Here is a 72,089-nt window from a genome sequence, read left to right as displayed (position 1 = left end):
TTTCGAACTTTCAGCATTTGTTTCTGTATTCATCAGGAAGAAATCCCTAAATTACCCCTTTACAATTCAAAGATTGTGGAAACAATAATCATCTGATGCAAAACGTGCGTGTGTATTTGTTTGTGTTGCAGTCCAGACGTACGTTTTATAGTGCGCGCACGATGCCATGTCTTTGTTTTACATGAATACCCAACTCCGATACAGTATACCCATCCCGACAGTCCTTCTTAGATCCCCTTAATGCTGCACACCGGGCAAGATGTCAACAAGAACCATCTTACAAAGCATTTTGGTATTACACGGTCAGTGTATATAAAAAGGGTGATGGTGAATTTGCACACCAATCTAACGGAACTGAGTGACGACTCTAGTATCTGGTCTGACCGCTGTCCATGTTTCATAACATGTTATTTTCAATATTATCATTATTGTTATTAATTAACTCAGGAGGTGGCCATGCCACCAAACATAATTCCATCTAAAGGATTTTGATGTACATGCATGTACATGTACCAAATTCGTGTAACTGATAATTACACTATGAGGATAATTAATTCATTTACCTTAAATGATTACTCCCACCATCACACACACAGTGGATGCAGTTCTTCGTACTTGATTATAGCTCATATTTCGTCCTGGGATATCACTCAGACACTAACCTCATTAATAATCATTAATGACTTTCGTGGAAAAGCAAGGTCATAAAGATGTTAATTAATGATTTGTGAACGTATCTGCAAATAGTGGAATATTTCCTGAATACAGAGGTCGAGTAACAAAATTTGGACATGTGCTGTCACCATTCATTTCTCGATCTATGTACACTTCCCTGAGTCATAAACTGATCAGGATCAGTCATACAATTAAATGAATCAGTGTTCATATCCGTATCTCGATGTCAAGAATGTTGGCAAATATCCTTCAAAATACCAAAGAAATAAGGATGAAGATTTTTATGGATATCAACTTCTTTATTATGAGAACACAACGTTTCGAAGTTAATGCTTACTCCGTCATCAGGTGAGTGAGAATGGGGTACAGAGCTATATTTATATGTACAGGTAAACAATAACAAAGTAACAAGTGGAATGAATTAACAAAGGAGTAAGCATTAACTCCGAAACGTTGTGTTCTCACAATAAAGAAGTTGATATCCATAAAAATCTTCATCCCTCTGTATTTCACTTCTAAATGCCCTTCAAAGACTTAAAAAAGAAATATCTATTATCATCACAAAATACACCATTATTTTCGAACCCATCTCCAAACAATCCTGATATCAAATTCCGAAAGTATTCCCGATCTCATTAAATGAATAATGTTTGTGGAAAAGGGAGATCCACCAATTAGAATTTCTGAGGTTTTGGTCCTGTCCTACGCTGAAGCATATTATAACACATAAACATAAACAGGTTACTACCAAGTATGACTCTTAGTAAGTGTTGAATGGATGCGTGAGTGAGTAAATATGGTCTCTGAATCACTGGATGGAATGGCCACAGGAAGAGCGAGAATATACTAAATCAACACTACAAGTTCCAGTTATGAATTTTCTGTCTGCGCCCAGAGAAAATCATAACTGTAAATTGTTTTACCCTATATCAGTTTATCTGGAAACATACCTCAGTTAGAAAAAAGCAAAAGCAAACAATGAAAAGAAAGGAAAAACACAAAAATAGAAATAATATTTCAACAATGTTTCATCAACCCCTAAGACCTTATGATGTTAAACTTGTTGTTGCCAAGACAACGCATACTGCCACCAACTTGTCATCTGAAGACTTGAGTGAGAAACACGTGAGAATGATGACTAGTTATTTTCCAAATGGGACTACAAGTGTTACAAATAATGGATAGGAAAGAAACCTGGTAACGTCCTTGGAGCCACTGTGTGCAAATATCAGGTTTTTAAACGATCCGTGTATAGACACTGGAAGCAATGTCCATTTGAATTATGACAGATGGTTATGGTATACGAGGCAAACACACACGCAGACACGCAGTTATTGCATGACAACAGACATTCTTCTATTTCACAAAAACAGGTGTACCGTTTGAATTGGAATTAAAACTATTTCTCTGTCTGTATCCAACAGTTCAGGGATAGAAAAACAGCATTTTACGGAAGGTATTCTTCTGCGGATTTTCTTAGCCTTTTCCAGCTGTTATTTGTTGGAGGCGCTTGGGACCTTATTACCGATACTAGTAATATGTTTTGCTGTTATAAGAAGGATACGAAATTTTTCTCAAAATTCAAGATTTCCCCTATGGAGAAGCCGTTCGTATAATGCAGTTTTTTATAACAGTGTTGCACGTACCGTCAATTGATTTTCATCCTGGAAAGAAAAAGATTAGTTTGGGAGGTGGTGTTGAAGTGTGGCATGATATATTTCTAATTATCACTGTCACTAACAAATGGTACTAATGTTTCACTCCAAATCCCAGGCATGCTTCATCGTGTCAACAGTAAGTAGTGGATTGCATGACGGATACAGTATTGCCAGCTGCTTCCCAACGACGCCCAAGTCAGGATACAGGGCAGTGTCGTGAAAATGGCAGTCAGTCACGTACCTTCATAGGCTAGGTTTGTGGTTGGTGTTAAACGTCTGACTCGGCATGACCAAGCTATCTAACGACATTAAGCCTACCGCCCAGTGATTAATATTATGAGCAAAGTACCACGTCAATACAATGTCATGGAATCTCTGTCAACCAGACCCAGTACGACGCTCGTTAAAAATCTAGGTTGCGTGGAACCAATGTTAATTCTGAACTAACCCAGGTTAGAATTGATCTGCAGCAACCTATATTGTTGTCAGAGATATGGTCAGACTGGCTGACTTGATGATGTGTTTCATCGTATCCCAATTACGTAGATCGACGCTCATACTGTTGATCACTGGATTATCTTGTCCAGACACGATCATTTGCATACAGATGCCATGCAGCTAGAATAATGCCAAATGCGGCGTAAAACTTAACTCACTCACTCACTAACTAATCCTTAGTTCTCAAGATTTGGTTAGAATATATATATATATATATATATATATATATATATATATATATATATATATATATATATATACTGTGCATTAATATTTCGCTCTGTGTAACCTTCAGTTTGCACTTTTCAGGCACAATTAAGCGTGTTCTACATGCGAAGTTTTCGAGGGCTTCATATTCAAAGGCTTCAACATCCAGGGTCTCATTCATACGCTCTCATTCAGTTTGGGTAGGAATGGCCTAACCCTGTAGTACGCCGCCAATCGTTGTGACTCTCATGCATGTGAGAAATTAAAGATTGTTGGATCAGATCCCCTATTCGATTTGATTAGGTTTTTAGATTTGCTGGGGTCGAACCCGTTCTCGTGTGATTAAAATGTTTAAAGATTCCCATCCCTTTGATCTTTCCTCCCATATCAATATGACGCGCCATGTTGCAACCGAACTATTGCTCAGACCGTCGCAATCATCAATCAGCCCACAGGAAACGTGAACAGTGTAATGATATAATTCGCCGGACTCAAATCAGATTTGGCTTCCTTTGATGTCCAATGTCCTATGTTATGTTTTACTTTGACCTGTATCATATTTCCCCCCGTGTTTTTCAGGTGACTTAGCATGAATGAATTTATGCCATATGAAACTAGTGAGCACGACACACAAGAGGTTTCACGAACATCATAAACTGGTGCTCCTGACATCTTCAGAAAAGCACAATGAACGTCGCGTTAGCAGAGGTTTCATGTGGTTATGGAAATGGTCTTGTTGATTCAATTTATTAATAGGGGCGGTTGGTTAGCGTAGTGGTTAAAGTGTTCGCCTCTCACACTGAAGGCCTGGGTTACAATGAGTGATATTTCTGCTGTGATATTGCTGCCGTGATATTGCTGCTGTGATATTGCTGCTGTGATATTGCTGGAATATTACAATAAGTAGCGTGAAACGGAACTCTCAATCGCGGATTATTATGACTGCATCTATTACGTATATGGTGACGGTGATGGTGATGTTGAGGACGTAAAGAATGGTAACTAGTCCCGCGCATGAGCTTCACTGCAGCTGAAAGACGTGTACCAGAGGGACGTGCACTGATTGGAGTCCTAATGATTTATATTCCATATTTCGAAGAAAGTGCGTAGAGTTATCACTCTGGGCAGCTAGACTCGAGCTAATCAAAGCCGATAAGTGTGGTCATATTTGTTTGATTCCTTGGCGTTGTTTACAGGCAAGCACATTTCTTTCTATTCTATTTCTCTTCTACCTATTCTGAACGCATGAAGAAGCAGGTGTCGCAAAATTAGACATCTGACTGAGTGAACTCTACTCGTTGCACATTAGAATTTATAATTAATTGAACCAGATTCTGATAAGCTAGAGATCGTGATTTATCATGTTATTTAGTGGAAAGTGGAAACTGAAACCTTAAGCACTTTCTTCTGTCGACAGCCATGTGGAAATGCATATATGAAGCCTCCATCATTTTGTTCGTCATGCCAGATGTAGTTGAAAACAGTATCTTGATTTTGCCGTCACTCTCAAGGAAAACTGCCATGTATTCATACCTTGATCATGTCGTCTTCCATGTTTGCTTTTCTGACCAGGGGCCTACCTTATGTCATTGTTTGACATACCTTTCACGGTGAACGTTGGAGTTTGGTCTTTTCACACTTTAGACTCTCCTTTCCGATGTCTTAGATTATTTTGGAATGGCGAGGTGAAATGTAAAAGCAGATGCTATTACTTGCATAAATATCAAGTCTGTACTTTACAGATTTGTTCTTATTGACACAGATTATAAATAACACACATATTGGTTTAATAAATGTTATCACTTTGGTTTTAGTAGAATTGCTTTCCCAGTGTAAATGCCAAACTTTATGGTTTTTATTATCAAATTACACATGTAGTTTTCCCAGAAAGGAATACTTTCTACTTAGTTATGATGATCAAATGTCACCAAAATGGTGTGAAATTAATTGCTCTGAAAAAGCGAGTCAAGAAGATCTACACCTTTGCTCTAATAGCAAACGTAATGGTTGGTTATACAAGCGTTAATGGCAGACTTTTTGTCACATTCTACCTATATTTTAACAAACGTATAGACATGGGTTCAACATCAGTTCATCTATTGAAAGGTGAGGATCCTCCGTTTTGTATCCCTTGTGATAAAAGAATCACGGTCAAGCACGTTTTTCTTGACTCTGTCGAATATTCCATCACGAGGGATACCTGTTTCAAATCACGTACTATGAAGGAGGTTTTTTCACTAATACCAGTTCCCATTTAATTATTACATTTTTAAAAGAATAGGATTTATTACATGAATTGCAAATATTTTGTTTTTAGTATTGGTAGTCTAGATTAGTAACTGAGATTGTTAGTGGCTGTACCTTCAAAGGGGGTTGAAGTATTGTACAATTATTGTCCTCCTCAAAGGGTACGTAAGTCCCAAAACATTCAACGTAAACATTTAAGTCTACCAGGTTTTCAATCGTCGTATTCATGTTATTTTATTTTATGCTAACACTTCGTACACTCTCCAGCGGCTGAAGGAATGGTGTAAATCCAACTAGGGTCCGTGCAGGTAAAAAAGGTGAAAAAAGCCTACCGCCAAGTGATTAATATTATGAGCAAAGTACCATGTCAGTACAATGTCATGGAATCTGAGTGTACGTAAAAAAAAGTCCCCACGGTCCCTAGTATGGTGATCTATCTTCAGTTGTTGGCGATCTATAGCCCTTGTTTTATGTTGTATTCTCTGCTTCAATTATTAAAATATTTTACTTTTCCATGATAGTTTTATACCCATATCTGTGATACCCTAGTATTTTTACAGTCCATCGTGACAAGTTTCATTCTTCAAAATGTTTTCATTTTTCTCATAAATTGTTTTGTCACGATATGACTGAGGTATTGCCGATGTGACGTTAAATATGAACTCGCTCACTCTGCATCAGTTGATAAAGGCCATGCATTTTCCCCAACACTCCATGCCGCCTCACTTTTTCTTTGGCGAGTGCATATAGCATTGACAGACTGATGTGCGCATGACGGTGACAACACCGCACTATTCATTGTGAACCATCTAGGCTTTCAATTACCAATGTCTTCTTCCTCACACTGAAGAAATACTGAGACCCAAAGAACTGGATGAGAACGGGAGACATGTCAATCATGTTGCTTGTGCCATTTAAAGGAAATTACATAATTGACTGACATGTCAGGTGCAGTGGTCTTTAGCAACTTGTTGGCTGTCACCACGACGGGTGATCAGCGTAATTAAGCCACACAGATAAAGAACACATGGCGGAGGATTCTTTTACTCAACAGGACTTTTGATGATGCAAATTAAAACCGCAAATATGGCAATTAATTCGATCAAAATTGTTTCTGAAAGGTTATCTTAAGTCTTCATATCTGCGTTTATAACTTTTGCTAAGTGAGCCATTTGTAATTAGACGATTATTTGTTAATCTGATATTCAGTTTGTAGGCTTGTCTCGTCTTATACAACACATCACACAAATTGACAAGCTGGGTATTTTTTAGTGAACTGAATAGGTCTCAAGTCCGTTCTAAGTGCAGAGCCGAAGTGGAAGTTACTGGGAGGAACCCGTCCTTTTTAATAACCTACAGCTGCATCTTGGGTGAGAAGATGACGAATGTTGACGATGTTGTGTAAATGGTAATGAAACTTAGTACATTCGTCAGTTACATGGTCTGATGGATGTAACTGTTCTGGGACGTTATGAAATCAGTGAGTGAGTGAGTTACAATTGAACGTCACATTGGGATTTTTCCAGCCATACCCTGACGAAAACAAACATGATGATAAAGAATATGTATATTTTATTGAAGCCATCGTCAAAGTGCGGTAAAGTATCACAGTAGAGTATCACAATTCGAATTTGAAGCTAGGATATGAAGTTAAAGCTAACGTCACAATTTGGACAATAGATAATATAAAAATAGGCTATAGATCACCAACCACTGAAGATAGATCACCGCACTAGGGACCATGGGGTCTTATGTTACTTTCGTTTCCTGCATGGACCCATGCTTGATTTACACCATCCACAACAGAAGACATGTTATCGAATATGTGTATGTTTTCAAAACGAAAACTTGACGCAGAACCTGTAACATAATTTGCTCTATCATTTACACAAAAATATAGCTGAAAATGTAATCTGGTAACGATTTACTTGCAGCCTGGAAAAAACTGATATCATCCCAAATGCTATCCAACATCACATTGGATACAATGAAGACCGTGGACATGTTTTCTGAGTTCCTTTATTGATTTTCCAGCTTTGTTTGACTGCAATATACATAAACATAGGTTTTGTTGAAATTACATCAACTACAATGTTCTGGGTGAAGCTTAAGGGGATCTAATTTGATTCAACAAGGTAGTCAGATTATCCCATTAGTTTCAATGGAGAATTACTGCATTTCAAAGACTCGGCTCAAGTGGGATGTTTGTGGAAATGCGAGCGATAATGAATGAATGGATGGATACTGTCATAGATGATGGATATTCCAACAAATAGTAGTTCATGTTGACATCATGGCCATCAATCTTTCCACATCATGCATATGATCCCATTGCTAACTTAATAATTAATTTTTTTAAAGATATATTCACAAAGGAAGTTTCTACATAAGAACCATATTATTTTTATGTGTTCATATATAATCAAGACTAATGGTGGTTCTCTGGTGGTTTTATGTTAACAGGTTTAAAGTTTAAAGCACATCAAAACCAATGTGAAAGCATCACAAGGTCCCAGATATTCCTTTTTAGGCTTGACCTGATTAATCATTTGTTTAGAGGCAAATCCTAACGATGACGTGATTGCCGAAACTGTTTTTCCTATCAATAGAGCCTCTCTCATATTTCAGAATTTCTACTGCTATATATTTTAATTCAGCGCACATCTTCCGCTATCGTATTAAACATATTGAAATGCTCTCCCAGGCAAATAGGTTCATCACTGACTTGCAATGGTTCTTTTATCAATTTTACATTGCTTTTATGAATTCTGTTTCATTAGTTAGTAGCAGTTCCTGTTGCTAGAACAGTACACAGTACATGCTCTGTGTAGATCCTACACTAAAGGTTATATCACCATATTTTAGATAGTCATACTCGTGATAACGCAGCTAGGATCTAGTTGTAATCACACAGCACGTTGAACTGGTCGAAGCAAGGCTATTTCCAAGTGTAATGTGATCTCTCGTCTTGTTTAAATCCTATTGGAACTGTTTTCCATTTGAATGTCACATGATGCAGACTCCCAGAATCTCATATAACTTTTCCAATTCCTGCTTTTTGCTTTTTGTCTGATTGGTTTTGTCTCCAAATCAAAGTGTAAACCTCAGTTCTGTCTGGTACAAACTCACCTGTCGTCACATTCTGCCACCGTGTTATATGATGTATTTACGTTAGTCTAATCTGACTAACAGGTTTTCCCGTAAATTCACACAAATTATTCTGTGGCTTTCCGAGGTATTCTGTTGCTAGAGGAATGACCCCAGTGGTACCATGGAACCAGTATCCATGACGCCCTAGACACATCAGGGCGTCATCAGTGATATGTAATCATCTTTTTATTAATCTTGTTGGGATTCGATAAGCACAACCAAACAAATGCGTGTCAAATGTCATTGATAATACTTTGCAGTATTTGTTTCTAGATAATCGAGTCTCGACAATGTCCTCCGTGGTTTCACATGAGAGCTTCCGTCTGGGCAGCTTAGACACGATATCGATTGTTAAAGTCAGCGAATTTGACATCTGAGTCTCGTTGGAATACATCTGTGTAAAATGTCCATGATCTGTGTGATATCAATAGTACGGTGACTCCTTGGTGCCGATGTTGACAAGTGTTTGGTGCACCAGTGACGAAAATGATGGCCGATTTAATTCCTTATTTTGGACTTGTACTTTAAGTTCCTAAATAATTTCAGGTGAACATGTGACAAAACCTTTCAAAGGTACATGACGAGTGCAACTGGTGGGGCAGAATTCGCTCACCATTTTGCTAACACTTAATATCATTAAACATTCCTATAAACAAGCATAACCAAACATAACCCCGGACAAGGGACAATGAATGTATTTAACATGAGGGTAAGATAATATGTTGTGACATTTTAACGTTACAATATGAAGGAATACTATCATTGTGACGACGTGTCACGACGTTACCAATCTACAACCTGGGAAGGTGGCCTGATTCTTTCAATGCTGAGATGAAACCTGTTTCTGTTTTGACGGTTTCTTTGTATCTCCAACCAACAAGGTCAGTGTAAATGGATCTGGTGTTCACGACTTTTCCACATTGCTGGATTTCTAAGGTAATAACATTTTTCAATGTTTGGTATTGAAGTTTTATTTCGTTTTTCTTTTCATGGATGATCCACAAATGTTTAATATTATTGCAAAGTTGTAATTTCTCTGCGCAATAAAAACAATGGAAACTTCCACCCATAATTCAAAGCAAGCGAACAGATAATCTCGGTACATCTTTTGTGATAGACAGACAGGTTCATTCAGTAAGATGTCACCGGTTCATCATACAATCATTTGCACAGGGTGTTGATAGCTGGTGCACTTGCTCTCTTATAGAGGAACATTTCTAATGTGCTGAAGTAAATAATACAAAACACTAATAACATCTTTTATGTTAGTCATTAGTTGTGTCATCATGTTAATACAACTGGCATTTGAATCAAAGTCAATGAAACATTTCCGAATAATATTTACATTAACCTTAAATCAGAAAAACGTTCACACTTAAGAAGTATATGAAAATCATCTTCAGTCATTATGACCTTTCTGTCATTCAATTTACAAAATAGACATGACGTCCCAGTGTTATTAGTTTCATTGCATCTTCAGGTTCAGCTACTGAATTACGATCTGCGCATCTAAGCTTCGACAACACAGATCTGAGATATAAAACATGTAAGGATAATTCGGATGTAAATATCTTTCCATATTTAAACGCGTCTTAAAATGGCACTGATGAAAACAATTATTGGGATTTTGAACTGGAGTGAACACACACTGTTTAAGAGCATTTGGAAGTCTCTGCTTTAGAACGATATGAAATAATCAACATTTCCAATATCATGACTAATCCATGCATAGCCCAATTCATGCTTAAATTAAACATTTCTGACACATGTTGCCCAAGTAGTGCGGCCAACATCATTTAAGGACATAAGCATGATATAACAATGTTTTGGCAGTTTGTTTATAAAGCCTATACAGTATGCGACACCAATATTTAATAACTTCATTCATATGGGTAATTTGTAAAATCTACATTTTCTTTCACAAGAATAGTGTTAAGCTAAAACCTAATGAGAGAAAATGTGATCAATTAATTTCATTTTAAAGACTTATTCAAGGTACAAGATTTTAGTTTTACAAATAGAATAAATAAGAGATATAACCCTATAATTATTTGGGTTACTGTTGCAGTCACATTTGACCTGAGGGCATATAATACTCTTGTCCCAACCACATGGAACTTACCACTATGGATCTGATTAAACAGTAGTGTAAGCAAAGGTACACTGGAAGCACTTGATGCTTTAAGAAACTCATTTGCTGTAATGGTAACAGGTCCAGGGGATCTATCATTAGAAGAATGTAAAATGTGAAACAGAACTTCCTACTTAGTAATAGCAACATTCAGTATTGACACATCAGTGGCATTTGCAACATGCGGTTGGATATCCATGCTATTTAAAAGATAGGTAAAACATGAGGCTGGTCAACACGAAGCAATGATAGAAAGTGCCCAAACCACTCATTACATGAAATAGATGAGGGAAGACTTTCACACATTTTATGTTGTTTCAGTAATTTCCCAATTGAGTTGAGTCACTGTTGAATTCATTTGTTTCTGTCTCTCCTTAAAGAGTAATGGCTGATAATTCTCCTTTTGGGATATGATTGTCTTTTCTAGTTTGTTTGTGAAATTGTCGAAATATACCCAAGTCCTGGTTACAGTCCCTGTGTGCTCGTAATGGAGAATGTTTATCGTGCTATACTTGTTCCAGCTCTGCTTCCATCCAGGGGCGCTGGGATGTGTCTCTGTGCTTATCATAGGTACGGTACACAGTTTCTTTTATCACTCTAACCATCAGATTGACAACTTGCTCAATATTGATATACACAGACACACTTAAATATTTGATGTGAAACTGTTTTACAAACTGACCATTTCTGGCCTCAGAGCACACATGTTCAACCCATGAACCTCCTCAGTAGAGTCCTGCAGATTACCATCTATATTAGAAGTAAAGGTACACTAACAGACAGAGCACACGGAATACCAAGATTGCTATAGAGGTGGGAAATGACAAGAAAGGTCCACAGTACATATCCCAAAATGTCTAACCTTCTGGAATAATGATGAGCTTCAAATTAGCCCAATAACCTTGAGGCAATAGTTGACTGTGCTTGTGCCCCGTTATTGTGGTCAGAACAGTGATCCAATGTTTCAGTGAGAAGAGATTACAAGTTTTCATCTGTGATGGTCTCTGAGCACTGACAGTCAATTCGACGATGGTCAAGAGCGACGCTATACCCTGTACAGTATAGCACCCTTATAGCCTGTCACATAATGGCAAAGGGTTCGAATCCCTAGGCGCCCTGGATATGTCTAGGTTTGTCATCTGGGGACTTATTTTGCTTGCTGGTGATCTTCAAATCGTTGTTGTACTGTTTTGTGAAGTAGTAGAACTGTCCTATTCAAATACCACAAGCAGGTAAATTTACACATTTGATGCAATAATTTAAGGTATAATGTCTGGTTTCAACATGACTCCATATTGCTGATGGGTATAAACACATTTACATAAACACATAAACACATAAACTCATTCATTACGTCATTTAGCGGTGTTCATAAAAATGTGGATCGTCACTTTAATAATCATACACGAAGACAAAAACATACGCGGTTTAATTGACTCTATTATACTTTAAGTGCTGTCCAAATTTACAAGAATATTTTACTTATGGTTTTATGTCATTAGTGGGTATTTCATTGCGAGTTTATCTTGTCACGGTATATTTTTGTACAGACGATTGAAGTTTTGTTGTTTCTTGAAATGTCTTTAAGGATACAGTTCTGTGGAGGATTGACGTTTATGACAAGATGTAATACTTTGAAAGTATTCTTGACATTTGGTATATGTCAAAACATGCAAAAACATGAAAATTTACGAATGAATACTTGTTTTCTGTTTCGAAACGAGTTCTAAGAGCAGAAATGTAGTTCCTCCTGAAACTGGAATAAAGTCATATATTAACTGGATCTGTAACTTTTATTGGGATACATTTATATTCATATATCGACAACCAGATGACCTCAAGAGTCACAAATGACTTAGTCACTTGCCATATATGGAATGCCAACAATTGCCCCATACATCAAAACTGCCACATGCTGTGCTGTCGGTGTCATTTCAATCACAAAATAGTCCGTAGAATATTCGTAACGATCGCTCCAAGAGACATAACTCTCTGGGGTTCGCTCTATGGGGTAATGTTCTCTGGAATAAATCGTATGAGAGCTTCGCTGAGGAATGATCGTTTTATTGAAAGAAATATCTTATGTATTTCCTTAAGTGTGGTGTGAGAGCGAGGGTACGGTGTAGGTTCTAAAACCGTTATCAAGCAAGTGAGTAAAAGAGTGAGGATGAAGAGACATACATATACGTGTGAGGAGATGTTTGTACGGTGCAATGGGGAATAGGACGGTAAAGTAACAGGAGAGACAGCTGCCAATGAACTACCACTGGCTATGTCTTGCTATTGGTAACAGGTTGCCACATGACCTTTAAGAAATACGTCCCCCTTGTCCTGGGAAAATACAATGGTCTGTCCATAATCCTTAATTTTACCATTCTCAAAATGAGATTTAAATAGGTGGCTTTCGAGAAGTCCAATGCCCACAACAGTTCATAGAGTCAATCCAATATTGAGTCATTTCAGAATAGGGTTCAGGTACAACGGCAATGACATAGTCTGCTAAATGTGTTTTCGTGTTCGAGATTTATGTAGAGGCTACACTACAGTGTGTACAGCTTAGTGTAGATTGGTGAGTGACAAGGGGATTAATTCTGCATTATACAAAGTCTCAGTCATGTAAAGGCAGCAATCTTTTTGTGAGGGAAAGGCAAGCAGTGATAATCCAGCTGAGCCTTGCGGTGACGTACTGATGCATTTATGCATTTAGACCGTCTGAAGTATTATAATATTTGCCACAGGCTTTATCTAACTTACATCATAACCTTGGTTCGTGCTAGGCCTCAGAGGCGATAAACGTCTATTTATCTTCACTTGGGACTGAGCAGAGATTGTTTAGGTACTGTCGTACTGTCAAGATCGCCATCATATTGTAAATCGTAGCGTAAGATGTGTATCCCATATACACTCTAAAGCTGCAATGATGGAATGTCTAACTGATTTGATAGGTTTTAATTAGTGTGAATGAGCTTTATAAGAGATATGCTTAATCTACATGAAAACATCAGTATTACCATGCTCTGTTATTTATGCTGCAGGTGTAGAAACTGCATGAGTTAAGTTGTAAACTGACATGCTTTTCATTCAGCCTCAGTTACCACATGGTCCTACACTGTTAAACTATTTGTACCTATTATTTGACTACGATTTTGTCAGTGAAGACCATTTTACGTTTATTGAGTGGGTCTCTGTTCCATGGTATTATGTTGAATGGTTTTATGTGACATATCAAATGAGTATATCAAAACATGTACTATATGGTCTTGCGATGTACGGAGCTGTAATCTATGAGTCGACGGAACACATGACAAAAACACCAACATTGTGGGTCCAAATAATGTTGAGTCTGTCTGATTATATCCAATGGTGTTATGAGAGACGGGTAATAAATAAATATCTTAGAGCAATAAAAAGGAGACATATAAAAAGATAAAACGACAATTAAACCTAAAATAGTATATACAACATATAAACATGGGATGCATGTGTTTGTGACGGTTTGCTTCCAGTGAAGCTGATTATGCTGACATGTGTCGAGAAGGTCTCCAAGCATCATTTTTTTATAATGAGTAAAAAATACACACTGGATTGTAGTTTCGAATCTTCTTTTTTACGTTGTATTTTTAATTTTTGGCTAGATATGACTAAATTGCTAACAGCTGGGGGGATGATGTAAATCCAACTAGGGTCCATGCAGGTAGCAAAGGTACTGTAAGTCCCCATGGTCCCTAGTATGGTGATCTACCTTCAGTTGTTGGCAATCTATAGCCTGATTTTATATTGTATTGTCCGAATAGTGATATAAGTTTTAACTTTCCACACTAGTTTTAATCATATTTGTGATATTCTAGTTGTTTTACTGTCCCTCGTTGACAGTTTTTTATAGTATCCATATAATTTCACTTCAGTATTAAACGCTCTCGTCACGATATGGCTGAGATATTGCCGATGTGACGTTAAATATTAACTCACTCACTCACTCTTTTTTACGTTATTTCTTATGATCCTCTTTGGTTTTGTTGCTAATTACAAAAAGTGGATTTCATCTCCTAAGACAAATTTGACAAGATCATTGTAGCAACATTCCCGCCGGGAGGAAGCGTTGTCAGTCGTCATGTGCCAGATTAAAATTCAAAATGTGTTTCATGACAGAGGTAACTCCCATTCCGATACAAATGACAAAACAATGTAAGAAATCTTTGAATTCCAAATGGCTTGTTTCTGACTCATTATCTTATAAAGATAACAACCCGTGTGTTGGAAAGGCAAACATAATCTGTCACATTTGTATTACATGTGACAAACAAATACTAGAATCAGAAAAGTTTCTTGTCAGCAATTGTGTTTTGATTCGTCACTTGTAATGCTCTGTACTTCAATAACATTTGTAAAGTCAACATTTATCATCAGGTGGGATGTTCTTTAAGTGACATGCGCCACTTGGCTTTCCTTTTATAGGAGCGCTTGACCAAACTCACTCACTGTAAATTTTAGCAACTTAATCAATTTTACCAACATAAACTATTTATGCCAGAATGTCCTGAACATTCAAGCATCTGACAAATTTCCTTGATTTTTGAATTTAGTCTGTTAAACGTTGGTTACACAGATGGTCATTCAGATATTTTAAGAAATGTATAATTGAATTTAATACACATTCCTTCTTCAGCGCCAGTATTGTGTTTGCCAACTATCCTTGGGCAATTTAAAGATGAGACCCAAAACAAATGAACCTCAGTCCTTTGTGTCTAGTGCAGAATACACTTCACGTTTCCGTCGTCTGTGTGAACCAGCGATGTCTGTATGTACGTATTGTGAGCGTTGACACTAAGATTGCAATCCCTGTGCTCAAATAGACAATTATGGTTAAGTTAGGATTGCTTTGCTCAGTGCTGGACCCCAGTCAAATAATAGACAGCAGTTCAGCATCATCCTGCTTCAACCTGCTTCAACTGGGACGAGTCCACTGCAAACTCTCAACAGTATCATCAGTTCATGATTTATTTGTACATTTCACTATGATCAAACAGCCAAGCACCTCGGCAGCGTTTGATTTGCTTCTTTCAGTGGTTCTCTCATCGCCAACGAGACTTAACTTTGAGATAAAATCACGTGTGCTTAACAGTCCATATTTTATCAGATCAAATGGTTTAACACAGAAATAGTAGGGCGACTGATTTAGGAGCTGATCGTATGAACTTAAAGATGTATCCTGGGGGAATCCGGATGCTGTGTGACGTGAATGTAACTTGCTGATGGACTGTTAATGTCGGCCTCAGTGCACGTGGCTTGTGAGTATTTACAAATGCACACAGTTATTCAAGTATTGTATATTGAAGCATTTTGAATGTTCGACTATGGTCCTTAGTATAGTGATCTACCTTCAGTTGCTGACAACCTATAGCTCATTTTTTATCGTGTACTGTCCTCTATAGATACATTGTTTTAGGTCTATTCACTAGTTTTACATTCTACTCTGTGATATTCTAGTCAGTTTCACTGTCCTTCGTTGACAGGGTTTTGCAATGTATGTGCTATTAATTCATTTGTATTTTTGTAATTAATCGTTCTCGTCACGATATGGCTGCAAATTGTCGATGTGACGTTAAATATTAACTCACTCACTCACTTGAATGTTCGACGAGAACTGATTCTCATGAAGCTGTTTTTCAATGTGACACTTACAATCCAGATGATACATTAGTTAATTTATAATTTTCGTGTGTGAACGTGAAATAAAGGCTGAAACATCTTTAATCAGTATATTTCCTATCCCATGTGTCTTTTCCATTGCCTGTTTGACCTCAGATGTTCAATCTTCTAACGCGAAGCAAAGCAAAATCTGATGCCTCCAGTGGTCAGCTGGGGTCATTTCTGGGGTATTTCCATTTTTGACAAGAGTTGTGTTAAACCCTGACTATCAAACATGTGTTCAAGAAACGTTACAGAAGTCATATGAAAAATCCCCCTCCGCACGCACGTACGCAGGCACGCACACACACACCGGCTCCGCTATCTGGTCAGAGAAAATACAGTGCTGTGATGAAACGTGATTCCACACCATAGATAAATTCCGTTTGCGACCAGAGGGGCACTGGATGTGGCATGTGTAGAACAAAAATAGCTTTGATGGCACCTCCTACAACCCTTAGCAATTTGATCACAGTGTTTGAAGCAAATAAGTCACGAACTGCACATTTTAGTTACAGGAGGGTAACAGATTCACCCTACTTAAATGTAATTGATTACGATCGTTTGCAACCCCAATATAGTATTGTCTTCCGCCTCGCACAAAGCAGTTTGGACGTCTTCATTTGGAAATTGGGACTGCAGACATCTTGGCGTCAACACTCACAGTGGATAAATGAGGGCGAGATTTTAATGGCTCAGGATTCTATGCAAAGAGAACCATGACAATGCAATGCAATGTATATTTATATCTAGCTCTTGATTTGCTCTTTAAAATTTGTTTAAATGATGCGATGCTAGAACGACCAGTATTTAGGGTTCAGCATGTTAATTATCTTCATCAATTGGTTAACTAGTTATCATGGTAGAAAACAAACTTTCTACAATATCAATTTGCCAAATATCTAGTGCAGTGTGGGAGTGGGAGTAGAGCACGTAGATTGTATTGCACCGTGAACAGTATTGCAGAGGCGTGTTGTGTTTGTGGGTGAGTTTATTTTATACCGTTGTTGGCAAAATTCCAGCACTATCAAGGCCGGGACACCAAAATTGGACAATGCACATGTACGCATGTGACATTTGATGACCACAGAGCGTTAAATGGCTGGTCGTCGAGAATCGTATAAGACTGCAAGCCAAGTTCTATCGGCCGTTTGTGATAACGAGAGTAGCTGTTGTGACGCTTGACGTTTGATTGTTGGCAATGGTATTTCATTTGTTGACTGTTTTTCTAACTGTTACCACAGGTAACATTCGTTTCGTCGTTATTTACCTGTGAAGATCCGGGGTAGAATGGGTCTTCAGCAACCCATGCTTGCCACAAAAGGAGACTATGCATGTCATAGGAGGCGACTAATGGGATCGGGTTGTCAGACTCTCGCTAACTTGGTTGACACATGCTGTTGATCACTAAACTATCTGATCCATACTCGATTATTTACACACAAACATCTGGACTATTGCTGAGTGCAGCGTAAAACTAAACTCACTCACTCATCGGTCACGACCATGTAAGTCTAAGTGATAGCAGAGGCACGGTAAGTCCCCATTACCTCTAAGATGGTGACCTACCTTCAGATGTTGGTGATCAATAGCCCATTTTACGTGGTATTGTCCAAATACATGCTATCTACTTTTAACGTTTTTGTGATAGTCTAGTTATATTACAATCCATCGATTGCTGGTTCTTTAAATTACTTGTATTTATTGTGTATCCACATTTCTTGTCACTATATGGCTGCAACATTGCCAATGTGACGTTAAATGTGAACCCACTCACTATAAGTCTAAGTGATCACATAACACTGCGAAACCGTGGTTGTTCTCCCACTGTAGTGTAGTCACTGGAGTTGAAAAAAACTGTCACAATTTTCACACTTCTGGGTAAGGTCTCCATTTAAAAAACAACAGCTGCATTACCAGTGTTTCTGGGTAAACGACGACCTATTTTTTTCATTTGGACTGACATATTTTAGTTAAAATGAATGAAGATGCTTTCAATAAATTTCAGTTCATATGGATTTTGACGTTGATGTTAGCCATGAATGGTCCTTACTAACCATTGGACCAACCATGGACGTCCCTCGTATGTAAGTGTCATGTTGCAGAAATAGACTCGAATTGAAATGTTGTGACCCTTCTACCGTAATATCTCGTCATTGGAATGGAAAAAAAAAACCGTAATAAATTGAGGATTTTATTAGTTTTTCAAAATATTTCCTTTGCTTATGCGTATCTAAACATATGAACATATGAACGCGTGTACGTGCTTGTATTTACGTCAAACTTGCAAGTGGTCTGGTGCAGGTACATTATATATTTACACATTCCTATTACAAATTTATATTCATTAAAAATGTTGTAAAGTGAACGGTTAGCAAACAAACGCACCAGTGTAAAGACCGCGATCAAAAACATACTGCTTGTTACATGATTATTACATTTCACAGGAAACAGTCCGGATATTTTATCATGTCCTCTTTCATTCGACTGACCAATAAGTAAAGTTACACACAATTCATGAGGAAACAGTCTTCCCATTTCATTAACCGACTAGTTCTCAAGATTCTTCTGTCGTTTTACACACCTGAATTACACACGGTTTAATATCATGTGAACAAGTGGTAAAATATACAGGTAAACTCATGTGTATTTGTACATGTGTACATTTACTGACGTAAGCAAATAATGTGCCTCTAAATGAAGCTATCATATACGAACAATGTTACCAAATATAAATATTTAACATTTCATAAATACAACTAGTTTCGAATTCCGGATACGTACAAAATTTTGGTGTGTACGGTCCATATCGTGAGTGTAAGCTATTCTCCAGTGTCCAGGCGGTTAAAGCGTTCGCTCGTCACGCTGAAGACCCGGGTTCGATTCCCCACATGGGTACAATGTGTGAAGCTCATTTTCTCGTGCCCCCTGTCGTGATATTGCTGGAATATTTCTAAAAACGCCGTAAAACTAAACTCACTCACTTGACCTGGTTCTTATCCGATTCACAGACGTCGTCATATGGGAATATTGCTTAGCGTTAAGCAACAAACAAACAAACAAACAAACAAACGAGTACACAAAATGTATCCATTGAACAATTCAAGATTAATTTCTTGCAGGAAACATTTTAACATGACTAGTACTGATGCAGGACACATTTCATGCGATCCCACACCTTTCTACGATAAGCTACCGGACAAAGGAAAGTGTACACAGATGTGTAATGGTGTATATTAAAATGAAACAAAGACGAAATAACTTTTCGAATATGATGTATTTTATACGGTTATAGATGGTTGTGTTCTGGACCTGACGTATCACGTGGCAGTGATACGGCGACAGCCACGAAACACGTTAATAGCATTAAATATTTTGTTAAGTCCCAAATGTGAAATATGTACACTTTTTATCCTCCAGGTTATAATGCACTTTTTAGTTTTATAGCCTAATTGATATTTACAATTCATAGAAAATATAGCAAGAACACGTCTGAGAGGTTTTACAGACCAACTTTTAACTCATCGGCAACAAATGAAATTTAAACAATACAACATTTTTATCAGTGTTTTCAAAACAAGCATGTTTAAACATTTGGGTTCGCTTTTCGATCCCACTTGCATATCCGACATATCCTGTCATCATGTACATACTTAGCCTCATCAATATGGTCTCTCCATAGTAATGGCACTAGTGTAATCATGTCACACGGTCGTCGAGTAAACTCAAATTTCAAACAAATGTTAAGATTTCAGCAGCTATCTGCAAGAGCAATAAATTATAGGTTAACATTTTAGTGGGCAATGACGTTTTCGTGTACATGGATTTATGTCTGTGGCATTTGCAAATGAACGGTATTGATGCAATAAATTTCTTTTCTCGTTTTCTAATAGCTTATCTGACAGAATGTAATAAGATTTGAAAATATATTGCAGGCAATTTGTGTCCTGCATTCTTGGCTGGTTGGTTTGTTGTTTAATGTTGCACTCAGCAATATGGCGTCGATCTGTCAATAATCGAGTCTGGACTAGACAGGCCAATAATTAACAGCAAGAGCATCGATGTACGCCACTGGGATACGGCGGCATGTGTCAACCAAGTAAGCGATCAGGACCTCCCGTTACTCGCCTCTTACGACAGGACTGGGTTACTGACCCATTCTAGCCCGAATGTTCACGGGTTTGTACTGTACTCAAATCCCAGCGAGTATATTTTACGATAATCTGTTTACGAACTTTAACCATTTGTTCCTGTTTTCCCCAGGAAGAAATAGTTAAATTACCTATTTACAATTCAAAGATCTGGTGCAAAACGTGCGTGTGTATTTGTGTTGCAGTCCTATACGTTTTATAGTGTGTGCTCCATGCCATGTCGTTGTTTGACATGAATACCCAACTCCGATACAGTATACCCATCCCGACAGTCCTTGTTAGATCCCCTTAATGCTGCACACCGGGCAGGGTATCAACAACAACCATCTTATAAAGCATTTTGGTATTACACCGTCTGTGTATATCAAAACGGTTAATTTGCACACCATTCTAACGAAACTGAATGGCGACCCCAGTATCTGGTCTGACCACTGACCATGCTTCATAACATGTTATTTTCAATATTATCATTATTGTTATTAATGAACACAGGAGGTGGCCAAGCCACCAAACGTGTTATCATCTAAAGGATTTTCATTTACATGCATCAAATTCGTGTAATTGAGAATTACACTATGAGGATAATAAATTCATTTGCCTTAAATGATTACTCCCACCATCACACACAGTGCACGTAATTCTTCGTGCTTAATTATAGCTCATATTTCTTCCTGGGAAGCAAAAGGTCATAAGAGCAAGGTCATAAAGATGTTAATTAATGGTCTGTATTGATGAAGAAATATGAACGTATCTGCAAATAATGGAATATTTCCTGAATACAGAGGTCGAGTAACAAAATGTTCTATCACCATTCAATTTTCGATCTACGTACGCTTCTCTGAGTCATAAACTGATCACGATCAATCATACAATTAAATGAATCCATGTTCATATCCATGTCTCGATGCCAAGAATGTCCTTCAAATATCTTTCAAGATAAATAAGAAGCGTCTATTATCATCACAAAATACATCACTACTTTCGAACCCATCTCCACGCAAACAATTCTGACATCCAATTCCGAAAATATCCCCGATGTTTGTAGAAAAGTGAGCTCCACCAATTAGAATTTCTAAGGTTTTGGTCCTATCCTACGCTGAAGCATATTGAAACACATGCCTCCATAAACCAGTTACTACCAAGTATGACTCTTAGTAAGTGTTGAATGGATGCGTGAGTGAGTAACTATGGTTTTACGTCGCTTTTCGAAATGTTTCAGCAATATGACAGCGGGGTACATCAACAGAGTTGGCTTCACCAAATTACAACCATGTGGGCAATCGACCCCGGGCTTTTGGCATGACAAGCCAACACTTTACCCACAAGGCTACACCACCAACCTGAATGGGCTAATAGAGGGGTAGCATGGTTTCAGGACTTTTATCACCGCATCCGTAGTTTGGCGTGTATTCTCCCAAGGGAGCTGAGAAAGAAATTCCATCCATTGACCGGGACAGTAATGTTGGCTGCACTTTGATCAAGCGTTCATGGATGACCTATATCTCATTACTATTATCCCTTTATTTGTAACTAAAGCATATGACATCAGAGGTTGTCCACCTTAAAGGATGTTTAGACAGATTGACTGGATTTCACTTTTGATTACAGTAATGACAAAGAAAACCCACAAAACAAAACAAAAAACGCTAGAAGTACCAAACTGCCAACGTCAGTGTATTCAAACTGTCTCTGTCACTCTTAAGACTTCAGCCGTGGTTAAATGATGACCATACCATATCATATCATTGACTCGGAGGATTGCCTATATGTCTTTAATGAATCACAATAAACTAAAGCTAAAGACATACTCGCACGATCAATACTACAAGTTATGAATTTTTTGCTTGCGCCCAGAGAAAATCATAACTGTAAATTGTTGTACCTTATATCATTTTATCTGCAAACAGACCTCAGTTAAAAAGCAAAATAAAACAACGAAAAGAAAGGAAAAACACACAAAAAAATAATATTTGAACAATGTTTCATCAACACCTAAAACCTGATCATGATGTTGTACTTATTGTTGCCAAGACAACACATACTGCCACCAACTTGTCATCTGAAGACTTGTGACTGAGAAACCCGTCAGAATGATTACTAGTTATTTTCCAAAATGTGACTACGAGTGTTACTAAGAATGGATAGGAATGAAACCTGGTAACGTCCTTGGAGCCATTGTGTGCAAATGTCAGGTTTTCAAACGATCCGTGTATAGACACTGGAAACAATGTCCGTTTGAATTATGACCGATGGTTATGGTATACGAGGCAAACGCACACGCAGACACGCAGTTATTGCATGACAATAGACATTCTCCTATTTCACAAAAACATGTGTTCCGTTTGAATTGGAATTTAAACTAATTCTCTGTCTTTATCCAACAGTTCAGGGATAAAAAAAACAACATTTTACGGAAGGTATTCTTCTGAGGATTTTCTTAGCCTTTTCCAGCTGTTTTTTGTTTGAGACACTTGGGACCTTATTACCGACACTGGTAATTTGGTTTGCTGTTATGAGAAGGATATGTAAAATTTTGTTCAAGATTTCCCCCATGGAGAAGCCTTTCTTATAATGCAGTTTCTTATAACAGTTTTGCACGTACCGTCAATTGCTGACGTTGCATTTTCATCCTGGAAAGAAATATGCAGATTAGTTTTGGAGGTGGTGTTGAAGTGTTGCATGATATATTTCTAATTATCACTGTCACTGACAAATGGTACTGTGTCGTGAAAATGGCAGTCAGTCACGTACCTTCATAGGCTACGTTTGTGGCTGGTGTTAAATATCTGTCTCGGCATTACCAAGCTACCTAACGACATTACGCCTACCGCCCAGTGATTAGTATTATGAGCAAAATACCATGTCAGTACAATGTCATGCATTCTCTGACAACCAGATCCAGTACGCCGCTCGTTAAAAATCTAGGTTGCGTGGAACCAATGTTAATTCTGAACTAACCCAGGTTAGAAATGATATTCAACAACCTATATTGTTGTCAGAGATAAGATGGTCAGACTGGCTGACTTGATGATGTGTTTCATCGTATCCCAATTACGTAGATCGACGCTCATACTGTTTATCACTGGATTATGTGGTCTAGACATGACCATTTGCACGCAGCAGCCATGCAGCTAGAATAATGCCAAAATTAAAATTAATGTAAAACTAAACTCACTCACTTACTAATCCTTGGTTCTTAAGATTTGGTTAGAATAATATATACTGTGCATTAATATTTCGCTCTGTGTAACTTTCATTTTGCACTTTTCAGCCACAATTAAGCATGTTCTATTTGCGAAGATTTCGAGAGCTTCCTATTCAACGGTTTCAACATCCAGGGTCTAATTCATAGACTCTCATTCAGTCTGGGTAGGAATGGCCTAACCCTGTAGAACGCCGCCAATCGCCAATCTCATGCAAGCGAGAAATTAAAGATTGTTGGATCAGATCCCCTATTCGATTTGATTAGGTTTTTAGGTTTGCATTGGTCGAACCCGTTCTCGTGTGATTAAAATGTTTCAAAATTCTCATCCCTTTGATCTTTCCTCCCATATCAATTTGACGCGCCATGCTGCAACCGAACTATTGCGCAGACCGTCACAATCATCAATCAATCAGCCCACAGGAAGCGTGAACAGTGTAATGATATAATTCGCCGGACTCAAATCAGAGTTTGCTTTCCTTATGTTTTGTCTTGCTTTGACCTGTATCATATTTTCCTCGTGTTTTTCAGGTGACTTAACATGAATGCATTTATGCATGCCATATGAAAACAAGTGTGCACGACACACAAGAGGTTTCATGAACATCATAAACAGGTGCTCCTGACATCTTCAGAAACGTACAATGAACTTTGTGTTAGCCGAGGTTTCATATGGTTAATTTAAATGGTCTTGTTGGTTCAATTTATTCATAGGGGCGGTGGGTTAGCGTAGTGGTTAAAGTGTTCGCCTCTCACACTGAAGGCCTGGGTTACAATGTGTGATATTGCTGCCGTGATATTGCTGGAATATTGCCAAACGTAGCGTGAAACGGAACTCTCAATCGCGGATTATTATGACTGTATATATTACGTATATGGTGACGGTGATGTTGAGGACGTAAAGAATGGTAACTGGTCCCGTGCATGAGCTTCACTGCAGCTGAAAGACGTGTACCAGAGGGACGTGCACTGATTGGAGTCCTAATGATTTATATTCCATATTTCGAAGAAAGCGCGTTGAGTTACGACTGTAGGCAGCTAGACTCGAGCAAATACGCAGTCTTCCAATGCAAAGCCGATGAAATGTGGTCATATTTCTTTGACTCCTTGGCGTTGTTTACAGGCAAGCACATTTCTTGGTATCTATTCTGAAAACATGCGGAAGCAAGTGTCGCAAAGTTGGACATCTGACTGAGTGAACTCTACACGTTTCACACTGGAGTTTATAATGAACTGAACCAGATTCTGATGATAAGCTAGAAATCGTGATTTATCTATTATTAAGAGGAAAGTGGAAACTGAAACCTTAAGCACTTTCTTCTGTCGACGACCATGTTGAAATGCATATATGAAGCCTCCATCATTTCGTTCGTCATGCCAGATGTAGTTGGAAACAGTATCTTGATTTTGCCGTCACTCTCAAGTAAAACGTGTCGTGTATTCATAACTTGATCATGTCGTAATCCGTGTTTGCTTTTCTGACCAGGAACCTACCTTATGTCATGATTGTTTGACATACTTTTCACGGTGAACTTTGGAGTTCGGTCTTTCTACACTTTAGACTCTCTCCTTTTAAATACCTTACATTATTTTGCCATGGTGAGGTGAAATGTAAAAGCAGATGCTATTACTGGCATAAATATCAAGTCTTTACTTTACAGATTTGTTCTTATTGACACAGATTATAAATAACACTGTGACACCTATTGATATTATAAATGTTTTACGTTGTTTTTAGTAGAATTGCTTTCCCAGTGTAAGTGCCAAACTTTATAGTTTTTATTCTCAAATTACATATGTAGCTTTCCAGAAAGGAATACTTTCTACTTAGTTATGATGTTCAAATGTCACCAAAATGGTGTGAAATTAATTGCTCTGAAGAAACGAGTCAACAAGATATACACCTTTGCTCTGATAGCAAACATAATGGTTGGTTATACAAGCGTCAATGGCAAACATTTTGTCACACTCTACCTATATTTTAACACACTTATAGACAGGGGTTCAGCATTAGTTCATCTATTGAAAGGTGAGGACCCTTCGTTTTGTATCCTTTGTGATGAACGAATAACGGCCAAACACGTTTTGCTTGACTGTGTCGAATATTCCATCGCAAGGGATACCTGTTTCAAATCACGTACTATGAAAGATGTTTTTTTCTAATATCAGTTCCCATTTAATTATTACATTTTAAAAGAATTGGATTTATTAAATGAATTGTAAATATTTTGTTTTTAGTATTGGTAGTCTAGATTAGTAACTGTGATTGTTGGTGGCTGTACCCTCAAAGGGGGTTGAAGTATTGTAAAATTATTGTCCTCCTCAGAGGATACGTAAGTCCCAAAACATTCAACGTAAAAATTTAAGTCTACCAGGTTTTCAATCGTAGTATTCATGTTATTTTATTTTATGCTAACATTTTGTACACTCTCCAGCGGCTGAAGGGATGGTGTAATTCCAACTAGGGTCCGTGCAGGTAGCAAAGGTACTGTAAGTCCCCATGGTCCCTAGTCTGGTGATCTATCTTCAGTTGTTGGCGATCTATAGCCCGTGTTTTATATTGTATTCTCTGCTTTAATTATTAGAATGTTTTACTCGTCCATGCTAGTTTTATACCCATATCTGTGATACCCTAGTATATTTACAGTCCATCGTGACAAGTTTCAGTTTTCAAAATGTTTTCATTTTTCTCATATAAATTGTTTTCGTCACGATATGGCTGAGGTATTGCCAATGTGATATTAAACATGAACTCACTCACTCTCTCAGGATCAGTTGATAAAGGCCATGCATTTTCCCCAACACTATACATAATACTTTCCATGCCGCCTCACTTTTTCTTTGGCGAGTGCATACAACATTGACAGACTGATGTGCGCATGACGGTGACAACACCCAACTTATTCATTGTCAACCACCTAGGCTTTCAATTACCAATGTTTTCTTCCTCACGCTGGAGAAATACTGAGACCTAAAGAACTGCTTGAGAACGGGAGACATGTCAATCATGCTGCTTGTGCCATTTCAAGGAAATTACATAATTGACTGACATGTCAGGTGCAGTGGTCTTTAGCAACTTGTTGGCTGTCACCACGACGGGTGATCAGCGTAATTAAGCCACACAGATAAAGAACACATGGCGGAGGATTCTTTCACTCAACAGGACTTTTGATGATGCAAATTAAAACCGCAAATATGGCAATTAATTCGATCAAAATTGTTTCTGAACGGTTATCTTAAGTCTTCATACCTGCGTTTTTAACTTTTGCTAAGTGCGCCATTTGTAAATGGGCGATTATTTGTTAATCTGATATTCAGTTTGTAGGCTTGTCTCGTCTTATACAACACATCACACAAATTGACAAGCTGGGTATTTTTTAGTGAACTGAATAGGTCTCAAGTCCGTTCTAAGTGCAGAGCCGAAGTGGAAGTTACTGGGAGGAACCCGTCCTTTTTAATAACCTACAGCTGCATCTTGGGTGAGAAGATGACGAATGTTGACGATGTTGTGTAAATGGTAATGAAACTTAGTACATTCGTCAGTTACATGGTCTGATGGATGTAACTGTTCTGGGACGTTATGAAATCAGTGAGTGAGTGAGTTACAATTGAACGTCACATTGGGATTTTTCCAGCCATACCCTGACGAAAACAAACATGATTATAAAGAATAGGTGTATTTTATGGAAGCCATCGTCAAAGTACGGTAAAGTATCACAGTAGAGTATCACAATTCGAATTTGAAGCTAGGATATGAAGTTAAAGCTAACGTCACAATTTGGACAATAGATAATATAAAAATAGGCTATAGATCACCAACCACTGAAGATAGATCACCGTACTAGGGACCATGGGGTCTTACGTTACTTTCGTTTCCTGCATGGACCCATGCTTGATTTACACCATCCACAACAGAAGACATGTTATCGAATATGTGTATGTTTTCAAAACGAAAACTTGACGCAGTACCTGTAACATAATTTGCTCTATCATGTACACAAAAATATAGCTGAAGATGGAATCTGGTAACAATTTACTTGCAGCCTGGAAAAAACTGATATCATCCCAAATGCTATCCAACATCACATTGGATACAATGAAGACCATGGACATGTTTTCTGAGTTCCTTTATTGATTTTCCAGCTTTGTTTGACTGCAATATACATAAACATAGGTTTTGTTGAAATTACATCAACTACAATGTTCTGGCTGAAGCTTAAGGGGATCTAATTTGATTCAACAAGGTAGTCAGATTATCCCATTAGTTTCAATGGAGAATTACTGCATTTCAAAGACTCGGCTCAAATGGGATGTTTGGGAAAATGCGAGCGGAAATGAATGAATGAATGGATGGATACTGTCATAGATGATGGATATTCCAACAAATAGTAGTTCATGTTGACATCATGGCCATCAATCTTTCCACTTCATGCATATGATCTCATTGCTAATTTAATAATTATGTATTTATAAAGATATATTCACAAAGGAAGTTTCCACATAAGAACCATATTATTTTTATGTGTTCATATATAATCAAGACTAATGGTGGTTCAGTGATGTTTTTATGCTAACAGGTTTAAAGTTTAAAGCGCATCAAAACCAATGTGAAAGCATCACAAGGTCCCAGATAATCCTTTTCAGGCTTGACCTGATTAATCATTTGTTTAGAGGCAAATCCTAACGATGACGTGATTGCCAAAACTGCTTTTCCTATCAATAGAGCCTCTCTCATATTTCAGAATTTCTACTGCTATATATTTTATTTCAGCGCACATCTTCCGCTATCGTATTAAACATATTGAAATGCTATCCCAGGGAAATAGGTTCATCATTGACTTGCAATGGTTCTTTTATCAATTTTACGTTGCTTTTATGAATTCTGTTTCATTACATAGTAGCAGTTCCTGTTGCTAGAACAGTACACATTATATGCTCTGTGTAGATCCTACACTAAAGGTTATATCACCATATTTTAGATAGTCATACTCATGATAACGCAGCTTGGATCTAGTTGTAATCACACAGCATGGTTAACTGGTCGAGGCAAGGCTATTTCCAAGTGTAATGTGATCTCTCGTCCTGTTTAGAACCTATTGGAACTGGTTTCCATTTGAATGTCATGTGATACAGACTCCCAGGCGGCGGCCGTGAATCTCATATAACTTTTCCAATTCCTGTTGTTGTTTTTTTCGCTTTTTGTCTGATTGGTTTTGTCTCCAAATCAAAGTGTAAACCTCAGTTCTGTCTGGTACAAACTAACCTGTCGTCACATTCTGCCACCGTGTTATATGATGTATTTGCGTTAGTCTAATCTGACTAACAGGTTTTCCCGTAAATTCACACAAATTATTCTGTGGCTTTCCGAGGTATTCTGTTGCTAGAGGAATGACCCCAGTGGTACCATGGAACCAGTATCCATGACGCCCTAGACACATCAGGGCGTCATCAGTGATATGTAATCATCTTTTTGATTTATCTTGTTGGGATTCGATAAGCAAATACGTGTCAAATGTCATTGATAATACTTTGCAGTATTTGTTTCTAGATAATCGAGTCTCGACAATGTCCTCCGTGGTTTCACATGAGAACTTCCGTCTGGGCAGCTTAGACACGATATCGATTGTTGAAGTCAGAGAATGTGACATCTCAATCTCGTTGGAATACATCTGTGTAAGATGTCCATGATCTGTGTGATATCCATAGTACGGTGACACCTTGGTGCCGATATTGACAAGTGTTTGGTGCATCAGTGACGAAAATGATGTCCGATTTAATTCCTTATTTTGGACTTGTACTTTATGTTCCCAAATAATTTCAGGTGAACATGTGACTAAACCTTTCAAAGGTATATGGCTGGTGCAACTGGTGGGGCAGAATTCGCTCACCATTTCGCTAACACTTAATATCATCACTATTCGTCTACCATTCATAAATACATGCTATATTGTGGCATGTCATTATGTTAATCACTGGAACAGAATCGATTATTTACAAAACGCTCTGATATCCCCAGATTGTAGCATTAAACATTCATATAAACAAGCATAACCAAACATAACGCCGGGCAAGGAACAATGAAGGTATTTTACATGAATGAAGGAATACTGTCATTGTGACGACGTTGTGTCACGACGTTACCAATCTACAACCTGGGAAGGTGCCCTGATTCTTTCAACGCTGAAATGAAACCTGGAAGAAGTTCAGCGACTTGGCACCTAGGACGTCATCCTCTGTATCAACATCGGTTTCACAGCGACTGCTAGTGTTATTATTATGGTCAGTGTTATTTTCAACAACCTATTGTTTCTGTTTTGACGGTTGTTTTATATCTCCAACCAGCAAGGTCAATGTAAATGGATCTGGTGTACACGACTTGCCACATTTCGAGATTTCTAAGGGAATAAGATTTTCAAATGTTTGGTATTGAAGTTTTATTTCGTTTTTCTTTTCGTGGATGATCCACAAATGTTTAATATTGTTGCAAAGTTGTAATTTCTCTGAGCAATGATAACAATATGGAAGCTTCCACCCACCCATAGTTCTAAGCAAGCGAACAGATAATCTCCATACATTTTGTCGTTGTGATAGACAGGTTTATTCAGTAAGAAGCCACAGACTCATCATACAGACATGGTACTGATAGCTAGTGCACTTGCTCTCTTACACAGGAACATGTCTAGTGCGCTGAAGTAAATACAGAACGCAAATAACATTTTTATGTTAATCATTAGTTGTTTCGTAATGTTAATACAACTGGCATTTGAATGAAAATCAATAAAATATTTCCGAATAATATTTATCTTAACCTTAAATCAGGAAAACGTTCACTCTTAAGGAGTATATGAAATTCATCTTCAATCATTATGACCTTTTTGTCATTCAATTTACAAAATAGACATGACGTCCCAGTGTTATTAGTTTCATTGCATCTTCAGGTTCAGCTACTGAATTACGATCTCCGCATCTAAGCTTCGACAACACAGATCTGAGATACAAAACATGTAAGGATGACTATTCATGACTAATCCATGCATAGCACAATTCATGCTTAAATACAACATTTCTGACACATGTTGCGGCCATCATCATTTAAGGACATAAGCATGATATAACAATGTTTTGGCAGTCTGCTATAAAGGCAGTCTGTTATAAAGCAAATGTAATAGACGACACCAATATTTAATAATTTCAGTCATATGGGTAATTTGTAAAAGCTACCTTTCCTTTCACAAGAATAGTTTTGAGCTAAAACCTGATGAGAGAAAATGTGATCAATTAATTTCATTTTAAAGGTTTATTCAAGGCATAAGACTTTCGTTTCACAAATAGAATAAATAAGATATATAACCCTATAATTATTTGGGTTACTGTTGCAGTCAGATTTGACCTGAGGGCATATAATACTCTTGTCCCAACCACATGGAACTTACCACTATGGATCTGATTAAACAGTGCTGTAAGCAAAGGTACACTGGAAGCACTTGATGCTTTAAGAAACTCATTTGCTGTAATGCTAACAGGTCCAGGGGATCTATCATTAGGAGAATGTAAAATGTGAAACAAAACGTCCTACTTAGTAATAGCAGCATTGAGTGTTGACACATCAGTGGCATTTGCAACGTGGTTGGATATCCACGTTATTTAAAGGATAGATAGAAAACCAGGCTGATCAACACAAAGTAATGATAGAAAGTGCCCAAACCACTCATTACATGAAATAGATGAGGGAAGACTTTCTCACATTTTATGTTGTTTCAGTAATTTCCCAATTGAATTGAGTCACTGTTGAATCCATTTGTTTCCGCCTCTCCTTAAAGAGTAATGGCTGATAATTCTCCTTTTGGGATATGAATGACTTTTCTAGTTTGTTTGTGAAGGTGGCAAAATATACCCAAGTCGTGGTTACAGTCTCTTTGTGCTCGTATTGCAGAATGTTTATCGTGCTATAGTTGTTCCAGCTCCATCCAGGGGCGCTGGGATCTGTCTCTCTGCTTATCATAGGTACGGTACACAGTTTCTTGTATCACTCTAACCATGAGATTGACAACTTGCTCAATATTGATATACACAGACACACTTAAATATTTGATGTGAAACTGTTTTACAAACTGACCATTTCTGGCCTCAGAGCACACATGTTCAACCCATGAACCTCCTCAGTAGAGTCCTGCAGATTACCATCTATATTAGAAGTTGAGGTACACTAACAGACAGAGCACATGGAATACCAAGATTGCTATAGAGGTGGGAAATGACAAGAAAGGTCCACAGTACATATCCTAAAATGTCTAACCTTCTGGAATAATGATGAATTTCCAATTATCACAATAACCTTGAGGCAACAGTTGACAATCGTTGTGCCACGTTATTGTGGTCAGAACAGTGATCCAATGTTTGAGTGAGAAGAGATTACAAGTTTTCATCTGTGGTCACTGATCTACAATTCGACAAGAGCGACGCTTTACCCTGTGCATTATAGCACCCTTATAGCCTGTCAGATAATGTCAAAGTGTTCGAATCCCTAGGCGCCCTGGATATGTCTAGGTTTGTCATCTGGGCACTTATTTTGCTTGCTGGTGATCTTCAATTCGTTGTTGTACTGTTTTGTGAAGTAGTAGAACTGTTCTATTCAAATACCACAAGCAGGTAAAATGCCTGTTGTTATCAGTTTTTTTGATGTAGTCATTTAAGGTATAATGTCTGGTTTCAACATGACTCCATATTGCTGATGGCTATAAACACAACTCATTCATTACGCCATTTAGCGGTGTTCATAAAAATGCGGATCGTCACTTTAATAATGATACACGAAGACAAAAACATACGCGGTTTAATTGACTCTATTATACTTTAAGTGCTGTCCAAATTTACAAGAATATTTTACTTATGGTTTTATTTCATTAGTGGGTATTTCATTGCGAGTTTATCTTGTCACGGTATATTTTTGTACAGACGATTGAGGTTTTGTTGTTTCTTGAAATGTCTTTAAGGATACAGTTCTGTGGAAGATTGGCGTTTATGATAAGATGTAATACTTTGAAAGTATTCTTGACATTTGGTATATGTCAGTTACAGACGAAATTCCATTCGTCACATGTGTTTGTTACTGGAGACTTGATGATTTCGATTAGACATTTTTGGTCGTTACGACATATTGAATGTCAAGAAACTTGAATTAGTCAGTTGACGTTCATTTTTAACAATGGAAGGACGCCAATTTTCTACTGTAAATCTATTTACGCAGAGTGTAAATATGGACATTCAACATTGCATGCTGATAAGGTGTTCATTTGGAGAAATATTCACCTGCAAATCCAAATGCATAAGCTCGTTCTTTAAAGTCTGTGCTTTATTTAGTTTGCAGCCAGAAATCACTTTTCCAGAAAAACCAAATACCATTTAGTCGGAAAGACAACCTTGCATATATGAAGTTATTCTAACCCGGTTCGTATTCCTTGCTCTTTTATAACATATGAACCAAATGCCATGACCAAACGGCTGTATTCTTGCTTTCCATTTTGATCGAATTTCCTGTTTAAAAATCTTTCTTCACACCATATGGCAAAAACATGAAAATGTAAGATTGAACACGTGTTTTCTGTTTCAAAACGAGTTCTAAGAACACAAATGTAGGTTCTCCTGAAACTAGAATGAAGCGATATATTAACTGGATCTGTACCTTTTATATACATTTGTATTCATATATCGACAACCAGATGACCTCAAGAGTCATAAATGACTTAGCCACTTGCCATATATGGAATGCCAACAATTGCTCCATACATCAAAACTGTGACATGCTGTGCTGTCGGTGTTTGCCAAACTCATTTCAATCACAAAATTGTCCGTAGAATATTCGTAACGATCGCACCAAGAGACATATCTCTCTGGGGTAATGTTCTCTGGAATAAATCGTATGAGAGCTTCGCTGAGGAATGATCGTTTTATTGAAAGAAATATCTTATGTATTTACTTAAGTGTTGTGTGAGAGCCAGGGTACGGTGTAGGTTCTAAAACCGTTATCAAGCAAGTGAGTAAAAGAGTGAGGATGAAGAGACATACATATACGTGTGAGGAGATGTTTGTACGGTGCAATGGGGAATAGGACGGTAAAGTAACAGGAGAGACAGTTGACAATGAACTACCACTGGCTATGTGTTGCTATTGGTAACAGGTTGCCACATGACCTTTAAAAAATACGTCCCCCTTGTCCTGGGAAAACACAATGGTCTGTCCATAATCCTTAATTTTACCATTCTCAATATGAGATTTAAATAAGTGACTTTCGAGAAGCCCAATGCCCACAACAGTTCATAGAGTCAATCCAATAGGGAGCCATTTCAGAATAGAGTTCAGGTACAACAGTAATGACATAGTCTGCTAAATGTGTTTTCGTGTTCGACATTTATGTAGAGGCTACAATACAGTGTGTACAGCTTAGTGTAGATTGGTGAGTGACAAGGGGATTAATTCTGCATTATACAAAGTTTCAGTCATGTAAAGGCAGCAATCCTTTTGTGAGGGAAAGGCAAGCAGTGATAATCCAGCTGAGCCTTGCGGTGACGTACTGATGCATTTATGCATTTAGACCGTCTGAAGTATTATAATATTTGCCACAGGCTTTATCTAACTTACATCATAACCTTGGTTCGTGCTAGGCCTCAGAGGCGATAAACGTCTATTTATCTTCACTTGGGACTGAGCAGAGATTGTTTAGGTACTGTCGTACTGTCAAGATCGCCATCATATTGTAAATCGTAGCGTAAGATGTGTATCCCACATACACTCTAAAGCTGCAATGATGGAATGTATAACTGATTTGATAGGTTTTAATTTGTATTACCATGCTCTGTTATTTATGCTGCAGGTGTAGAAACTGCATGAGTTAAATTGAAAACTGACATGCATTTCATATAGCCTCAATTACCACATGGGCCTACACTGTTTAACTATTCGTACCTACTATTTGACTACGATTTTGTCAGTGAAGACCATTTTACGTTTACTGAGTTGGTCTCTGTTCCATGGTATTATGTTGAATGGTTTTATGTGGTAACGATCCATGTGACATATCAAATGAGTATATCAAAACATACTGTATGGTCTTGCCATGTGCGGAGCTGCAATCGTTGCGTCGAAGCAACACATGACAAAAACACGAACATTGTGGGTCCAAAAATTGTGGAGTCGGTCTGACAATATCGAGTGGAGTTATGATAGACGGGTAATAAATAAATATCTTAGAGCAGTAAAAAGGAGACATATAAAAAGATAAAACGACAATTAAACCTAAAATAGTATATACAACATATAAACATGGAATGTATGTGTTTGTGACGGTTTGCTTCCAGTGAAGCTGATTATGCTGACATGTGTCGAGAAGGTCTTCAAGCATCATTTTTTTATAATGACTAAAAAATACACACTGGATTTTAGTTTCGAATCTTCTTTTTTACATTATTTCTTATGATCCTCTGTGGTTTTGTTGCTAATGACAAAAAGTGGATTTCATCTCCTAAGACATGACACAAATTTGACAAGATCATTGTAGCAACATCCCCGCCGAAAGGAAGCGTTGTCAGTTTTCATGTGCCAAATTAAAATACAAAATGTGTTTCATGACTGAGATAACTTCCATACAAATGACCAAAAAGTGTAAGAAATCTTTGAATTCCAACTGGCTTGTTTCTGACTCATTAGCTTATAATGATAACAACTCGTGTGTTGGAAAGGCAAACATAATCTGTCACATTGGTATTACATGTGACAAACAAATACTAGTATCAGAAAAGTTTCGTGTCAGCAATTGTGTTTTGATTCGTCAATTTTAATGCTCTGTACTTCAATAACATTTTTAAAGTCAACATTTATCATCAGGTGGGATGTCGGTGTTTGAGTGACATGCGCCACTTGGCTTTCCGTTTACATAAGCACTTAACCAAACTCACTCACTGTAAATTTTAGCGACTTAACCATTATTACAAACATAAACTATTTATGCCAGAATGTCTTCAACATTCAAGCATCTGACAAATATCCTTGATGATTGAGTTTAGTCTGTTAAACGTTGCTCACACAGATGGTCATTCAGATATTTTAAGAAATGTATAATTGAATTTGATACACATTCCTTCTTTAGTGCCAGTATTGTGTTTGCCAACTATCCTTGGGCAATTTAAAGATGAGACCAAAAACAAATGAATCTCAGTCCTTTGAGTCTAGTGCAGAATACACTTCACGTTTCCGTCGCCTGTGTGAACCAGCGATGTACCTATGGTGAGCGTTGACACTAAGATTGCAATTCCTCTGCTCAAATAGACAATTATGGTTAAGTTAGGATTGCTTTGCTCAGTGCTAGACCACAGTCAAATAATAGTTAGACAGCAGTTCAGCATCATCAATAGTAAACCTGCTTCAACTGAGACGAGTCCACTGCAAACTCTCAACAGTATCATCAGTTCATGATTTATTTGTACATTTCACTATGATCAAAAACCAAGCACCTCGGCAGCGTTTGATTTGTTTCTTTCGGTGGTTCTTTCATCGCCATCGAGACTTAACTTTGCTTAACACTCCGTATTTATCAGATCAAAGGGTTTAACACAGAAATAGTAGAACGACTGGTTTGGGAGCTGATCGTATGAGCTTAAAGATGTATCCTGGGGGAATCCGGATGCTGTGCGACTTGAATGTAACTTGCTGATGGACTGTTAATGTCGGCCCCAATGCACGCGGCTTATGAGTATTTAGAAATGGGCACAGTTATTCAGGTATTGTATGCTGAAGCATTTTGAAATTTCGACGAGAACTGGTTCTCATGAAAATGTTTTGCAAGGTGACACTTACAATCCAAAGGATGCATAGTTAATTTAGTAAATAAAGGCCGAAATATCTTCAATCGGTATATTTCCTGTCCCTCGTGGCGTTTCCATTGCCTATTTGATCTTAGATCTTCAATCTTCCGATGCGAAGCCAAGCCAAATCTGATGCCTCCAGTGGTCAGCTGGGATCATTTCTGTATTTACATTTCTGACATGAGTTGAGGTATCTTAGGTCTCTGTTACATGAGGGCTTGTGTTAATGGATCAGGTCCCTAGATCACTAGATCAGTCAACCACATTCCCTTACTGTTGTTGTCCTTAATTACTTTCACACCTACCCTTAAGCTGTATACTTATCCTCCAATAATTAACTTGAAGCCACACATCCACTACCCATTTGTGCATGTCAGTTTGTGCCAAATATGAGAATTTAACCTATTGCTGACTAAGATACCTATAATGAGTGTATCGTTTTAATCATTCAGTTGGATACAAATTCGATGCGAATATGAGTTCATGTCAGCTAATTTATATACAAAGCTAGCTGCTGAAACTAAAACACGTACCTACTCGTGATTTAATTTAACGAGCAAGTGTCACACTCACGAGTATGCAGGAATATTCCATTGAATACCCCGAGGTAGGATTGTCTTTGTTAGGTTCAAACACTTCATCTTACAATGAGGTCATTTATACATGTCTCGACCTAATTTCAAAAAGGAGCTAATTCAACCAGGTGGCTGTACTGTGAGCGACAACATTACATTTTGATCAACTGATGCTGGTGCCATAGTCAATGCGATCTTACATAACCTTCCACCACCAGCAGTACATGTGAAGTATGATCCTGGCACTATTATACATATTTGATTCCATTTTGTTAATTCATAACATGGAACGACACATTTCAATGCTGACCATCAATAAACCCTGAATGTCAAACGTGTGTTCAAGAAACGCTACAGGAGTCACAAAGAATACTGACTCGTCCCACAATCTCTGCTGACCTGTTCAGCAATCAATAATGCCTTCATCTAAAATCGTGATATATGGTCAATAAATAGTTCGTAGATCTAGACCGAAGTCTCATTACAATATAACATAAAGTTACAAAAGGTGAAATGAAGGATAAAGGAATTTCGGGACACAAAAGAAATGCCCACTCACGGTGAAGTCATTATTCGAAAACTAGAAGCCGACCCGAGACCTTCATTGCTCTGATCCACATTGACTTTCATGAGTTATCGTGGGACATAAGCCAGTCATTGCCCTAATAGTCTGGAGGAACAGTTAATGATGTGTCACTTCCACATAAGACATAACAGACAGGCGCCTTGCTTTGCAGTTCAGTCAGTGTACGAAAGAATTTTACAACCATTTCACATAAACTACCATACTTGTTGAATGTTATCTGTAAAATGTTTAGTTTTCCTCAACTCACTGAATTGTTGTGACAGCTGAATCCTGCCCTCTGATGTCAAGCATAATTTTCACAGTGCATTGATTCTTCATGTTACACTTGCCTCATAAACATTGCGGGGAAAATTTTAACTCAAGAACAAAAGAGATGTTTTTTTCTATTACATCATCACCTTTCTGTCAAGGTTATTTACAAAAGTGTGAATGCTGTCAATCGTGAATCTGAATCAGTGATATGTGTTTGAAGGGACATAAGGAACCACATCAAAACCTATTTGCCATGCCATAGAATGCTGCTTTCTTACTACGCGGCTTAACACTATCCAACCATGAACCACACAAACCACGGCAAGTATCAACATTTTATACAAGGGATGTTAAGATTCGACTGCTTGGGTCAGTTGGTGTGAACGATGCGTTTTATTGACATTTCCATTAGAAACAGATAACGTTGGTGTTATGTCATACTTGTATTCCTCGCTAATATAGACTGACAACTGGTTTAAACCGATGTTGATTAGACTCGGCAGATAGTGTGTAACTAGCCGTTAAATATGTCCTTTCTACGGATGGGGATTGTTGAAGAAACGGTTAAATGGGGACGTCTTGTCGCTTCATCAAGTGAATGGCAGAATATGATTACAGGCAAAATCTATAGTATGTGCAGGATGCCAGTGACATTGTATTACATACCGAGAGGTAGAGAATTCAAGGAGATGAAGTGATTTTTGATTGAAATGTACAGACTTCAAAGAGATTTAGTTGTGTGTTATGACTAGCTGACACATCTAAAATACTACTGCTGACAGTGGCGTAAAAGCCCACTCACATGAAGAATCCCAATCCGACCCACACTCATTCTCTCACATAAACCAGACACTCACTCACATAAACAACTCCAAACCCACACACACTCACTCCCCCACATAAAGAACCCCAAACCCTTGTCCACCCACACTCACTCAGTCACATGAATAATCCAATCCAACCCACACTCATTCTCTCACATAAATCAGACACTCACTCACTCACTCACTCACATAAACAACCCAAAAGCCACGCACACTCACTCCCTCACATAAACAACCCCTCGACCCTTCCCACCAACACTCACTCACACAAACAGCCCCCAACCCCACCCACACTCACATAAATAACCCGGACCCTACCGACACTCACTCACTTACAAATACAATCCCAAGAAGCACATGTCCACCCCCCCCCCCCCCCCCCACACACACACACACACTCACCAACACTCACCCACTCACTCACACAATCCCAACCCCATCCACATTAACTAAGTCACTCACATAAGCAACCCCAACCCCACCAATACTCACTCACCGTCATGAACAATCCCCTCTCTCCACACACACACACACACCCCGTACCTGGCTCCGCTATCTGGTCAGAGAAAATACAGTGCGGTGATGAGACGTGATTCCACACTAAAATAAATTCCGTTTGCGACCACAGGAGCACTGGATATGGCATGCGTAGAACAGCAATAGCTTTGATCGCACCTCATAAAACCCTCAGCAGTTTGATCACAGTGTTTGAAGCAAATAAGTCATGAACTGCACACTTTAGTTACATCAGGGTAACAGATTCGCCCTCCTTAAATGTAATTGATTACGATCGTTTGCAATCCCATTATAGTATGGTCTGTCGCCTCGCACAAACCAATTTGAACATTAGATTGGGCGCCTTTATTTGGGTATTGGGACGCCAGGCATGTGAGCGTCAATACTCACAGTGTCAACAGAGGTCGAGATTTTAATGGCTCAGGATTCTATGTAAAGAGGCCAATTATCGAGATTTCGGGTTGCAATATATATTTTTATATCTAGCTCTTGATTTGTTCTTTAAAATTCTTTCATTTAACTGATACGATTCTAGAACGGTCAGTATTTAGTATTTACGATTCAGAATGTTAACTAGTTAACCAATTGATGAAAATAATAATCACGTAGATAACAAACATTCTACAACTTACTTCAGTTTGCCAAATATGTAGTGTAGTGTGGGAGTGTGAGTGGAGCACGTAGATTGTGTTGTTCCTTGAACAGTATGTCAGAGGCGTGTTGAATTGGTGAGAGAATTTATTTTATACCGGTGTTAGCAAAATTCCAGCAATATCAAGGCCGGGACAGAAAAATTGGACAGTACACATGAATCAAACCCGAGTCTTCGGTGTCCCGAGCAAACGCTTTAACCAGTCGGCTAAGACATCGCCCCATTGGGAAGTTTATATTTTGGATGAAGGCCTAAAGCGTCTAGTAATACAGGAGTATTTGTTTCGTGAAACCACCCTCTAAGGTTTGTTCATGATATGAGGAAACCTCGAACTTTAAGACGAACGTTAGCCGTTGACGGCACGTGTGAGGGGAGTGTGTGAGGCTGTGCGATGCTAGAAAGATCAGTATTTGGTATTTAGGGTTCAGAATTTTAGTTATCTTCATCATTTGGTTAACTAGTTATCACGGTAGATAACAAGCATTTTACAACATCAATTTGCCAAATATCTAGTGTAGTGTGGGAGTGTGAGTGGAGCACGTAGATTGTGTTGCTCCTTGAACAGTATTTCAGAGGCGTGTTGAGTTAGTGAGTGAGTTTATGTTATACCGGTGTTAGCAGAATTCGAGCAACATCAAAATTGAACAGTAAGCATGAATCATATTCGGGCCTTCGGTGTCCCGAGCAAACGCTTTAACCATTCGACATCGTCCCAGTGGGAAGTTTATATTTTGGATGAAAACCTTACCTGTCTCGTAATACAGGAGTAATTGTTTCGTGAAACCACCCTCTTGGGTTTGTTCATAGCATGAGGAAACCTGAACTTTAGGGCGAACGTTAGCCGTTCATGGCACGTGTGAGGGGAGTGTGTGAATCTGTGTGATTAACGACGCATTTTTATTGCGTTTTATTACGTAGTAGCTAAATGTGAGTAAAAACACCGAATAGAAGAAGATCTCAGACGTTACCAAAGAACTAGTGTGTTGCAGACAGAATAAGAAACATAATCAGGACCAGCATCGATTTAAACCCACTATCACTGGTTCTTGGCGTGCATAGAAGACTTCGGTATCTCGGCCGCCATGCGGCGGTGGTGGTTGCCTGGGTCAGTGTCGGAGCGTAGCGCAGCGCAGTGGCAACAGACCCAGGCTGGTAAGTGTGGTGATATGCAATATCAGGAATAAAAGCGTTACAGGTACAGTTACAACTCGTGCTCGAGCTCGAGCTCGACCTGGTGTCAACACTGTTTCGTTCATATATAATTGGTCTTTTCAAATGGACTGAGCGGTCTTGACGTTTACAATCAACAGTAGGAGATCGCATTAAACGACATATTATTTCTATTACCCACTCTATACCCTCCATCCAAAAGTTTATATATGTTACAGCATTTCCTGATTTGTAATATTCTCAACGACATCGTTCATTGAGTTTGGATTACGTCAAGTGAGTGAGTCTAGTTTTACGCTGCATTCAGCAATATTCCTGCTATATGGCGGCGGTTTGTAAATAATCCAGTCTGGACCAGACAATCCAATGGTCAACAGCGGGAGCATCGATGTGCGCAATTGGGCACCGGTGACATGTGGCAACCAAGTCAGTGAGCCTGACCACCTGATCCCGTTAGTCGCCTCTTACGACAAACATAGTCGCCTTTTATGGCAAGCGTTGGCTGCTGAAGACCTATTCTACCCCGGACCTTCACGGGTCAGATTACGTCAAGACGTGAAACGTACCTCAGAATGTCTGTAAAAAAGGTGGAATTTAGCATGTAAGTCAGATCAGGCTTATTTCAGTTCAGTTGTACATTCCAAGTTGGGAGACATAATTACACAAGTTTAAAAAACCCCAAGAGAACATGTTGTTGTTGGACATAGACTGGATTTCACAGTTGACCGTGAAATGACAGTCATATGCACACATGTTGTCATCCGTAATGGACTCTCCTTCCCCATGAGCTTATAATGCAGCCAGACAAATAGATTTGGGAGAGAGACTGACTGGGCTTTAAGTTGGCAAGTCGTCAGAGCAAGTAACCCGACGGCTGGCTCGAGTCCTTCCAACCAAGAACGCAGATTCCTTCTATTGTTGAGCGATTTCTAAGAGCTGATACACGCCGTGCTTAAAGGTGGTTTGACCATCATGAACAGCCCAAATATAGATTTGAAATGATTTATGGTATGCACGTTAGGGAAAATGAACTCTTCAATGATCAAAATGTTGCTTTATTAAATTCTCTATATTCCATGTAATATGGATATCAGAGATATAGATGCTTTACTATGTGAATCATGGGCTGCTTTTGTCCAATATTTAGAAAAAAGAGGTATTCAATGCATCCACTAGAATCAGTTTCACAGATCATATTATTAGATAAAGCGGTACAAACATACTCCTTTGGTGATCGAATTTGGTGTTATCATGTCTACAAATCCTCTACATGTGACAGAGCGTCGTCGTACAGTCTGGCACGTTTTCCTCGTGTTTGCCGTCGGTATATTGTCCTCTTTGACTGCCTGGTCCGAAATGCTTCAGGTATTGTACCATGGGTTTGTGGTGGTCTCTTTGATGTTGCTCATGTTGTCACCTGCTATCTACTACATGGCTTGGCCGTACTGATTCTCACTGGATAATACTTGCTCCGCCCCCTATTGTGTGCCGAAACTATGACGTCATCAGCAAAACAAGTTTCCATGTTGATACATTGTAGAACATAAAACAAATACAATGTTGACAAATCAATTCAGGGAAAATTAAAGCATTTGTATTAAACTACAAAATGAGCATGATGTCTAGCAGACAAATATATTGTCGAGATGCTCGCCATTGGTAGAAAATACGCACTCCGCAATTCGTATTATGCCGAGTGTTCTTACTTTTAGCATCAGCTATGCGTTGCAAAATATCGTCATCAGATACGATTTTCGCAAACTGTTCACTTTGAGCGGGTGGATCAACCAGATTAGTAATGTCATCAGACCTATTTTCCTTGGAAAACGGGTTCAACTGAAAATCAGATAATCCAACATTCAGGTCAATTTGGTCGCTTGCACTCAATTCTTAAATCAGTTGAAGACTGGGGTTAAGTTAGTAAAACGTTAATTTAAATTCAACTCCATAACCTCAGCAACTTGGGAAAGTGTAATATCATGAATTTCATCACTTCACTCATTCAAGAAGTTGCTTCCACGTCCTCCATGGTTGAGAACGTTTACGACCTACACTGCCGCGAATGATATGACGGTAATGACGTCCTTTGGTACACGTATTTTCCCGCCACATTGCTGTCAACACACCCCGGAAATCTCATGGTACAAGTCTGTTATCCCATCCACAACTGAGTGTCGTCTAGTTACAACAGGATTTGTTCTGTCTTTTGATTGACAGGTGGCATCTCGGGCTAAGCCCTCATGTCGTACACCTGTCAATCAAAAGACAGGACGAACCGTGTTGTAACTACACGAACCTCTCGTGTGCCAGTGGGGTAACTTTAACTTAAACATCTACAAAATATATCTTGGTATTGATTAACCATTTATGAACGTTTCTTGGTCGTTTATGTCGTAACCAAACGTACACAATTTCAATATGTGACTTTCACTGATGAAATCAACTGGGATGAGACTGGCAGCCGACACCTCTACCTACAAGCGCTATGCACGTGCTTCGCACGCAATAACCGTGCTCTGCACGTGCGCTGCCCCGCACTCTGCTAGAAATAAACCGTTCATACAGAGGTAGCCTAGTAAGAGAAAGGTTACGGTTCCACACTAGGTGTCGGTACCACAAGTTTGAAATTGTCAAGTAATGTCATATTTTACGATCATATTCAGTGATGGCAGTACAAAGTCGTATCAATCTTCAGAACAAGTAGCAGTTTCGGAGTTTGGGAGCAGAGGGACTTTTAATAAGTTAATGGCAGGTCAGTGTGATATCATTAAGCTGATGATCGGGTCAGATGGACATTATCTAAAATTTAGATAAATGCCCGAGGAAATGAGATTGTATCAGATCTGATGGATATTACGAAAGGTAGTGTCCCCCGAGAACAATATAGTGACGTGACTGGAGCCTTATAAGTGTATCTGAAGAACGAAATGTAGAATGGATGAATTCGATTAAGCGACGATCTTTGACCTACTTGTGCTGAAGTCGAACGTGGCTCCAATCCAGATCTGGTGATTATCCAATGGGTAACTTCCCACAAAATGTCCTTATTGCCTAGCTCAGTGGTACTGAAAGTATCTCACTACATAAAGACTGGGCGTCAGTGTGTGTCTCAATCACACGCAAAGCACCAAATCCAGTGAATGAGTTAGTCAATTTCTACGCAACACCCATTTCTTCCAGCTATTCCAGTGATCGACAGCATGAGCATCAACATACGTTACTGGAATATGATAACCAACTCAGCGATGAGGATGATATTTTTTCATTCTCTCCCATAGTCCCATGTGTGGTGATCTACCTTCAGTTGTTGGCATTATATAGCCTGTCGTTTATAGTTACACTTTTTTAGATCTAATTTCTAGCTTGAAATTCGAATCAGTGATAATGTAAACACCTGAGGTAAAGCTGTTTTTAACCTCTTTCCATAAGACGAAAGTTTTCACAGCTACATATATAACATAAGGGTGTGATATTACGTCATGTCATATACAACCCTTGCATTTGACCAGATTTTTCCAGCTGTAGCCTATGTATTCGATGGACGAGACATTATGCCGCATTTTTGACAATGTTCTCATACGAGGGACGTCATTGCTGAACTCCTAATAAACATACTTCAGTTAGTTTTCTAGCCGTGGATCCTCGTCCTTCGAATGCAATTCATATAGTTTGTAACATTATTTAGGCTGGTCGTCGAAAATCGTATAAGACTGCAAGTCAAGTTCTATCGGCCATTTGTGATAATGAGAGTAGCTGTTGCGACGTTTGACGTTTGATTGTTGGCAATGTTCTTTAATTGTTGACTTTTCTCATTACAGCTACCACAGGTAACATTCGTTTCGTCGTTATTTACCTGTGAAGATCCGGGGTAGAATGGGTCTTCAGCAACCCATGCTTGCCACAAAAGGAGACTATGCTTGCGACTGGTGAAATAGGGTCAGGCTCCCGGTTATCGGTTCCCAGTTGCGCAGATCAGTGCTCATGTTGTTGATTACTAGCTTGTCTGATCCAAACTCGATTATTTACTGACAGCCGTCATTGCTGAGTGACAGCGTAAAACTAAACTCACTCACTCATCGTTCTTTGGATGTCACAACCCTGTAAGTCTAAGTGTTAGCAGAGGCACTGTACGTCCCCATGGGCCCTAGTGTGGTCCCCATTTTCCCTAGTACATTCAGATTTTGGTGATCAATAGCCCACTTCTTCCTGTTTTTTAAGATTACATTCTAGCTTTAACTCTTGTTGTGATACTCTAGTCGTTTCATAGCCCATCGATGACTGGTTCTTTAATTACTTGTATTTATTGTGTATCTACAACATTTCTCGTCACTATATGGCTGCAAATTTGCCGTTGTGACGTTACATGTTAACTCACTCACGTTCTATAAGTCTACGTGATCACATAAATCTACTAAACTGTGGTTGTTGACCAACGTAGTGTAGTCACTGGGTGGAAAGAAATTGTCACAATTACCACACTTCTGTGTAAGGTCTCCATTTTGAAAAAAGAATCCTAAACAAACAGCAAACTGAAAAAACCCTGCATTTCACCTGTTTCTGAGTGAAGATGGCCTATGTTTGCTCTCATTGCTCTATTTTAGTTAAAGTGAAGGAAGTTGTTTTCAACAAATTTCAGTTCATATAGATTTTGATGTTATGTTAGTCCTTAGCTACCGTTGCAACCATGGATTCGTTATTTCACGTCCCTCCCATGTAAGTGTCATGTTGCAAAAATAGACTTGTATCGAAGGGTTGTGACACAGCCAAAGTAATATCTCGTCATTCGGAAGGATGGAAAGGCTTAATGCATTTTAGATTTCAATAGTTTTTCAAAATATATTTTTTGCTGAGGCGTATGTAAACATGTCATTGTTTCATTGAACATAATGTGACGTGAACAGGTAGCAAACAAACGCACCAATTTAATGATCGCGATCGAAAGCATGCTGCTGACAAATTACATAATTGTTACATTTAACAGGAAACAGTGCGGACATGTATTTCATCATGCCATCGTGCATTCGACTGACCAATAAGTAAAGATGCACACAATTCATAAGGAAACAGTCTTTCCATTTCATTAACAGACTAGTACTCAAGATTCTTGAGTCGTTATACACACCTTAATTACACTATGCTTACTATCTTGTGAACAAGCGGTAAATATACAGGCAAACACATGTGTAATTGTACATGTTTACGTTTAATGACGCAAGCAAATGTTTTGCCTGTGGATGAGGCTATAACAAACGTACAATGTTACGAAAAACAAATATTAACATTTCAGACATACACCTAGTTTGTTGTAAATGATTTGGTGTGAACGGTCCATACTGTCAGGGTACGTTTATCTCAAATTGTCCAAGGTGGTTAAAGCGTTCACTTGTCAGGCCGAAGATCCAAGTTCGATTCCCCATATGGTTCAATGTGTGAAGCCCATTTTCTGGTGTCCCCCGCCGTTATATTGCTGGAATATTGCTACAAGCGTCTCAAGAAATGAACTTTAGACAATCTAAAGCACTAACTCGAAGTTTACAATTCCCCGTCATTTTGTTCTCTACGTTATGGGTACTGAATATTATTTATATATGGTATATTATTTACAAATGTATATTTTGTATGTGGGCTGGAGGCCTTCGGTTCCATGAACTCTTTTGACTGACTATGGCTTTGGAATAAGACTCTTGTTCCCGGAGGCTCTACTTATACTACATTATTAATTTTGAATTAAGGATCATGATTAAGGTTTCAACATTCAAAGTCTGCGACGTTTTAATAACCCTTTATGTGGAAGACGGAATCATTTCTCTATGTGGAAGATGCTTTCATAACCCTCTATGTGGAGGGCGTTTTAAGCGGAAGACGTTTTCATTACTTTTTATGTGGAAGACGGTTTACAATGACAAATACAATGTCAACCACAAATCCCAGTTTTGTTTTTTCCTTTCCATGTGCTGCGATGTTTCCCGCTGATACAGGAAACGCGTGTTTCTTCGAACACGATTTCATCATTTGATACTGCGCCTTAAACACCATCTCTTGATAAGAGCAGAATTGTACACTCTTCTGCTTTTAGTACAGATCTCGCAATCCCCTGTAAAGGGATGTATGCCTTTTTTATTATCTCCAATTGCTACAGATGCTCTTGTTCTGACAGGTTCGGGTCAAAAGTAGCCGCTCCTAACAGACGTAACCTCAGGATATCGGTCTTACACTCTTCACCTCAACATATGTGGTGAAACGGTGTTTGTAATGGGATATCAGACTTGCCATGTTCATACAGATGCTCTTTTAGAAAGCTAATGGGAAATACCAATCATGCTCACATAATAATTCCGCTGTGTCTAAATACCGATCCTGTGTCAAAGCAGAAACGTAACAGTCTTCGTGTGTGTGTTACGTTGAAAGCGTTCTGACTAGAACCTTATACTTGTGTCACCAAGTCATGATGTCAGTTCAATAGAAGCATATCAGATTTTATTGTTATCTGTTGAAGGTGTCTTAGGTTGTTAAAAAGATATGCGAATAAAACGTATAAACTGCTAAACTCCAAATATGTTTAAAGCTTTCATTGGTTAATGGTTATCTAGTAAATATCGCGGTTGTCCGCAACTAGATATACCAAGCTCATAAAAGGTTTTGTTGAAGGATTGTTGGTAAAATTCTATGTGGCTGAGGTGCACAGGAATAATGTCCTTTTATGGAATATTGTCATCACTAAGGAAAGTAGGTGGTTCATTCTGGCCTCTATTTCACCTTGTGTGTAATGAGAACAGAATCAAGGTCTCTGATTACTACCTGATTTTAGGCACATTAAATAACCTACGTGTCAAATCACCTGGCTTTCGATTTGAGTCAAAATCTCCCCAATGAATTGCACTTTGACTCGAAACAAATAAACGTAAATGACTCAGAGTAACACCAAAGAATATACGCAAAACGTTGGTACTTAGATATTGGGAGGGAAATTAAATGTTGAGTTGAGTTTCATCTTGCAGTATGCGTAATGATAAGTGTCTATGTTTGTTATATAACTTCGGAATGTGTTCTGGACAAGTTGTTTTTGAAACAAATCAAGTTTTTCGGTTTTCGTGAATTTTGATACCCCTTCTTGGTCATTCGTGTTTGCAGATACAATGTTTGCCGTTGTTTTAATAATGGTTTCAATTGCTGCACTGGAACCCCAACAGTACTAGATGTACGTTTACGGTTGTTACCAAGTACATAACATGATCAGCCCCGTTGAGTTTCAGACGTGAAGTCGTAGACCTTGAAAATTAAAGCTTTCACATCACCAGAAGACTTCATTGTGTATCGCTCAATCAGTAAGATAAACCGTCACGTGACAAGTATGCCTGTGCCTCCCTCATACCTGGCTGTTACCCGAGCTGTTGGTACACCCATGTCACAAATATCTTGCCGTATCGAATGGAAATAATGATGGTTTGTTAAACAACTTTTATATTTTCAGGCCCCCCTAAGTAATTGAAGGAATTACAGCAAATTTGAAGGAATTGCATCTCAAATGTAAACAAACGCAGCCCACTCGCGAAACAATTGCAGCGATATCGGTAATTTAGCGGTAATAACAGAAATACATCGGCCCTATCGGAAGCAATGTCGGTAATACTGGAAACACGATCGGCCATCTTCGGAGATTTTTCGGTCGCGAGCGGAAACTCACGCAGCAAAACATGGCGTCGTTGGAAGAAGCACCCGTCTCGGTGAGATTTGTTTTTAGTTCCTACTATTACATTTTCATACTTATCCATCTTTGACCACCCGTGTTGAATGCGTTTAGGTATGAAGTGTTGTCAGGGCAATAGCTTATGTTTTTAGGAAAAGATTGTCACTCTAGGAGAGCGTCACAAGTCATGCCCCTGTAGTTTGTTTACATCTGAACATCGAAGTCGTGCCGATGATTACGAACGTGCGCCAGATATAACATAATTTTTTTTGTGTAAAATGTGTTTAAATTTGTCAATTGCACTTCGTAGCAAGAAAAATTATGGCTCATAAACGTCTTCATGGCGCACGTTCATGATGTTCGTAATCATCGGTACGACTTCGATGTTCAGATGTAAACAATCTCCAGGGGCATGACTTGTGACACTCTTCTGCAGTGACAATGTTTTCCTAAAAACATAAGCTATTGCCCTGACAACACTTCATACCTAAACGCATTCAACACGGGTGGTCAAAGATGGATAAGTATGAAAATGTAATAGTAGGAACTAAAAACAAATCTCACCGAGACGGGTGCTTCTTCCAACGACGCCATGTTTTGCTGTATAGCGCTGTACGTTAAAGTGACGCTCTCTCCACACGTTGAAGTTCTAGATAATGATTCTGAATATGCGCTATGGTTTAAAATAAGAGGCACGCTTACCCAAGCACAAGATGCTTACTTCGCTGTGGTCTCTATCCCCCGAGTAAACTCTCGATATTCCTCAATCGAAAAAAATGGAGGTCTTTGAAAAGAAAGTAACTGAATTTAGTAATATCTCAGGTCTGATATGCATCTTGGGAGACTTCAACGCTCGTACTAAGACAATGTCTGATTATATAACATATGATACACCCGATGGAATCGAAATGGACGAAGACTTGGACCTTTATATGAATCAAGCACTTACACTACAACAGAACGGTATCCCACTTACTAGGGTTAACAGAGACAGAATCTCCAACAACTACGGCCATAGACTTATCAAACTGTGTATAGCTAATAATTTATTCATTGTAAACGGGCGACTCGGTAATGATTCTGAGGAAGGCAAGTTTACCTCGAAAGACTGTGCTGTCGTGGACTATTTCATATGCAGTTGTGACCTAATTATTAAAACGTGCAACAAATTTTCTAGTAGAAGACTTTACACCCCTCTTCTCGGATGCACACTGCCCCCTATCGATGTGTTTCACCTTTAACCAGGTCCAACCACCCGAGGTACCCACTGAGCCAAACCGACCCAGACGGTGGCAACCTGAACGTGAGCACCTATTCCTCGCTAACCTGGACAGGGAGGGTATTGCAGCCCTCACCCAGTAGGCAGCCTGTCTTTCTCATGAGGCATGTACCACTTCCGATATTAATAGTTTAACCGACACATTGTCTACATTATTATGCGACTCTGCCGTAAAATCATTTGGCCTCAGAATATAATTAAAAAGAGGTATACACTCAAAATCTGTTTGGTTTGGATATAAATGTAAGCTGACTAGAAATAAGTATCATCTAGCAAGGAAAATCCATAACCAGCACAGAAATCTTGCCAATAGAACAAAAATGTTAAATACGGCAAAACTGTACAGAAAGACATTGAAATTTTACAAAAAAATCTGATGAAAAGTTTCGTAAACAGTTAAGTAAAATGAAGACAAAACGACCAAAGGAATTTTGGAAGGTCATAAATTCTCTATCGGAAAAAACTAAAGACGAACAAATTACACCCGAAAAGCTTTCTGCTTATTTCAAGGAAATTAACGATGGCCCCGACGAGGCTCTAGATGAAGAAGCTGCCGACGATATCAACGAAGACGTCAACACAGCCATCACTCAGGAACAAATATTAAAAGCAATAGACAATCTTGAAAACGACAAAGCCTGTGGCATTGATAATGTGTACAATGAATATATTAAGTCTTCAAAATGTATACCCATTCCACGTATAAAAAACTTTTTAGTTTTGTGCTGCTGACGGGTGTGTTCCCTGATAAGTGGTTAGTGGGTGTTATAAAACCTATATATAAAAATAAAGGTAAGCAGGATGATCCATCAAATTACCATCCTATAACGCTCTTAAGCTGTATCAGTAAGCTATTTACGTCTATCGTCAATAATAGACTAACCACTTTCGTTGAAAACACGAAGGTACTACAGGGTAATCAAGCTGGATTCAGGAAGGGGTTTTCGACTATTGACCACATATATACTCTTCATTCTCTTTCAGATATACTGCAAAAACGTACGCGTAAACTATTTTGCGCCTTCATAGATTTTAGTAAGGCTTTTGATAACGTTAGCAGACATATTCTTTGGAAAAAAATCCTAAACTACAAGAGCAATGGTAATATATTCAAAGTAATCAAATTGCTGTACCAAGGTATTAAATCCTGTGTAGAACACAATGGTCAACACTCTCAGTAGTTTTTAGGCAGAAATGGTGTACGACAAGGAGAAAATCTATCTCCCATACTATCTGCATTGTACTTAAATGATTTAGAAAACTCGCTTCTTGGAAATAATGTAGATGGGGTAACAGTTACACTTGATGATGTTAATGTGTACACATTTGTCCGGCTTCTTGTCTTATTATATGCTGACGATACTGTCATACTATCAGACGATCCAAAAGAATTACAAACTTCGCTGGACTGCTTTTACAACTATTGTTTAGAAAACAAATAGGCCATAAATACACAAAAGACAAAAAGTTTAGGTAACAAAAACCCGATAGGAAATTATAATTTTATGATTGGACATGGTAGCATCGAGGTTGTGACCCAATATAAATATTTTGGCGTTCTTTTCAGTAATACTCGTTCCTATGCAAATACCAGAAAATCTAATATTACCCAGGCCAATAAAGCAATGCATTTGTTGTATGAGCGATTAAGAAGTATTGACATGTCCCTAGAATGTAAACGCTATTTATTTGATTGCACTAAATGACCAATCTTATTCTACGGGAGCGAAATATGGGGATTTGAAAATGTAAAAGCAATTGAAAGGATTCAGAGTGATTTTATTAGATATATCTTAAACCTAAGACGCAGTACTCCAACATATATGTTGTATCGGGAAACTGGGAGAGCACCACTTGTTGATATAATCAAACTGGCGCATGTTGTGCTTCTGGTCTAGAATAGTGTCAGGCAAATGTAATCCAACGTTAACAGCACTATATCAAATATGAACAAATTCAGTAAAATACAACCACGGATATAAATGGCTTAACTACATTAAAGCCACATTAGATGATATTGGTATGTCCAATATATGGCAATCTCAAGAAATAGTCTCATTTTCCTGGTTCAAAAATTTCAGACCAATCGCTACGCCTGTTTAACAAACCGATGAGATCTTCTTCCAAAAACTGTTATCTATGAATGTATGAAATCCCACTATGATATTTCTTTACTGGAACGTAAATTAGGAACAAAGCACTGTAATACCTTTATCAAATGTAAAACTGCCAACCATAAATTACCTATTGAAACAAGCCGCTGGGAAAATATTGCCTCAAATAAACGATTTTGTCAACTATGCCCTTTCCAAATCGGAGATGAGTTCCGTTACTTATTTCAATGTAATAAACTTCCTACCGCCAGAAATATGTACTTAAAGAAATATTTTATAAACAATCCTAACTATTATAAAATGTCGGCCCTTTTTGAAACTCACAATGTAAATCAATTACGGAATCTGTGTAAATTCCTTTCCATCATAATGTCTGTCAATATGAAGTGATTAGCTCATCTATACATCATTGCTGGAGTTGTACCTTTCTAAGCCATAGTCTACATTGTGATATATTTCTGTAAAATACCCAGATGCTTTACATGTATTTGTAAACTCACGGAAATAACAAGAAAATGATGATATTTGGAAAGAGCAAATGGAGATCAACACAATAAAGTTTACTCAAAATATCTCCTTTTCTGAGGCAAAAAATAATGGTAAAGAGATCTGATCTTCCAGAAAGTTACGCTACAGTAGCAAAAAACATCATCTGAGACTAGCTCTAAAATAACAAAATCATCGGCTGCCAAACTACCTTGACTTGGGAAAATTGCGATTCTCCACAGCTTTTGTACCCTGCTATATCATCTCAGACTGAGGAATCACTTCCTAATACATAAAAGTCTTCTTCTGATCATCACCATCTCAGCCACACTCAAAGTCTCAGTACTAGTCGACAGCTGACAGTCAAAAAACTGTTAAAAGTAAACCTAAGCCTAAGCTTGATGCTTCAAAACAACAAGGTGGCAGAGCTCCCAAAGGGTAACAAAACAAAATTCATTTTTTCAATAAATATGGGTCTCTTGAAGACATGGACGTTTCTAAAAACGTCCATTCTAGGGCACATAGCTTGTCGCCCTCTAAAACAGTGCGGGGTAGATCCCCAATAAATCCCCCCAAAAGATAGTTTATTCCAATAATATTGTACAGTGGAACTGCAGAGGATTGAGGACTAATTTATATGAATTACAGCTATTAGTCCAAGATTATACACCTTTAGCAATATGTCTCCAAACAAACAGATACATTTGACCTTCGTCATTTTAATGCATATCATTGTTTTTCACCTCTGGCGGATCATCCATTCTAGTCAGACAAAACGTTATTCAAAGCCCCGCTCCACTTATTACTAATATGCAGGCTGTTGCAGTGAGAATTACTTTACATGTAGAGTTTACACTATGCTCTCTCTATATTTCACCGTCTTTGGCGTTTACCAAAACTGATCTTCAAGCTCTATTTGACCAACTCCTGCAGCCTTGTATTATAATGGGAGATTTCAATGTGCACAACCCACTCTGGGGTAGTGTAACTACAAACGCTAAAGGTAAATTGTTGGAGGACTTTTGTTGTGACAATGATATATGTATTTACAATGGTGGTTCCAACACACATATACACCCTGGTACAGGGATCTATTCTGCTCTCGACTTGTCACTCACAAATTCAGAACTACTTAATGAATTCAAATGGTCAGTCCACGATGACCTCTATCGAAGTGACCAGTTTCCAACTATACTAAAATCTGTAACTCAATCTGATGTTCCTCCATCATCAAGGTGGAATTTTAGAAAAGGCTAACTGGACTTTATATGAAACACTGGGCTGCAAAACTTAAACCTGATGCTATTAAATGCTTTTCTGATGAATTGAATTCCACAGCTGATGTGTGTATACCAAATTCCTCTGCAGTTCCACATACTCGTAAACCATGGTTCAACGATGAATGCAAACAAGCTAGGAAGGCAAGGAAGAAAGTAGAACATTATTTCCGTCGCCATCCTATGGTGCATAATGTAAATAAATTTAAATTTTTAAATGCTGAAGCATTGCGTACTTTCAAACGGAACAAACGCCAATCTTGGCAAAATTATGTCTCCAAAATAAATTCTCGGACACCCATGTCCAAGTTATGGAACTTGGTACAGAAAATCAAAAGTAAAGGTACTAAATCTAGTGTCCATCATCTGAAACATGGAGATCAATTGCTTATTGATAAATCAGATATTGCAAATAGACTGGGTGAAACTCTCGCTAAACATTCTTCCTTTTCGAATTATGTGCCTAAATTCTAGCAGTATCAAAGACAACAGGACAAAAGAACTATTAATTTCAATTCAGATAACGAGGAAGATTATTATGAAACATTTTCTATTCATGAACTCCATAATGCTCTTGATCAAGCTCATGACACTGCTACAGGAGCTGATAACATACATTATCAACTACTAAAGCACTTACCAGAGTCCTGTTTAGAGACGCTCTTATATATTTTTGATGATATTTGGACTTCCGGTAAATTCCCGTCTTCATAGCGTGACGCTATAGTAGTACCAATACCCAAACCTCGACGTGATCATACGGATGCATCCAATTATCGTCAGATTTCATTAACTAGCTGTGTTTGCAAGACCATGGAACGCATGATCAATAATCGGCTTGTTTGGTACTTTGAAACAAATAACCTCATAACAGATATACTGTGTGGTTTCCGTAAAAACAGAAGTACAGTCGATTACCTAGCGCGACTGGAATCATTTGTTAAAAACGCACTAATTAATAAACAACATGCTGTGTCTATCTTGTTTGATCTAAGCATGTGACCTGGAAATATGACATTTTATGAGATTTTCATGATTTCGGCTTCCGAGGTCGTTTGCTTGAATTCATAGTCAAGTTTTAAATAACAGACAATTTCAAGTCCGCGTGGGTTCTACCCTGTCTGATCATTACAATCAGGATCAGGGTGTTCCACAAGGCAGTATTTTGTCTGTAGCACTTTTTAGTATCAAGATAAATAGTTTGTCAAAAGTTTTAAACGATTCCATTGATGGATCGTTATTTGTTGATTTTAATATTTCTTGTCGTGGTAAAAATATGGATACCATTGAACGGCACTTCCAGTTGTGTTTAAACAAGATAAATGGTGACTTGAAAACGGGTTTAAATTCTCTAAATCAAAAACTAACTGCATAATTTTTATCGTAAATACAAACCACATAAAGAGCCTGAACTATCTTTAGATGGCACGCTAATTAAAGTTGTGAAGGAAGCTGCTAAGTTCTTGGATCTAATCCTTTACTCACACCTAACGTTTTACCGCATATTAAATCCCTTAAAACTAAATGCCTGAAAGCGCTTAACTTGTTGAAAGTGATTTCAAATTCTAAATGGTGAGGTGATGAAGCTACCCTTCTCCATCTATATCGATCACTCGTGCGTCCTAAACTTGATTATGGCTCCATCGTCTATGGTGGAACCTGCAAGAGCAACTTAGAATTATTAGATTCTGTCCATCATCAAGTTCTAAGACTTCGACTTGGTTCCTTTTGAACTTCACCTGTTGATAGCCTGCATGTCGAGGCTGATGAACCATCTCTTGAACAGTCACGTATAAAATTAGCATTACAGTATGGAACGAAACTATGTTCCAATGAGTTAAACCCTGCATATAACTGTGTTTTCAATCCTCTCTATGAAGATTTATACAGTAAGAAATCTTCTCTTGTTCCGCCTCTTGGTATAAGAATAAACCCACTTATTTCTGCTGCCAGCATTGAGTTAGATAATATAGCCCCTTCCTGTCTTCTTTCTTCTCCTCCTTTGGTTAAGCCCAAAGTGGACCTGACTATGATCGCATTTAAAAAACCAGAAACTAATGAATTACAATATGAACAAGAATATAATCAATTAAAACATAAATACAGCAATTATAAATCCTTATACACAGATGGGTCCAAGGACGGTGGCGCAGTGGCTTCTGCCACTGTCACTGGACCCAGAACAAGATCTTCTAGATTACCGGATAACAGCTCTATTTTCTCAGCTGAAGCAAACGGCTCTTAAATATATTCAAAGACACCCTAAACATAAACAATGTATAATCTTTTCAGAGTCTCTTTCTTACCTTCAGGCTATTAAAACTATTTCTTGTAAACATCCACTTTTAATTGAAATTATTGAATTGTATAATGATCTTGCTACTGGCTAATGCGTCATCGTCTTTTGTTGGTTACCCAGCCACGTACGTGGGCATTTCTGGGAACACAATATAAGTTATCACATCGTGTCGAGGGAAATACGGGGTTTTATCAGTCCGAGTAAAGCTGTATTACTAAAGGCTTGTCGATGCACACTTTTCTCACTTCGCGTCGTCACCGATATGACTTTCGTAGCGGGAGTACACTACTTTTATACTCCAGCTGGCGGATTGTGATGGATGTTCAGTCACGTGGACCAATCAAAACTCGACATTCTTACATGAGGCTAGATAATGGCCGATCTTGCTGCTGAGACAGCACTCAACAAATCTGTGGCACCACTTCTTATTCCATACTCTGATTATACAGCCAGCATTAAAACTTAAATCCGTGATCTGATGCAGAAGATGTGGGACACCCAAGTGGGTATAGATAAATTACATGAAATAAAACCTTATATTGGTTACACCTACTTGGGCTGTCAGTCCAGATTTGAAGATGTTATTTTAGAACGATGTCGTATTGGTCATACAAGATATACTCATGTATACCTGTTAAAAGTTGAGGATCCTCCGTTGTGTATCCCGTGTGATGAGAGAGTCACGGTCAAGCATATCCTGCTTGACTGTGTTGAATTCTCCATCATAAAGGATAAGTATTTTACAGTTAAAACAATTAAGGACGTTTTTAGCACAGTAAGTCCTCATTTAATTATTGATTTTTAAAAGAAATTGATTCCATGACTGAATTTTGATTATTGGGTTCTGTAGATAGTTGCATTTTAATTATTGGTGGTTTTGATTAGTGGCTGTACCCTCAAAGGGGGTTGAAGTATTGTAAAGTTATTGTCCTCCTGAGAGAGTACGTAAGTCCAAAAACATTCACAGTAAATTTAAAACTCTCCACTGTTCTTAGTCGTAGTATATGTGTATGTTTAATTATTGGCTAGATGTTTCGAAATTGCTAACAGCTGAGGGGATGATGTAAATCCAACTATGGTCCATGCAGGCAGCAAAGGTACTGTAAGTCCCCATGGACTCTAGTATGGTGATCTACCTTCACTTTTTGGCAATCAATAGTCTCTTTTTATATTGTATTGTCCGAGTAGTGATATTAGTTTTAACTTTCCACGCTAGATTTAATTCCATTTGTGACATTCTAGTTGTTTTACTGTCCTTCGTTGACAGGTTTTTGTAGTAAACATGTATTTCTTTTCAGTATTAAATGTTCTCGTCTCGATATGGCTGAGATATTCCCGACGTGACGTTGAATATTTACTCAGTCATTCACTCATACTTTGTCAAATGTTTTAGAGTGATGCTTTGAGGAATGTACCCTTCCTAATAAAATTGTCCTCTCTTCTGCCAGAGCTGGTCAAACAGGTACAGAATTACAGATTTTGGCATATTGTAAGATATATGTATAAGATTTGTGTCACATATAGTTGACTGTATGTTCAAATGTCTTCAGAAGGTTAAATACATTTCGAATAAACTACAGTCATGCCAACACTGTTTTCTTTAAACCAGTCGCTGAAGACATTGTGCTCTTTACACCAATTGCTGTTAAATGATAAGCTATTCTCTTGAGTCTTAGAGATGAACAACAGTTTTAAAGGGAAAGAATATTGATTTTAGATAAGGCACCAATCCGTGATAACACGCGCTTTGTTCTTCAAACATTTAAGGATTGAGTCGTATGTTGAAAGCTATTGTTAAGCAAAACAAGTTGATTCACCTCGGGAGTTGATTCGGAAATTGTAGACACCAGATGATATTTGAAAATGTCAAACAATACATGTATTAGGACAACGCAATCGTTGCGTTGATTTGTAAGATTCTAGACTTTACAGTGCATCTTCTGTAGACACTCCCAATTGAAAAACAACCATAAAACTGATCTGCATTTTGACATGGAAGCTGTTGATATCCTAGATGTCTGGACATTCACGATTCTGGTTCTGGTTCCAGTCATTGCTGTACGGGCTGATGGTTCTTCATGTCTCACAATGCAGATTGCAATTGTTGTGGTTACAAAGGTAGTTACAAAGGTCACGTCAGTGTATTGTTTCGTGGACAAATGCAGTCAGACAGACAGACAAACAGACATTTATTCCAATACCAAGACCACTGACCCGAAATACATTCTTGCCCAAAAATACATTTAACAATCCTCGCATAAATACATAGTATATTTACATGTATACATGAAATATTCCAAGCAAGAGTTGGCATACATGTGGATTTACCTGCATGTGAATCTGTAAACATACCACTCATTTCACGTGTAGGGCAGTTCTAAATTTATACACCTTTAGTAAGAACTGACCAATATCATAGACAATGCTCCTATTATCCGATGCCATATTGTTTACAAAAAGACTGATGTGATACGGATAATACATGTTGTTTGAAAATGTATGTGTTTCTTATGATTGCACACAAAGATACAAGGTATTTGTCTTCCACAAACAATAGTCCCTCTTCATGGCAAAAAAGTTCAGAATCGCTTTGAGTATTCTGCCCCATCATAACGGCCTGTTTCTAATGCTAGTCCATAATTACAACATCTAAATATTGCGATGGCAGGCCTAATGCAAACAGGAAAGTCGGATGACAAATATATCTCAACATGTAACAACGATTGATTTAAAATGCTTATATTACTGTGCCTTTGATGAAACACCCAATTCCGAATTTAATTTTGATGCAGATTATCAAACAGCCATAAATGCTGAATAAAAGATACTGTACATCTTGTGCAACCCAGGCTAATCCAAAGCCAAGTCCAAACAAAAAATGTTTGATATGTGTAACCAATTTGTTTTTCCATCTTCATCCTGTGATAACGTGACGTTATGGCATTGTATAGGTAGAGTATTTTCGTTCATGTTAATAGATTAATGCTATCAGTTAGAACATGATTCTTTGAAATGTAGTTCTTCGTGAATGCTATCTTTTAGCGTCATAAGCTGGTAGATGTGTTTTGCACTAGTTGCAGCTTGTCCAGATGTTAAATGCCACGCTGGAGACTTGCAAAAGTCAGCTTTTGTCCTCACATCTAGTGATTTCTGTGATATTTAATACGTGATGATATTCCACTTTTGAACAGGTTTTTTACAAGAATTAAACTGAATGTTCAATCAGTGGTCATGCCCAGATCTCTGAAGTTTTCATTTTAAAAAATATAATGTCCGTTCCAAGAGAAAGGAAAGGTTTTCATATTTTGTAACTTGTATAAGGGCAAGATAAAGGCACTATACACTATACCCAGCTATTCGCGAGATAGGTATTTCGTCCGAAATAAGAGTCTTACCTGCACTGCGCTATACATGCCGCATACGCTAGCGGACGGCCGTAATGCTGTCTTCTCACTGTCATACCGGAAGAGTATGTGTCTAGGTCTTGTAGCCAGTTAACTTAGCCTTCAAGTACATTGTGCTCTATACGATAACGTGGCGCGCGGTGATAAGTCTTTTTAATAAACGAGAATTACAATTTCCCAAGCAAGGCGCCAGTCTGGTGGTTCCATTTAGCAGATATGATTCAAACATTTACCAAAAAGCAGATCACGTGAACAGTGCACTTTGAAAACAAACACAATAAGACTGCCTTTTTACTGCAACGTAATTTCTGAAACAGAAACAGGGAACACAAAAATGAAAAATTCCTATTAAACCTTTACACGAAAACGACCTATGCTATTAAAATGCTATTTCTATCTGACAGGTGCTCGCTAGGAAGCACAGAAGCGTTTCACAATCCGAGTAGTGGTTTCAGTATACAAGACATAAGGACCATACTGTATTGCGGAACATGGAACAAATTGAGTGAGTGAGTGAGTTAATATTTAAAGTCAGATCGGTAATATTTCAGCCATATCGTGCCAAGAACATTTAACACTGAAATGAAATATATGTATATTCTAAAAGTCTGTCGAGAAAGGAGAATAAAATAAATAGAATTTCACAATTTGATTTAACAGTAGCGTGGAAAGTTGAAATTAATATCACTATTTGGACAATACAATAAAAAGTCTGGCTATAGATCTCCAACAACAGATGGTAGATCACCAGACTAGGGGGACTTACAGTACCTTTGCTACCTGCATGGACTCTAGTTGGATTTACACCATACCCTCATCGGTGGCGATTGTAGGAAACGTCTGCCCCAATTAAAATGTAAGAATACTACATCAAAATATCCTGTCATGTTTGAATTCATTTCAACAGTTTTGGAACTTACGTACCCTCTCAGGAGGACAATAATTCACAATACTTCAACCCCCTTTGAGGGTACAGCCACTGACAGTCTCGGTTATTACTACCAGTAATAAAATTAATTATTTACAAGTTATTAAGAAGTCTAATTCTTTTTGAAACGCAATAATTAAATGATAACTGACACTATGAAAAACATCCTTCGTAGTTTCGTTATCTAGAATAGTTATCCCTTGAGATGGAATATTCAACGCAGTCAAGCAAGACATGCTTAACCGTGATTTTTACATCACAAGGGATACAAAACGGAGGATCATCACATTTTAACGAGTATTCGTGTGTATATCGCGTATGGCCTATGCGACATCGTCGCATATTAAACTCAAATCTGGACTGACAAACTAAATAGGTGTAGTGAGCGAGTAAGTTAGTTTCGTTTTGCGCCGCATTCGGCAATTTTCCAGTTATATGACGGTGGTCTGTAAAAATCGAGTCTGGACCAAACACTCCAGTGATCAACACCATGAGCATCGACCTGTGCACTTGGGAACCGATAACATGTTCCTGACCATCCGATTCCGTTGGTCGCCTTTTACGACAAGCATAGTCGCTTTTTATGGTAAGCATGGGTTGCGGAAGGCCCATTCTACCCCGGACATTCACGGGTAACCAATTTAGGGTTTTATTCCATGTAATGATAATTTTATTGAGCGCAGAGTAAGAAATGCTCAAGCAATGGCCCATCTATCTGAACGTAAAGACCGTCAGTAGGACTAAGTGAGTGAGTTAAAAGTTTACATCGCATCGGCAATATTGCAACCATATAGCGATGAAAAGAAGTTAATCAATTTAAAATAGCAGCCGTCAAACGACAGTAAAACCAACTTGTGTATCCAGGGGTATAATAAAACTAGTAATGGAATCTAAAATACCTTAACTACGGAAGACAATTCAATATAAAGACGGGCTATAGGTCCCCAAGAACTGAAGGTAGATCACCATAGGGATCTATAGGGACTTACAGTACCTTTTCTAAACGAATGGACTAAACCTGGATATACACCATCCATTCAGCTGCTGGCGATTGTAGGAAATGTCAGCCAAACTTAAAACAGAAATACAACGTTTAAAACTCCTGATAAGTTTAAATTGACTTTGAAAAATTTTAGACTTGCCTACTCTCAGAGGAGGACAATAATTTTACAATACCTTTTGAGGGTACAGCAACTAACAATCTTCGTTACCATTCTAAACTAGCAATAGTAAAATCATTATCTATTTACAAATCACAAATTAACAAATATAATTCTTTGTAAAATGCAATAATTAAATGAGTGAGTGAGTGGGTTAATATTTAACCTCACATGGGCAATATCTCAGCCATATTGTAACGACAACAATTAAAAAGAATTAAAATAGAATAAAATCCGTCAACGGTAGACAGTAAAAACACCAGATTATCACATGCATAAATATAAAACTAGCAAAACCCTCAGGCGCTGTCGATGGTAGAAGATTAAGCCGACATCTGAAAGAACAAATATACTACAATTAATAAGTATGGTGGAACAAAACTGACTTTGAAAGCTTTGGGGACTTACGTAACCTCTAAGGAGAACAATAATTTTACGCTACTTCATCCCCCAGAGACGAAAAAGCCACAAACAATCTAATTTCATAATCTGAACTATAATCTGAAGTATAGAACGTTATCCATTTACAAAACGTAATTAATACATACAATTAATTTAACAAATCTATCTCTTTTAAGAAAGCAGTGCTTAAATGACATGCTTGACCATGGCTCTCCGCCCACAAGGGATACAAAACGGAGGATCTTCACCTTTTAATATATGAACTCATGAGCATATCTTGTATGGCCAATACGACATCGTCGTATGGTGACCTCTTCAAATCTGGACTGACAACCCAAGTCAGTGCAACCAATATTGGGTTTTATTGCATGTAATTTATATATACCCACTTGGGTGTCCCACTACTTTTGCATTAGATCACGAATGTACGTTCTAATACTAGCTTTGTAATCAGTGTATGGAATAAGAAGTAGTGTCACGGATTGATTTAGTGCTGCCTTGAAGACCATGTCGTATTGGCCAGTGGCAAGATCATTATATAATTCAATAATTTCAATCAAAAGTAGATGTTTGCAAGAAAAGTGTTTAATAGCCTGAAGGCAAGAAAGAGAGTCTGAATAGATTATATACTGTTTACGTTTAGAGTGTCTTTGAATATTTTTAAGAGCTGTTAATATGGCGTTTGCTTCAGCTGTGAAAAAATAGAGCTGTTATCTGGTGATCAAGAAAATCTTGTTCTGGATCCAATGACAGTGGCAGAAGTCACTGCGCCACCGTCCTTGGACCCATCTATAAATACGGATTTATAATTGCTACTTTTATGCTTTAGTTTATCATATTCTTGTTTACATTGTAATTAATTAGTTTCTGATTTTTTAAATGATGTTAATGTTAGGCCAATTTATGGCCTATCCAATTGCCAAGGAGAAGAACGAAGACCGGAAGGAGATATATTTTCCAGCTAAATGCCGGCAGAAAAAATAAATGGTTTAATTCTGTGCCCTAGAGGCGGAACAAGTGAATTGGTTTTGTTGAGACGCACAAATCCCCATAAAGGAGATTGAAGACACAGTTATAGGCAAAGTTAGATTCATTTGAGTATAATTTAGTAATGCATTGAAAAGGCAATTTTATATAACGTCGTGTAAGAGATGGTTCATCGACCTCAACGTAGACACTGTCAACAGGAGAAAGTCAAGAAGACCCAAGACACAGTGTTAAACCTTGGTGATGGAGAGAATCAAGACGTTCAAGGCTGCTTTCGCAGAACCCACTATATACGGTGAAGCGATAATCGAGTTTTGAACGGACAAGTGATCGATATAGGTGTAAGAGGGTAGCTTGATCCTACTTTGAGTTGGAATCAACTTTCCACAAATCGAGTGCCTTCATGCTTTCGGCTTGAAGGCATTTAATAAGCGGCAAAAGATGGGGATCGAAATTTAGGCCCCAAAATTTGGCCTCTTTTACAACTTGGATGGGAGTGCCATTTAAAAATAGTTCTGGGTCCTTATGGGGTTCATATTTTCTACAAAAATGTATACAATTGGTTTTGGATTTAGAAAATTTAAAGCCGTTTTCAAGACATCATGTATTATTTTGTTTAAACATAACTGCAGCTGGCGTTCAATAGTATGCATAGAAGAAATATTCAAATCATCCACAAATAATGATCACTTAATACCTTGGATAAACTATTGTTCGTGATGCTAAACAGTGTCACAGACAAGATACTGCCTTGGGGGACATCCTGATCCTGACTGTAATGATTCAGATAGGGTTGCACCCACTCGAACATGAAATTGCCAGTCTTTTAAAAACTGTGATATGAAAAGAGACAAACGGCCTCTCAAACAAAAATCATGTAAAGTTCCAGGTCGTTTGAGCTTTCTCAAGATCAAAGGAAATAGGATGCCGTTTATTAAGTATAGTATTTTAGACAAGGGATTCTAAATGTACCAAATGATCAATGGTACTATGATTTTTCCTGAAACCGTTGAATATTTGTTATAAGGTAATTGGTTTCAAGATTCCAAGGTAATCCGTTATTCACCATTCGTTCCATGGTGTTACAGACACAGCAAGTGAAAGATATCGGTCTTTAATTCGACGGATCTGTATGATGTCGGCCAGGTTTTGCTTTGGGACTACAATGGCACCACGCCATGAATGAGGAAATTCCCCAGACGTCCACATGTCGTCAAATATATCTGAAAGTGCCATCTGACATGGTTCAGATAAGTGTTTCAGTAACTAGTAATGTCTATTCTCCAACTCCTTATTACATACAACAAACACTTACATAACATGACATGCTGTACATTGCACCACCTGAGACTACAATTTTAAACAGAATATGGAATTTGACACAGTATGTACACAGTGCATTCATTGGGACTTAGATAAAGCGCCGTCTCCTCACATCATTGAATCAGCTTCATATATATACGTCACCTACATATACAGGTCATTCTCAGCTGCGGTCACATAATATAACAGTGCAAAGCAAAACTGACCGCTGGTGCACCGCAGCTGAGAATGGCCTAATTCAAATTTCCCTCCCTTTTATACCTACCAGACCCTTAGCCATAGCATTACTTCCCTTTGCTGAATCCTCCAACGCTAGGAGAAAGAAATTTCATTCATTGTAACTCAAACAAAAGAAATGATATCTCTCCAACTCCTTAATCACATACAAGACACATTTACATAACATGGCATGCTGTACGGTGCAACAACTGAGACATAAAGATTTACAATCCAAGCGAAAGGGAAACTTTCAAACGCTTCTCAGTATCTTTCACATAAACATCTTTTGCATTTTTGCTTTTCCACCCACCATTGCGCTTAAACATTCTATCTGGAGTGCCATGTTTGAGGCTGCATTAGTGGCACCTGGTCTCAAACTATGCAGACCAAACTTCGATATATCACTCACGTGCTAACTAAACACCTCATGTAAGAGCGCTCTCAAACGGGAATATGACATCGGCTTATTATCAGCTTTCAAACTGTAACCATCTTTAGGCTTCAGATTTCGCTCCTACCATGCTACAGGGCACATATTTGTACCTGTCCTGCTTATAATAATCCAGGTCCCATCTCTATAGACATCCGGGTATTTTTATTTCTGCATAAAAAACGCCCTGTAAGCTTGACAAAATACAACATCATTCCGAGTTATTGCTAATAACTCCGAAGATCTCATGAAACCTACAATGAACATTCATCAGCATTGTCTGGTACAATTTTAGTCAATAACTCAACTGTTACAGGGTTTCTTCTTAAAAACGGGCTTGGCTAACTTCCTCTTAGCAGCTTCAAGTACATTTTTCACCAATGTGCGCTCTGTGGGGCTTTCTAAACCAACCCAAATATGGGCATGCCTCAAACTATAATAAGCTTAAGAGGTGCAACAAACACACCTGCAACACACACACACAAAACTGTCTGCATTGGGAAACGCTTTCCTACAAGTCGGAAGATAATCCAGTCTTTAACTTGAGGTACAAATGCCTTATTAGGGCACAATATAGGCTGAATACCGAACAGGAATCACGAGAGTTCCATAGCGTGACACTCTATCATGTGTTTGAGAACACGTGCGATCATAAATATAGGAGGCGCTAACTATTGTTTTCACCCAAGGACACAGATAAAGAATCCACTCGGTCACTTACCGGATTCCAAAATCCGGAGTTAAACCTGACAACTTTAACCCTCATACGACTGAGCAGGGTCTTTTGGACCCCAAGACTATTTTTTAACGTGTAAAACGTTAATGAAGCTGTATGACCTTACACGTGTTTTTGTACGTTCAAATGAACCACATTTACAGTTATGTACAAATTTGAGCAATGTTATAGTAACGCACCCCTCGCCCTCCAAGTAGTAGACCCCATAGATATGATCATTTCATCATTTCCTAAAACAAAGTTCTATATTTAGACATGGGTCTTTCCTACTTTCAAATCCAGTGTTGAAGTCTGCTTACAGTTTATTTCCATTTATGTACAATCTTTGTGTCCAGATATTGCTTTTGACAATCATTTACCCTTCAACATGGCGGGTCGTAATTTATTTGACTTTATGCAAAATGAGTTGATGCATAATGTTGATGAGGAGCATGAACATAGTGAACATGAAGCTGAGGAGTCAGATGAAAATTATGTTCCTTCTAGTAATGATGACATCAGTCTGGACGAAGAGGCCGATGATGACAGTTCTGATGATGATGATCTAACTGATGCATTTTAGAGCAGAAATGGGACGAGATGGCTCAAAAACCCTCTACCAACTGGACGAACACCGTTCAGGAATATTGTCCGACAAGAGAAACCAAAAGTGGTCAACACTGATGGCCTCATGGAAAAGCCTTCTCAACCTTTCAGTTTGATTTTTACTGATGAGATGATCGACATGATAGTCACATATACTGACCTGTTTGCAAAATCGCAATATGCCAAATGGATTGAAACAAACAAACAGAGAGGAAATTCGAGCTGTCATTGGTATTCTTATCATTCGTGGATATACACAGAACAACAATACAAGGAGATATTATGGAGTTTAAAGTATGGAATTCCTATTATCAGAGCAACAATAAGCCGTAACCTTACATGTCTCAGATTTGATGATCGAGCTGAGTGAGTTCAGAATCGCACAACTTACAAACTGGCACCAATACGTGAACTGTTTTCCAAATTCAACCAGAGGCTGCAAAGGTTCTATTCCCCTGGGCCATATCTGACAGGTGACGAGCAATTGATCCCTTTCCGGAGACGTAGTTTCAAACAGTACCTCCCTGTGAAAACAAACAAGTATGGACTAAAGTTATTGTGGATTGTGGATTCCAAGACATTTTACCCGCTGAAATGTTACCCGTATCTTGGGAAAGAACAGGGAAAAGTACAAACTGGTTTGGGAGAAAGGGTCGTAATGGAGCTAACGAGGCCATTTACAAGATCTGGTAGAAATATTACAATGGATAATTTTTTCACCAGTCTGCACCTGGCAACAAATTTAGAGAAAGACGGACTAACACTGATTGGCACGGTTCGACACAACTGAGAGTTCATTCCCAATGAATTTCTCAAAAGTAAGTCATGAGCAGTTCATTCATCAGTGTTATGTCGAGAGAAATCAACTCTGGTTTTTATTGTACAATGAAACCAAGGAAGGCTGGTTCAACTATAGATAACTGTGATGAACTTTGCAGCAACGACAAACAGCTGTTTTCCTTAACAGTGTATTCCATCATTAACTCCGAATTGAGTGCAGTCCGCACTGCAAGCAGGCAGCTACATTCATCAACATCCGGCGTGTACAAGTGCGCACGAGTTCTTGTGAACTACACACTGTCTGGATAACAGAAAACTGGTTTTGCCTTATCAATACGCTACATTCCTCCCCGTTTAGTTAACGACTTGTTGTTTAACCAGTAGTGAACGATTTTAATAACTAAACATTCTCTTAAATGCTGAGAATTCTGCAATAAAACGTGTACTTTAAAATTTAGCACTTTGAAAGGACAACAAATACACAAGTTCACAGAGTAAGTCTATCTGGAGCTCGACGTTAACTCAACTGAAGTAGACAGTTCTGGTTCGACAGTAGACAGTGCCACATGTAGGTGATGTAACACTCTGAGTTGGTTTGTCAGGCAAGGACAGAAACCAGGCACTTGAGGTTCTGGTAAGAACGTGACAGAAGATTTAGGAAATTTACATTCTTCCGACACGTCTGGGGATTCTGGTTTGGTCAAATCAGAGTCCACATGACGCTTATTTAGGTGATCGACATGTCTCCTCACTACTTTGTTGTTTTCACGGCTGAATTTGGAGGAGACGGGGCCAGTGAATTATCTCCCCTGGTAACCATTTGGGTTTACCAAGAAAATATCTGTCATATACTAAATCACCAACAGTGAAATTTCTATGTTGAGCATGCATATCATGGTGGGTTGCCTGCTCCTGTTGTGTTTGCTGAACTTTCGCACCAATGTCAATGTGGAGTAAATCAGAATGGGCACGAGGACGCCTCCCTAACAGAAACTGTGGTAGTCTGTGGTGTATTGCGATACGTGAACAGAAATTTTGAGACCCGGGTATCAATGGAACTTCCACTCAGTTTCCAAAATCCTTGTTTTCAAGTCTGTACACTCCTAATGCCAAACCATTAGATGCAGGATGGTAGGGAATACCATTTCTTTTGACAAACAATGCGAACTCATCGCTAGTGAAGCATGTTCAATTATCCGAAACAATTATCTGTAGTAGACCATGAATTTAAAATGTTCTCAGAAGACACTCCAGCATGGCGCTTGTTGTAGCACTAGTGACAGGAAACACATCCATCCACTTAGAGTGAGAGCCTTCAATAATGAGAAACATTTTACCTTGCAGGGGCCCTGCATAATCAATGTGCAGTCGTGACCATGGGTTAGACGGCCAGTCCCATAGATGCAGCCTTGCTGCACTAAGTGCAGAGCGACTTTCCTGACATATGGAACAAGTTCTCACCTTGTTCTCCCACTCTGAATCTATGCCTGGCCACCATACAAGACTTCTTGCAATAGCTTTCATCCTCGCTGTTCCATGAGGTGCTTCATCTACCATATTCACACACTGTTTCCTACGCTGAGGTGGAATAATTACTCTGTTACCACGGAGTAACACATCATCCTGAACACTCAGCTCTGTTTTCCCATGAAGGTACGGCTGGAGATCTGTGTCTGACTTCAGGTTTTCAAAAAACCCATATTCAACCAACTTCTTCACTCTCGCTAACAAGGGATCCTTCTTTGTCCAAATCTGAATGGGCGATCTTTTTGTTGCGAGGGGCGATAAGTCTATTTTTGAAATGATATAAGCGACGGTCCAACTTCTCACTTCCCGTCAGCTTCCCGAGTCAATGTGCGCTGCGACAACTTGCTACATGTAAAGACAGAACCCAGCAAACGCGTTGCCGTGGTCACATTAACTGAAAAGAAAGTATCGTTTACGACGAAAAGCCATTAACTGAGGAAGCACATTAGGGCCACGGTGAAATATATTTTTGGGGTCACTATCTCCTACGTAGGACTTATTACTTAGTATCTCCTACGTATTACTCAGTACTTAACATCTCCTACGTAGGACTTATCACCTACCTAGGAGGTAGTATCTCCTACGCAGGACTTAGTATCTCCTACGTAGGACTTAGTATCTCCTATGTAGGACGTATTATCACATACGTAGGACTTAGTAAGTCCTACGTAGGAGATAGTGACACCAAAAACTTGTTCTCCGTGGCCCTAATACGCTGCCGTAATTAACTGACGCATGTTTTGCTTTGATTTTTAGTTTAGAAACTTTAAGGCATCAGTTGTTTAGTTTCCAAATGCAGTACGAATTGACACGATAGAAGATAACAGGGAAAACGCCATGAAAAGTCGGTATATTGTCACGGCATTTCCTACGACAGAACACGAGACAGAGCAAGTGTCGGGTGTCGTAGCATCGATGAAGTAATGTAAATTCTTTTTTTATATGTTATCAGCCCTTATGTTGTTCACAACGATAATTCTTTAACTACTGCCACATTAAAATCTGACAAAGAGTTCCAATACAACCACCGATTCAATGTAAAAGAATCCTGGCTACACCTCCGGCAAACGAGCATCCCTTGGAAGTTCTTTATCGAGAAATGTTGATTATTACACATCCCTGACATATGAAAAAATGCTGTATAGAATGTAACAGTTACTTAGAAACATATATATAACGTTTTAAGCAGCAGTTCCTCACTCATCTGAATCCATTTTGTTTTTAAATTCTCACACTACTGTATACTTTTATGTTTACATATACAAGTACCATACACCTATTATCCAGGCAGTGAGTCGATTGCATCAGAAACAGCAGTCATCATAGCTTGAAATAAAATATTTCCTCTTTGAAACATATGTCCACCAGTCAGTATTGTGAGTCTTGTTATAGATGTCAATTTATTGGTTCATTTTTTACAAAAGTTTAACACCACTTAAAGCTTTTAATATAAATAGTCATTTACATTGATTTCTCTCAACGAACAACATATAATTCGGACCGACCAAACGGATGAGTATGATAGAAATTATATATTTCATATGTTTCTTGTTTCGGTAACATTAAGTTGACAAAATATTTCTCATGACAGGCAATTTACTATCTAACTTTAACTATCTAACTTTCTGATTTTCATTAAACAGTTCTTTTAGGTTATGTCTGTTTGTTAGGGATTAACACAGAAAATGTGTTTATTATCAAATATATGTTTTACATGATATAAAATCGAATTTATATCGCAGATATGTTTATGCACTTATATATATCATTTTTGTTTAACAGTAGAACATACAATGACTGAATAAAGCCATGCATGTGTAATCTAATATAAAAGTACACACGCACCAACATACAAAGAATCAGATGGAATTACAACGTCGTACAGTGCAGATACAATAAAAAGTGGGAAAAGATATTGACTTTATTGATATATTTGAGTTAGAATTTGAAAAATCAATTTAATGCAACGAAACATAAGAGCGAGCTCTAAAAACAAAACATGAGCTTTTTCATGACTATTATAATAATCTGATCATTGTGAACACAAGATGTACGTAGACACTGCAGGAAAATATAAACCATTTGATGCTGACAACACTTAACAGTAGCATTTATTATGTTAGATATTGAAATTTATTATCAGTATGAATGTATGTATTGTTTAGTTGTGTAATGAAAATAGATTTTGGAAAGTGCCCTTGAATATGTACTTAACCTAATGGTAGTTTTGCTTCTTTTGAGTCTAAAATAGTATATTTAATAAAATAATATTTTAACATTATTTCCTTTATTAAAACTTAAGAAATTCAAAATATGTTAATTTATACCCTTAATTGTTGATACTTAAAATGCAGTCATTGTAGAAATTTGCAACATCTTTATGTATTATTTGCCTATACAGTGAATTTATATTTCATGCATCAGAAACCGTTACAGACATAAAAAGGTAGATTTTAGTTATGCCCATGTTTATCGCATTTGAAAATTGGCTACATGTAGTCGATGATTGACATAATTCGTCCGCTTCTGTTATTTCACAATTACTTGACAATTGTTTCTCACTTTCCTCTGTACCTGCTAAATATCTGTGTTGTCCAAAATCTTACTACCACCATGAACGACCTGATGAAATTTACATGAAAAGACTTTCAGTGTTTCACATTTCGCGCACCGCAAATACACTGCAGTTTTAAATGCGTGATACCGAGACATCTACTGCCAGACTTAAATAACCGATTGCCAAACGTCAACAAAACGACAAAACATGACCTGAAAACGAGCAGCTGATCCAACCGCCTCGCTTCGAACTGCCATTTGGTGAATCATACTTGCAAAGTAAGCATTCATGCCTATCCAAGGTGTATCATAGAAGCATGGAATAAATATTTTAGGACATAACACTTGATATAACATCGTAAAAGGGAAAGGATATTCTGTCCATGCACCGGAGTGAACGTTATCGGCGAAGATGAAGGCTATACTGGTTAGCTGTCTCTAAGTGTAATGGTTACACGTACGGCTCACATTGCGCATACGACATGCGCTGTCAGTTCGTGGTTGGACCGTCCGGATCAGCGCACCTAGCGGATTAGTGAAGAGAAGATAAAGTCAAAAAGATCGCCCATTTGTCTAACATTCACTGGGAATTCAGCCATGTTCTCCGGGAGCATAATAGTGTCTCCTGGAACAGGCAGTACAGACACTGAGGTCTGCAGGGGCAATCTGCTCAAACAGTCTGCATTCGCTAACATGGAGCCTGGTTTGTACGCAATGCTGTAATCATATGTCGCGAGCATTAAAGCCCATCTTTGAGTTAGTGAGTGAGTAAACTTTAACGTCACATCGGCAACATTGCAGCCATATCGTGACAAGAACATTCAACAATGAAACGGAATATATGTACATCATAAAAACCCGTCAACGAAGG

The sequence above is a fragment of the Haliotis asinina genome, chromosome 14 (assembly GCF_037392515.1).
Source record: "Haliotis asinina isolate JCU_RB_2024 chromosome 14, JCU_Hal_asi_v2, whole genome shotgun sequence".
Lineage (NCBI taxonomy): Eukaryota > Metazoa > Mollusca > Gastropoda > Lepetellida > Haliotidae > Haliotis > Haliotis asinina.
The sequence above is the reverse complement of the archived record's forward strand: the minus strand, read 5'-3'. Positions refer to the sequence as shown.